Genomic DNA, 72,089 nt, shown 5'->3' with positions numbered 1-72,089 from the left:
ATGTTGTACTTGCCAACAATTTAAAAATAATGAAAGATGGATATATACTTTGATTTTCTTCACTTTTATACAAGACTACTTGTGTTAGACATAAAAATCTCAGTAAAAAACTTGGTATGAAAGATAGTTTTGTTTTAACCTTTTTCTTCTGTATGTTGTAGAGAATTGGTAATACTGTTTCACTTTTTTACCTGACAATCAATCCTTGCACTTAGAGTTAGGCACTTCAGCCCCAGGGAAGACCCCAAAGCTCAGTTGTGAGCCTGTCTTTATATGCCCAGTTAAGAGGTTTACATATTGATCTTTCTTGAGAAACACTAGTTTATTTCAGCCACTTGAAGGAAATTGGTTTTATTATTTTGTCAACTCACACCATGATGTTATTAGGAACAGCTAGTAAACATTACCCAATATTTCTTTTTTATATTCTATGAAATAAACATTTGACAGTTATATAACTTAACAAAAACCACAGAGATTAAATGGAATGAGCAAAGTAAAGCACAAATCTCAGAGCCTGGTCTTTAGGAAGCTCTCCATAATGCCTCATGACATTATAATTACTTTCAGTGGTCTATTTCCTTATCTCCAACTTTGCTTTGCTTCATTTTGCTCTAGAAACCATCTGAGGGTACAACTTCTATGGACATGGCTGAAATGCCTGTTGGAAGTAGAACCAGGAAATGAGAACTAAGTTTGAATTAGATTTTTTTGAAGCTGAACAAAAATCAGACCATATAAACTATAAAGCCTCAGAATTGAAATTTTGCAAATCAGTATCCTACAGTCTGGATACTCAAACTGTCATATTTGACCTCATGATGAAGAAACAAAGTTTCTGATGATTCTTTTCCTATCCTTTATCTTCATCAACCTGAAGGTCTGGAGGAACCAGCTAATTATTGACTGGTCCATTACCTTGGAGGTTCAGTGGTCAGAGGCACAGATTATGGGCATCATGTGAACCAAGGAAAATTTTATTTGTTTTTTAAGGGATATTTTTACTTTTGTTTTATTTTTATTTTTATTGATACATTTTTCTTTTTCTTTTTTTGGTAACGGGGATCGAACTCAGGACATTGCACTTGCAAGGCAGGCGGCAGAACCATGGAGCTAAATCCTCAACCCTATTTTTTTTATTGATACATTTTTGTAGTACACAATGATTACAGCCATCATTCAGAGTTGGTACATGTACATGACATTTTTAAATTATTTTTTTTACCTCTTCCTTTCTTTTCCCTGAGGTTCCCTGCATGTCTTGGACCCCTTCATATTTATACAATTTTCATATGCATTTGTAGTACATGATATTTACTTTACTTGTAGGGACTTGGTGCATATACACAGCTCTTCATAAACCCCACATTTTAAAATCTCATTTCCATCCCCTCCCTCTTGTCAGAAAAATAAGAAAGTAAGTTATTGCTTTCCCTATATTAGAAAAAAATGCCATTCTAATTAAAGAATATGAAGAATCATTCAAATATACCTTAATTTACTGTGAGATAGTAGGAAAATTTCCTTTAATGTACAATAGTGAAAACACTGTAAGAACTACAACTACGCTCTTTAAACGTTGAATTAAAGTTTACGGTTCATTATTAGATAATATTGTTATGTGCCAGTTATCTTCTAGTGTTTCATTACTCTGAATTTATCATTTTCTTTTTTTTCTTGCTTGAATTCTTTTATTGCTACATTTTAGTTATACAATATGTTTATGTTTATCATTGGTTGCTTGTACCTGTACATGATGTATCTTGGTTCTTATTTTTTCCCCTTTACCTGTGTGCCCTTCCCCCCTTCCCTATTTACATAGACTTTGTTCCCATTTTTTTCTTCTCTCATAATTTTTCCTTTCCCTTCTTGCCTTTCCCCTACCCTTTTGGATCTGGATTAAAATGAATAATTGATAATTTGAAATATTATTTCCTTCTTTGCAAATTTAAATCCTAATGTGTATTAGTTGAATGCAAACAATCAAGTAGACCACTAGTCGCAAATGTAGCATTAGTGCACATTACACTTATCAATTATTTAAAAATAGTATATTATGAAAAGCAGCTTTCAATTTTTAAATTTAGTGGTGGCTTGTTTGTATCCACCACTCAATCTCAGTAAATATATCATGTGAAAACTCCTCCTGTTTTTAATCTTTTCCTGTGCATTATGTCAGGCCTGGGAATACTGGTTCATTATTTTTCAGATCATACAACCTCTTAATTATTGTTGGGAAAGTTAGCACCAAAAAAAGCCCAAGAAATCCAAGTTTGAGTCACAAACTATAAATGGATTTCAATTCTCTTTCTTCAATTACCCAAATAATACAGAATTTCAATAGTTAACTCATATTCTGAGTTATTTATAAAAAATGTAATTGTGGCAATTGCAGTACATCATATAAACTTATGCAAGCTTTAATTCATCTGTATAATGAAGATGAGAATTTCTTGGTTTATATGCTTTTTATATAAAAGCACTTTAAGATATCTTTAAATTTTATTAATATATTTGTCTGTGAATATTTAATCCTATCCAGACACCACACCCTCAAATTGTGACCTATTTTATTGATATCACTTCATATGTAATTATTAGTAGTTCTTCCTTACAACAGAGTTTAGAAACATTGCTTTAGAATATTTCCTGACACTTATTAAGTCACTCATTAGTATTTTCGGTTATTGCTGTCAATAATACCCACTAGCTCTATTAAACCCAAATATATAATAATAGTGCTTCAGACCTGATATTTCATGGACATTTGAGTTATCAACTATGACATTAGAGCTACTGATATCTCTACATGATTCCATTCTCCCACACACTTTCCACAAAGGTAACTACTATAAAGAATGGCTGGTAAAATATTTTTTCCATGCCAGTATTAATTTATGTATCCATAAACAGTTTTCCAAAAATTTTATCTGAAACGTACCGAAAGCTCTTCTAAGCAGTATGCAACACACCACCTATTGGCATTGAAACATACAAATTTACATCAACTTGTGCATTTAAGTCTTTATGAATAACATAGAGTTACTTTAAATTTTTAACCAATTTCAAAATAATATTTTAAATTATTAACAGAAAAAACATAACATACTGTCATTTTATTATTATGAAAATTGTTTTCAAATTGTTGTGCCCACCTACGGATAATGCAAGTGAAAATTCTAGACAATATTTTGGTGAAAAATTCAAATAATTGATGAATGAATAGTTTTACAATTAATCACATTTTCCCCAATTAAAAAATCAGTACTTATTGATTACATCACCTTATATTAAGAAACACTTAAAAATATCCCTGAAGTATGTCTTGTAATAATACTTCCATGATTATTGACTAGTTTCCTGATGCAGATAGTCATGGAAGGAGACACAACTGGTGTCAAACTGAAGACAGGAAGGGTGAGAATTGTGATTTACTATCACATGCTCTTGGAGCCTCACTGCACAATGCTCACAATTACCCACATCATTCAATGTTACCATAATCTCTAAGGGCATACTAAAATTAAAGGAAGAGTAATAAGAGAAAGTGAAGGTCCACAAAGATTTGGAGCCCTTCCTATACATGGGAGAAAACTTATGTGTATTTGTTTTTAAGCAATCTGTCAGCTTTGTATGTCCTTTGTACATTAAGCAAAAAACATAGAAAACAAAAATATACCATTTAAATAATTTCAAATACAGTGTTTGGTGCTCAGGCACCTAATCTTAGACAAAAGAGCCAAACACATCCACTGGAAGAAAAATAGACTTTATAATAAATGGTTCTGGAAAAATAGGCTTTCTACATGACAAACACTAAAACTAACCTCATATCTCTCATCATACACTAAACTAAAATCAAAATGGAACAAGCATCTTAATATTAAAACAAAAACAGTAAATTTGATGGAAGAGAGAATAATTAGAACTTTTGAGCACATAGGTATAGGCCAAGACTTCATAAATAAAACTTCAATTTCATGGGAAGTAGTACAAAGAATTAACAACTGGGATCTTATCCTATTAAAAACCTTTTCCACAGTAAAAGGAAATCACCAACAGAGTGAAAACATAACACATAGAGGTGGAAAAATGAATCCAGTTTTTTCTAAGATGGAGGACTAATATGTGGAACATAGAATTGAAAAAAATAGTCAGACCCCTCAAATGTAAAGACAATCCAAAAATGGGCATCTGAAATGAATAGTCACTTCTCAGATGAAGAAATGCAAATAGTAAATAAATGTAAGAAAAAATGTTCAACATCACTGGTCATTTGAGAGATGCAAATTAAAACAATGCTAAGATTCCATCTCACTTCAGAGAGAATGACTATTATCAAGAGATCAACCAATAACAATTTCTGTTGGGGCTGAGGGGGAGAAAAGAACCCTTCTCCACTGTTGGTGTGAATCCACACTGGGGCAACCATCATAGAAATCAAGGTGTAGAGTCCTCAAAACACTAGGATTAGAGGTCTACTTGACCCATCTTCCCAAAAGAATTAAAATCATCATACTACAGTGATATATGCACACCCAAATTTTAGTGCCATAGTCTGTAATACCTGAATCTGGCAAACAACACAAATGTCCTTCAACTGATGAATGGATAAAAATGATGGGTTTTTTTATACAATGGAGTATTACTCAGCTATCAAGAAGGATAAACTTAAAACATTTCTAAGTAAATGGTTGCACCTTGAGATTAAACTCTTAAGTGAAATAAATCAAATAAATTGAATACACATGTGTAAAAATCAAATTGTCTCTCTGGTGTAAGAAACAAAGTGTAAATAAGGCCCAAAACATAAAATAGATATTGTAAAATGTGAAGAAATTTTTCAAAAAGAAAAGTGTACTAGGGAGGAGAAAAGGAAGGAATGAAGAAGAAAAAAGTAGAAAGGAAGAAATAAATAGAAAAAAAGTTTTTGCAAATAAGGAGAAGAAATGGGATTGGAGGGAGGGGGAAATGAGGAAAAACTCAAGATATATCATGTAAAAGGCCCTCTGGCACAACACAGTCACAGGCACAGGCACACAGGTCCCAATGAGAAGACTGCCCAGGTACCATAGGTAAGTGCACATAGGCCTCAGCCAGAGGTCTGCCTTGACAATAGCTGAACAGGTGCACAAGCCCCAGCCAGAGGCCTGCCTACACACCACTGATAGTGAACCCAGACCCTAACCACAAGCACCCTTGGACAGCAGCACAGCATATAGATCTAGAAGGTCATCATTCTGAGTCCAGGAACTTGAAGAGTGGTGAGCAGTAGAGAAAAGCCCTCTCAGAGACTAGAGAATTTAAGCCCACCAGGAGAGCAGTTTCACATCAATAAAGGCACAGCACCCTGCAGTGTTTGAAAAGAGAAGACACATAAACAGGACTAAAAACCAGGCTTCCGCATTACCAAAGGCAAATCAAACAGGCAAAGAGATGGAACAAATTTAAACTGAAACAGCTGGACTCCCTGAGGTGACAACAAAAGAGGATCTGGAAAAAATAAAATCAGAAATGATATCTCAAGGGCCAGGGGTTTAGCTCAGTGGCTCCTTGCCTGCCTCACAAGTACAAGGTCCTGAGCTTGATCCTCAGTACCACAAAAAGAAAAGAAAAAGAAATAATTTCTCAAATAACAACAAAGATGGTGTCCATAGTGAAAAACATGATTAATAAAGTCTAGAGCAGACACAGATTAAAAAAAAAAATGAGGAGCTCAAGACCATGATGGAATCCCAGCATAGGAAACAAATGGAATCCATAAAACAGATGCAAACAGATTTCCAGGATATTAAAAATCCCATTGAATGTTTACACATCAAAATGAGCCACTATAAGGATAGAATTTCAGGTATAGAAGAGAGGATTGCAATTATTGACTAGGAAAACAAAGATTTCTTAAAAATAGTAATGGACCAAGAAAAATCAATCCAGCGGATGCTGTATGATGCAGAGAAGAATAACATAAGACTGACTGGAGTCGATGAAAAAACAGGAGATATTAGAAATGACATAAAAATTTTTCACAGAAATAATGGCAGTAAACTTCCCAAGCAAGGGAAAAGAATATGACATATATATAATGGAGCCATATAGGACTCAAACAACCATGATAAAAAAAAAATTTACACCTTGACATATAACAATTAAGATTTCAGAAAGCAGACAGAAGAGCAAAATATTATAAACACTTAAAGAAATAAATCACATACAAAAGTAAACTCATCAAAATCACAGCTGAGTTCTTAACAAAAATGTGCAAATCAAGAAGACCCTGGAGTGAAGTATTTCAAATTCTAAAAAAAAATATATCAAATACAGATAGATGTACCCTGTGAAAATATCTTTCAAAAATGATGAAAAAATAATATACTTTCAAAACAAGGAACGCCTGAGGAACTTCATGAATGAAAAACCAGCACTCCAAAAATTTTTAAACAATATCCTAGGAAAATACAATGCAAATCACAACTCCACCAAGCCCATCAGAATGAATCCATTAGGAAAGACAAGAAATTAGGTGCAAAGGGTGAGAATCCAGCAACAGGAAAAGTCATAACAAGAATAAGTCAAAACATATCAGTTATAACGATCAATCTCAATGGTCTCAATTCAGCAATTAAAAGAAATTGACTAGCAGAATAGGTCAAGATGCAAGATGCAACAATATGCTGCATACAAGAAACACATTTAATTCAAAAATAAACTCAGAGACTGAAAGTTTTAAAGGGTGGAAAACAATACTGATTGTGACAGGAACCCCCCAAAAGGAGGATTAACAATCCTAGTTGCAGATAAAACAGATTGTAAATGAAAAGAGATTAAGAAAGACAAAGAAGGCCACTATATCCTTGTAAAGGTAACAATCCAAGAGGAAGAGATGGCAATCATAAACATATATGCACCAAATATGTGCACCCAACTATATAAAACAAATATTAACGGACACAAAAAATCAAATAATCCCTAATAAATAGTACCGGGGAGCCTCATTAACCCATTATCACAAATAGATCAACAAGACCAAAAAAATAAACAAATAGTAGAACTCAACCAAACTCTTGAACAAATGGACTTAACAGATGTTTATACAGTGTTCCACCCCACAAAATCAGGATGCACATTCTTTTCAGCTACACATGGGTCATTCTCCAAAATAGACCACATACTTGCTCATAGAAAATGTTTAAGTAAATGAAAAGTAATTGAAATTAACCACTGTATATTATCAGAACATAGTGCGATGAAATTGGACATCAATAACAAAAGAAATCAGAAGAAATTCATAAACACATGAAAATTGAACAAAACAATTCTGAACAAAAAATGGGTCACATAAAAAAATTAAAGAATAGATTTGATGTTTTCTTCAATTAAATGACAATTTATGGGACATATATCCTAGGATATATGAATCTATGATATACAAACATACAACTGTGTTTCTATCTTGAATTTCTCCTTGTCATTCATTGTTTTCCTATTTTGTGAATTCTCAGTACTTTTTATATTTGCTAAGCTTCATTGGAGTTATTATTATATATTTTTGTCAGGAACTTTATGCACTTTCAGTTGTTATGAATCACTCACAAGACTAATTTTCCTTTTTTTGGTGATCTCAATGTTTTCTAATTATCATTGACGATTATGACCATGCATTGATGTTAGTGCTCTTCCAGAAGTGGGAGATTACTGCACTTTTCATAGACTCAATTTTCCTGGGGTGCCTTTCAAAGTAAATTTGTCCAGAAATCCAGGGTGGATCATGGGCTGTGACCCCCACACCTGGGATCACTGTGGCCCCTGCAGGTCTCAGGGGTTCCCTGATGCTGAGGCTGCCGTTCCCAGCGAAGCGTCAAGCTTGGCTTCTGTGGCACGTTTGCTGGTACAGCTGGGGAAACCCCTATGTCTGCAGCTGCTGAGGCTGCATGTCGCTGATGACTGCCGGGAGCCCCAACCCATGGAGTCAGCGGGTGTTCATGCAGGCTGCAGAAAAAGTCTGCTTTTCAGAGGTTTTGGATTCCTCATTGGTATGGGACCAGGACAGGAGCTTAAGTCTGTGGATACCAGCACATAATCAAAAGATAAGGGGCTCTTTGCAGTGGTTTTAATGTGGCAGGCTTGGTTAGGAGTTCAAAGCAGGCCAGTGCTGCAACTGCCTGGCAAGTGCAAGGTCCTGATTTCAATTCCTGGTACTGAAAAATAAATAAACAAACAGGCAAACAAACAAATAAATAAATAATTCAAAGCAAAGTGCCATGCTTAACTCCTACTCCTTTCCCAAAGTGTGTGGTCCCTCCCTATATATCTTTGCTGCTGAAGTTTGGTTCTGTGTGACATGGCCAATGAAAACCAGTCTTTCCTCTTTGTTTCATGAACTTTTTCTTATTTTATGGCAGACAGTTGGTGTGATGGCTCTGCTAATTTCCTGAAAGAGTGTGAAGACATTTTTGTCTGTACAGACTCATTGAAATTATTCAATTTGCTCCAATATTACACACAAGCATTTATTTATCATGTATGTCCTAAGAAATTTTTAGCAAGTCTGTTTGAGCTCTTAGAGTCTGCTTTCCAGGGGAAAAAGCAAGCAAGATCATGTACAGCACGTATGACAGGGTCATACATGAGTTTCAGGAGAAGGGCAGACTTTCTTTAGCAAGGGTAAAGAAAACAGAATTGAGAGTTCATAAGTAGGAATGTCAGGCATAATCTAATCTCTCTCCTTATAATGCCATTTATATAGATGTGTCAGACTGACACATTTCACTGCCAAGTGGATATTATTTATTCTGTGCTTCACAGATATATTTTTGAACTTAAAAAACAAATTCAGTACAGAGTAACCAAGTATGGCTCCTAACATAGTAATATACAAAAATTAACTCAAACCAAAGTGGTAGTACATGTCTGTAATGCCAGCTACTCAGCAGACTGAGGCAGGAGGATTCCAAGTTCAAGGAAAGCCTAGGAGGAATACTCTGTCCCTAATTAAAAAATACATAGGACTACCTATGTAGCTCAGTGGTGTAGCACTTCCCTGGCATGTGCAAGCACCTGAGTTCATACATACAAATTGTAAAATTAACTCAAAATTGGGTTAGCATCTTATATATAATATCAAAAATAAGACAAGAAAGCAAAACATCATTTGTCAAAAGACAAACATTTTGGCTAAGCAAAAGGAATGAATAACAGTCAAGAGATCTGTTCATATTGAGAGTACATTTGATAATGGAAACAAAACACACAGATTGGGGAACTACTCACAAACACTTATGTGGTAAGAGCCAAGTATCTGGAATAATAGAAACTCCTTACAGTGCAAAAAAAAATTCAAAATATAGAACCACAAAAATAGGAAAATCTTGAAAAGACATTTCTTTACAAAAAATATATAGCCTTCCAACAAGCACCTTAACTTGTGCTCAGTGAGAAAGAAGTGTTAATCAAAAGCACAAAGAGATCTTATTTCAAAACCAATGGGATGGAGTATGTTTTATAAGTTGAAATCAAAGTATCATCATGGATCTGAAGCTATCAGAACCTTCATACATAAGAAAATAAAATCTTCCAGATTACTACTGAATGTAACTAGACAATTTCCTAAAAAGTTAAATATACAATTATCATATGACACATTATACCATGTTTTGAGATATTAATCAAATATTTAAAGACAATATGCCCATGTGCAACTTAGTCTTCTGAAGGTTTTCCAAGTATCTACCCTGATTATTTTGTGAACATTATGGGTATTTATCAAACCTAAGATGGCTAAAACATTGCCACAGTGTAATGTTATGGAAGCACCATCATATATACAGCCTGGCAATTAACAAAAACATCATTAGCCAGCACATGATTATACTCAAATAAATATACGTGCATAAATAGCAGCTGTAGCCACAGTAGTCAAACCTTTGCTATTATCCAAATGTCCATCAGTGCATAAAGGATAGAGAATGTGTGGTGCATACTTGCAGTGAAATACTAAGTCAGAGAAGGGAGCAGAGACATTGAAAATTATCCAATAACGGGCCTGGAATTTGCTCAGTGGTTCTACAACCTGCCTCGCAAGCACAAGGTCCTGAGTTTGATCCTCAGTACAAGAATAAAAATTAACCAATGAAGTAAGGCATGGTGGAAGATGCCTCTAACCCAAGCACTCTTGGAAGCTGAGGGATGAGGATTATCAAATAGAGGCCAACATGGGAAAATTAGTGACTTGGTGAGATCTAGCCTCAAAGCAAAAATTTTGAAAGTACTGGGAGAAAAAAGGAGAAAAAGTACAACAACAAAAAAGATTGAGGATGTAACTCCATGCAAAGAACCTGTGTTCATTTCCTGGTACTGCTAAATAAATGAATAAAAAAACAAACAAACAAATAAGTAAACAAATAAATATTAACCAATGAGATATTGAAAAAGAAAAAAGAGACAGAAATTAAGGAGGGAAAGAGGCAGAAAAAGAGAAGGAATGAAGAAATCAATAATCAAAAATAATGAAGCAACATATTGGGAGTTTTCTGAGAATCACACCCTGAATCATAGGAAAAAAGCACCTTTCCCAGCTTGATTCCAGGTTACATGCCGAAAATCTGATCATTGTTCCTATAAAAAGTAGGACAGAGAAGGCAGGAGTGAGGGTTAAATATCAGGGTTTTTGTTGATGTGAATGCTGATCTCAGTATCTTCCTATCAGAAATTGGGCAATGAGACAAATTAACTCAAAAATTGTGGTAAATTAAAAAAAATATACATATGTAGCAACAAGTGCAGCCCTGACATGATAAACTGTTCCATTTCTCTCTAACATGATTTCATTCCAGTTCTTCCACAATAATTTAACTTAAAGTGATTAATGTTACAATTCAATAGTATGGTTTTTGAGAAACCAATGTCAGTATATGAAATAAGTGCTTTAAATATCAAATTGGAAATCTCAGGAAAGTTTGTACAAATATGAGCAAAGTTAGAACAATAAGGATCATCCATAAGAAAGAAAAGTTAAGGAATTACAGAGAAAGTGGTTGTAGAAATCCAAATCAAAAGACATATAGAAGCAACATCATAGGTACTTTGGGAACCAAAATTATATATAAAAATAAGTTTCTAGGAGACTAAAGTAGACAAGATAGTGAAATTAACAATATTTTTCAGAGATAAAATATCTACTTGGTTCTGAGGTAAATGGTCCACTGAGAACAAGAGATTGTCCCACTGAAAGCCTTCCCCTTCTATCCTTGTAGATAGAAGCCTCACTCAGGCTATAGATAAAGGGGTTCAGCATGGGACTCACTACAGTGTACATCACAGAAGAGATCATTCTTCTCTGGGAAGAATTAGTCACAACAGCTATGAAGATCACCCCAAGTGATGTTCCATAAAACAATGAGACTACACACAGATGAAAACCACAAGTGGAAAAGGCTTCATACCTGCTTCTGATGGAGAACATTCTCAATAAGAGAAGACAATGTGAGAGTAAGATATGAGGATCCTAGTAACAGGAAGCACACCCAGGAGGACAGTGGTCAAACACACAGTGATGTTACCAACAAGGGCATCAGAACCGGCCATAATTAGAAGCTTAGCCAGTCTGCAGACTATATGGAGGGCTTCCGTGACTATGGAGAAGCTTAGACACTTAAGATGTAGACTGTGAATCAGGGACATCCAAGCATTAAGAAACCAAGACATGAGAACCAGGAACCCACACAGTCAAGGGTTCATGATGACTGTATTTCAGGAGATGAAAGTTTGCCATGAAGCAGTCATAGGCCATGAGAGACAGCAGGAAAGTATCCATTTTAGGAAAAATCATAGGAAAGTGCTCCTCAGTGAGGCACTCTCTGCAGCAGATGTTTTTGTTCCTTGTCTGAATGTTCACCAGCATCTCAGGGATAATGGTGGAGGTGAAACAGATGTCAATGAAGACAGGTCGGAGAGGAAGAAGCATAGAGGGGTGTGGAGGTGGGAGTCAGTGCTGGTAAACATGATGATGATCAGTTTCCTGAGCACTGTGACCAGGTACACAGACAGGAACACTCCAAAGATAATGGGCTGCAGTTCTGGATCTTCTGAGAGGCCGAGGAGTAGGAACTTGGACATAATTGTGTGGTTTTCTATTTCCACATTACTGGCTTTTCTGCTTAAGAAGGAAGCATAAGGTTAGTCCAAAACATGGATAATAGGCATTCTAGCAAATTACACTTCACAAAATCACTATAGAGTGAGCATCTGTCACCCTCCAAGAGAGACTCACAGTACAGTGATACTCTTTGTAATTATTCAAAATTTATTTAATGTAGCAGAAATATTACTTCACACCTTCTAAATTATTTTAATCCATTTTTAAATTTATAGACATAAATGTCTTACCTGTTAGGACACTTTCAGAATATTTGAAGGTGTTTTATTTGCTTTTCTGGGTTATGAACATATTTTTCAATCATTGTAGTGTGTTAAAACATGGATTTCCTCTCAAAAATTTTTTTGTGTCTTGACAGCTCTTTTTGATTTGAAAATGAGTTCATGGTGCTTTATTTTTCTGAAAGGTATAATTGTTACCATTATTTTAGTTGTGAGGATTCAGGTATCTATGTATGTCAACCTGGCAGGTCAGAGACTTGAAGAAATGAGCTTATGAAGAAAATATGAGTTACAACAGCAGGGCACAGTGAACCAGGGAGAACTGCATTTTCAAGGCCCTGAGCTTTATTCCAAGCCATTCTTTTATACAATCTGCTTGCTTTGCAGCTTCAGGAAATTACCTTGCAAAAACAAATGACAAAATACAAGCTGTTCTACCCACAAGAGCAGGAGTTCATTTTATCACTGTTAGGCCAAAGTTGGTTACTACAAAACAATTCTATCTATATCAGATAAGAAATGTGAAATGTCTACAAGGACCACAAGCCCTCTTCTGCTTTCTTGGTCCATAAAGCTATCTTTAGATTCTTCCTGTTGAGCCTTTGCAACAGGGCAGAGCACATGCATTTCAAGAATGCAGTCCAGGGAAGGGGCCAGAGGCAATCTCCACAATCCCCTCTTTTGTATTTTTTTAAACATCACCACCATGGTCATGGCCATTTGGTGAACTCAGGTTTTAACTATTTGTCATTTGAGGCACTCATATGCTAAAAGAAAAAGACATGCAGCAATAAGCGAGGTTACACTGGCTTTTTCCTGTGCCAATGCCTTCACGAATTTTAACTAACCTACCTTCTAAAAGGCTTAGTGTTTCTGTTTTAAAATTTAGATCTTTGATCCATTTCAATTTTAGTTTAGTGCATGATGAGAGATATGGGTTCAAGAAACACAATTCTTCTGGCATCCTTTATTAAAGAGTCCATCTTTCCTCCAGTGAAGGAGTTTGGCTCCTTTGTGGAAGATGAGTTGACTATGTCTGGAATTGTTTCTATATCTTCTGACCCTTTCCCCTGATCCTCTGGTCTGTTTTTTGCCAGTACTGTGCTGTTTTCATCACAGTAGCTTTGTAGTATAGTTTCAAATTGGGGATTGTGATACCCCCTGCCTTGTCTTTTTTTGTCTAGAATTGCTGTTGATATTCTAGGTCTCTTCTCATGCCAAATGAACTTTTGGATTGTGTTCTCTAGTTCTGTGAAATATGTTGGAATTTTAAATGGGATTGCATTGAATCTATATAGCAGATTTTGAAGTATGACCAATTTCACTGTATCTACTCTTCCTAGCCATGAACAAGGGATAGCTTTTGCGATGGACCAGCCGTCACCAGTCGAAAGGTTTCTGAATGGGGGAAAGGAGGACTGAGAAAATAAGACAAAGAGACAGAGTCGGGAGGGCTCCCAAGACCGAGCAAGCAAGTTTATTTACCCCTCTCTTTTATACACTCAGTGAGTTAGGGCATTAATCATGACCTTTATACAAAAAACACCTGTTTCCTTGTTTACCAGTTTTCGGAACATTCCCCGCCCTCAAGGGCTACTTTGTTTCTTGAGGTTACAGAACCGTCATCTTGTTTCTAAGGCAACCTCCGAAAGTAAGCATCGGAGTTGGCAAGGGCACGGTTCCCCATAACATAATCTCCTAACTATTTGCAACTGAGGGTACACTTAAAATGGAGCTTCTTTGGATGACAACGCTCCCCACAAGCTTTCTATTTTATGATATCCTTTTCAATCTCTATTTTTTTCAGAGTGCTGAAGTTTTCAAAGTAGAGGTCAGTTACTTCTTTCATTAGATTGATTCCTAGATATTTCATTTTTTTGGATGCTATTTTGAAAGGAATTTTTCCTCAATTTCTCTCTCAGTGAGTCCTTCTGTGTACAAGGAGGCTACTAATTTTTGAGTGTTGACCTTGTATCCAGCTACACTACTGAATCTGCTGTTTAAGTCTAGGAATACTTTTTGATTTTTTTTTGGAGTCTTCTATGTAGAATATCAGGTCATCTGCAAATAATGACAGCTTAAATTATTGATTTCTGACATTTATTCCTTTTATTTCTTTCTCTGGTTTAATTGCTGTAGCTAATGTTCCCGGAACTATATTGAACAAGAATGGTGATGGTGGGCATCCTTGTCTTGTTCCTGAATTTAGCACAAAAGATTTCAGTTTTTATCCGATTAATATTTTGGCTTTGGGTTATTTGGTTTTGTGGGATATTTTATGTGTTTGGGATAAAGATGATCTATTTGAATTTCCTGTAGGGATTTTACCATGCATGGGTGTTGAATTTTGTCAAACACTTTTTCTGCATCAATTGAGATGATTGTATATTTTTTTTTCCTTGATGCTGTTAATACAGTGTATTACATTTATTAATTTACATATGTTGAAATGTCACATTCCTGGGATCAATCCCACTTGGTCAGGCTGTATGTGACATTTTGATGATCTGCATTCTGTTCACAAGTATCTTATGGAGAATTTTTGCATCTATGTCATTAGGAAGATTGTCCTGTAGTTCTCTTTTTCCATTGGGTTTTACTCTGCTTTTGGAATGAAGATAATGTTTGCTTCCAGGAATGAATTCAGGAGTAGGGCTTTCCTTTCAATTTAATTTAAAAGTTTGATCATTAGTGACATTAGCTTTTCTAATTTTTTAATTATGTTTTCAATTTCATTCATCAATATTGGGTTGTTAAAATTTTTATATGTTCTTGATTCAACTTTAGTAATTTATATGTGTCTAGGAATTTGTCCAATTCTTTAATGTTTTCCATCTTATTGGAGTATAGGTTCTCAAAGTAGGTATTGATAATACTTGGGATTTCTGCTGTATGTGTTGTAATTTCATGCTTTTCACTGGTAATCGCATGGGTTTGAGCCTTTTCTTTCCTTTTTTAGATAAAGTTGGCTTAAGGTTTGTTCAATTTTCTTTATTCTTTTAACAAACCAACTCTTCATTTTGGTGATTGTTTGTATTGTTCTCTTTATCTCCATTGCACTAATTTCCCTCTGATCTTTAGAGTTTCCTCCCTTGTGTGAGCTTTGGGTTTGTCTTGCTCTTCTTTTTTTCTAGAAGCCTGAGATTCAACATTGTGTTGTTTATTTGAGTTCACTCTCTTTTCCTAATATGGCTATTTACTGCTATGAATTTCCCTCAAAGGTCTTCTTTCTTTGTGCTTCATATGTTCTGGTATGTTGTATTGGCATTGTCATTTAATTGTAGAAACTCTCTAATTTCTTCCTTAATTTCCTCTGTGACTCATTGGTTGTTCAGGAGGGCGTTATTCAATTTCCATGTGTTTATGAAGTTCTTATAGTTTCTTTGGCTATTGATCTCCAATTTCATTGCACTAGGATCTGATAGTATACAGGGCATATCTTCAATTCATTTGCATTTACTTAGACATGTTATATGAGCTAAATATGGTCTGTTTTTGAGAATGACCCATGCGCAGCTGCAAAGAATGTGTACTCTGATTTTCTGGAGTGGAACACTCTGTAGACATATATAAAGTTCATTTTCCAAGAGTTTGGTTCAGGTCTAGTGTTTCATTGTTGATTTTTTTTGTCTAATTGATCTATCTATTTGTGACAGTGGAGTATTGAGGTCCCCATCATTAATTAATTCAATCTTTTAATGAAATGTCAAGATATTTTGTTTCATGTTACCTATTTAGCATAAATTTTTTTTAAATCAATTGAGGGTTTAGTATATTATTTGTTATCAATATAAGACAAGATGGCATTGTTATGTCACCCTATAGAAACTCACCCTCATTTATGTCCAACACATGCCATAATACAGAAGTTATAAAATGACATAGTTGACTGCATAAATCAATTATATATAGATTCACATTTATTGCAAAATGAACTCAAACATAAAGGGAAATGGGTTAAAATCAAGGGTCTCAGTGGAGTAATGTCTACAGGGAAGAAGTGACTCTCCCCAGCTAATGATGGCTAAGTGTCCTAGAGGATATTAGGTTCTTGAAGCCAAATGCAAAAGTAGAGCCGCAATATCTGAGACATGTGGATGAACAGAAATTTGAATCACTACCTGGACTTATGAATATGGACTTAGAACAGCTGAAGCTTTCAGAAAATCCACCAAATATCAATTGAGAAACTATCTGAGGGCTCCTTGACTGAATTTTTATTAATAAAATCAAAAGCATAGGAGTCAGTACAACAAAATTAGGACTAGAGAAGAGACTAGTGACTGCAGATCTCAAATGGGAACCTGATTGATAAAAAAACATGAGTGCATGGATAGAAAAATGAAGAAAAATTCAAAGCATATCTGCAAATTAAAACAGGCAGAAAAACAATCCTGAAATTAAAAAAAAATTAGTACTTTTGGTGGTACTGTGAGAGAATACCAAACAGTAAGTATTTTAACAAGAACAAAAATTTACTGCCTGACATTTCTGGTGGTTGGAAAGACCAGTATCAAAGTGATGGCAAGTTAGGGGTCTCATCAACAGTTTGACCTTCACTTTACAAGATGGCACCTTGGGTGCTGCCTCATCCAGTGGGAAGGAGCACCATTCCCCATCCACTGGAAGATGATGAGTGGGCAAAGACACACCCAAAAATGCTTTTCATGGCATCATTAATCCATCAGTGAAGGCAGAGCCCTTACAGCCTGACCGGTTCTTGAATTCCCTACCTCCTTTTACAATTGCAATTAAATTTCAAGAAAAACTTTGTAAAGGGCAAATATTGTAATCAAGACCCAGAAAATTCATTGAACTGAATAATAGAGAACATAAGGAGCCAACAGCATTGTAGTGGAGTGAGCAGCAGAGATTGTATGAAATAGATCAAAGAAGTAGTGTGACATGAGTGTTATAAATTCTTACTGATAAAAAGGCAGATGTGGGATACTCCAGTTTTGGTAGCATTTGAATAAACCTAAACAGATGGTGGAATCTATTGTAATCCTAAAGGTGGAGGTGATGTGATTTAGCTGAATTCTGGAGATATATTGATAGTATAGAGAATAGGGCTTTCTGAATGACCGTGCACAGGTTTTTAGAGAAAGAGAGGAAGAGGGGAGGAGGATCAATGAGAGAATCTGCTCGGTACCTGAGATACTGGGGGTTGCATGTGACTCTGATGGGATGCTGTGTACATAGGACATTTGGGGTTTGACATGTTTAGCCAAACTGGAGTTTGAAATAAAACTTGGAGCTCCAAATTGGGAAGTTTAAGTGGGTAGTCAAGAATTCAAAGGAAAATTTTGGGGACTAGTTTGATATTTCCCCTCATGCACATAGTGTGCTTTGATCAAATCCAAATAGTTACATATTATCTGCCCCACCCTTCCCAACCTCTAGTAATCATTATTCTATGCTCAGGAAAACTTTGTCCAAAATGTCAACAATTGAGGAAGCTTAGGCATTATCTGCCTTTTTATAACTGGCTTATTTTGCAGAACATAATGTCTTTCAGGTCCATCCATTTTGCTGCATGTGACAGAAGTTCATTCTTCTTTATTAGTGAATATTTTTATACTTTCCATCTATGGATACTATGTGGATTCAATGTCTTAGCTCTTGACAATAATCCCCCCCCCAAAATGAGTGTGCAGTTATACTTTTTGAATACTCATTTATGCCAATTTAATAATTAATATGGGGCTGGGATTTTGGCATTTGTCTTGATCAAATACCAAGTCTTCTTTACACTTTGTGACAAAGATTAACACTGTCTCCTAAAATAAGACATGACACGAGCAATGGTTTCCATTGTTGGTATACCTCCAGTCATCCAAGGTTGTCAAACTATGAAGCAGACAGTTTAGCTGTTGGCCCTATTGAGCTATGGGGAAACATTGTGGACACAAACCACGCTGTCCATGTTTGGGTAAGACGGAGAGATCTGAGGGTCTGATGGCTGATTTGAATATCTTCAAGAAGCTTCGATAATGCCTCTGAGTAAGGCAGAATTAACATTTTTAAATGATCCAAAGGTTCTCATGATTTCCTTTTATGACTTTAAATGTTTCTTTCTTAGTATAGGTGCAATTTTCTCCTCGATTTTTAGGTATGCCCATTCCTACTCATTAAATTGATTATTAGAGGTGGAAGGCACATATCAGAGCAGGACATAGAGATTGAGAAGCTGCAAGGTGAGGCTTTCTGCAGGGTGAGACGTCCTTCCTCAGAAATTTCACAGCACCTTTCTCCCAGAGGCTAGGATAACTTTTCTTACATTTCTGGCTGAAGAAACTGAAAAGCAAATAAGAGACACTGACTTTTTTTGTTAAATTCTTTTATTGGTACATTGTAGGTATACAACACAATTACATTTCTCATTGGGAATTTTACCTTTACATAATGCATCTTGATTCTTATTTTTCCCCATTCCTAGCCCTCCCTTCACCCCATCCACCCTTCCCTATTTGCAAAGACTTTATTTCCATTTTTTCCATTTCTCATCATTTTTCCTTTCCCTTCTTTCCTTTCCCTTCTTTCCTTTTCCCTGCCCCTCCCACTACCCCTACCCCTTTGGACCTTTTCTTCCTATTTTGCATTATCAATTATTCATTCTAACCATTGGTACATTTCAGGTATACAACATAATGACATACATTGATTTTTATAGGCTGGATTCAACCATTTCAAAATTTATGAGCTGAAATGTAGCCCCCAAAATTTCACACTGTGATTGCCTTTTGAGAAGGTTATTTGATAAGGTAACTCTAAAAAGTATTCTTTAGATTGAGCCCTAATCCAGTATGGCAAGCATCCTTACAAGGAAATTATAGAAGAGACACACAGAGAGAAAGCTGTGGGAAGACACTGAGATAAGAGCAACCAAGGAGAGTGATCTCAGGAGGAACCAACTCTGGCAACACTTTGATACATCAATTTCTAGCCACCAAACTGTGACAAAGTGAATTTCTTTTATTAACACATTATGTATCCACTTTTATAACACCTCCAGTAAACCAAGACACTGAGGCAAATTCTCCTTATAATCACCAATAGAATTAAGTAAATGACAGAGTATTTAATGAGTCATCTTTTCTGAGTAGCCACAGACATAGATTTCTGTTCTCAGATAAAATCATCCCTCCTGCTTTGAAGAAAGAGCAGGTGTCCAGAAGAACATGAGCTGGATGAATAATGGTAAACATGTAAATGAAACCAAACACATGGGGACCTGTTTCTCATCATCTTATACATGTACAGTCCCCACAGCTCCCCCTGCTTGAAATTGTAGCAAAACATCTATGCTCATGGTCAAATCATTAAGTAAGTAACTTTGGGTTGCATGGATGCTTCATTGAGAATGATGTTTAGCATCTCACGTGGATGTGGAAGTTAGAAGATCTGTTCTCAGAAAGGGCAGAGGCATCTACTGAGGCAGTGGGTTCTATATCAAGAAGGATCACCTCTGGGAGGACCAGCATCCATTGTTTCTTGACTGGCCAGGGCCTTTGAGTGAGGTTTTCCCTGATTGGCTCCTCCAGTCTCTGTACCTCAGGGGGACCGATATCCAGTGATCATCCTTAGACCAGAAATATCACTTCTATTGTGATCCCATGAGTGCATGTCCTTAAAGTCCAACTCTACAGAGGAGAGGAGAGGAGCTCAGTGCTTTCCTGACCCCCTAGGCAGGTATAAACCATTAAATTTTCTTGAGTGGTTCTGTTCACCTTCTCTTCACATATCTTGAATGCATAACAGATCGAACTTCTGTAATAAATTCCTATACTCCATTTTAGCTATATCTATTACATCACATTGGGAAGCCTAATTGCATTGTACATATGAAAATATACCTTATATATATGTAATTATAATTATAAGTATACCTAAGGTGTTTTAAAGAGATACTCATCAAACTCCACTAATAAGGGTATTTATGGTTTGAACTTCGATTTTTGTTCTCTATATTCTGTACAGAATATTAAATCTATTTTCATTAACACTGCTGACTGCATTTTTTAAAGGTTATCATTGCCTAAATAGAATGACATTAACTCTTTCTGGAAGATACACAGAAGAAATTAAGCTGGGCCTAGTAGAATTACTATTAGTTTTCTAATGAATCTCCATTCTGATATCCGTAGTTGTTTTACAAGTTTGTATCTCCACGAGTAATGTACAAGAGAACCTTTTTCCACCCATAATTTCCCCAACATTCATTTGTTTTTGAGTACTTCATAGCAGCCTTTCTTACTGGAGTAATCTGTAAACTCATTCTGATGGCCAAACATGTTAAATATTCGGTCATGTCCGTATCAACAGTTTGTCCTTTTTATTCTGAAAATGGGTTATACGTTTCAGGTGTGTGTTTCTGGCTGAGTCTGTTACTCAGGAGGACTGTGAGGGTTTATACTTAGATGTCCCCTCAAAGGCTCTTGCAGTCATGGACATGCTTTGAGAGATTTTCGTGGTCTGCCTTTTTAATGTATTAGTCTTTTTTATCTGCTCTACTAACTTACCCACTAGTTTTACACTGCGTACGGATAGCAGTCATTTTTGCGGTCCAGAATTTGAACAGCTTTCTTTATATGGTCAGATTTTATTTGATATCTTTTCATGGTCACCACCTGGTTAATAAAATTATCAGTCATACTGTTTATCATGTTTTCCCTTCACCCAAGCTTTTGTTGCTTCTTCAATCTCAGGGATCATTTTATCAGGTAAGTTGTTTATCTGTGCAGTGACATCATCTTTGAGGTCACATAAACTTCCTGTGGGTCATTTCATTTGTTTCTTCTTACATCTTTGTCAAATATTTTAAACATTTTGTTTTATACTTCATCCACTTCAGTGCCTATGAGATCAGCTTTTTGGAAGTTAAAAATTTAGAAGTATCTTGTTTCCTTGTTCTCTTTAGCTTCTTTTGTTTTTCTGTACTCAAGTTTGAGGATCAACTTATAATAGAGAAATCTCTGTTCTAGTATGAATATTTCATTAGTATATGTTTTCCTGTTATGTTATCTATGTTTATACAATGCTTCAACTTTTTAGTGTAATAGAATCACTCCCTGTCCCTTAATTGTGAGGAAAGAGCCACTACTGATTACACCAGTTTCTACAGAGCCAGCTATATGTCAATTATATAATTTAAACTTGTTTGAATTATTTCATCATTTCTTTAATATCATAGAAAATCTGTTCTATATTGCTTGTGGTAGGCTGCAATGTAGATGATTACAAAAGGGAAAATCAGGGTGTTGATCAGAAAAAAGAAAAATAAAAATACATAAGAATAAATGAAAGAAAAAAATGATTCAACTTTGTTGAGGTTTTTATATCTAGAGTGGAGAGCTAGTGGAGAGGAAATTTGACATCATACTTACGGGATTGGTCAAAGGAGTGATGAAAGAGGAAAGTGAAACTGAAGTTTGAAAGAACTTATGGGACAACTGGAAATGGTTAACAGCCTGATAAAAAGGTAAACAACTGCAGGAAAAGAGATGCACAGGTGCAAAAGCAGCAGCCAGAGGCCTGCCCAGTACCATCAGTAAGTGCAAGGAGATCCCATTGAGAAGACAGTGCAGACCAGAGCAATCCACCTGTAGGGAAGTCCTGCCAGGGCCCTGCCCTGCTCCACATGCTTGGGCCCTTAGGGCCTAGCTAAAGACCTGCCAGGAAAAGAGCTGCACAGGGTCACAAGCAATAGACAGACCCCCCATACCATCAGTAAGTGTGCAAAAATCCCAGTGAAAAGCCAGTGTGCACCAGATCTGTGCAGCTGCAGGCATGTCTCCCCAGGACCCTGTTCTGACCCCACCAACTTGGGGCCAAAAGCCACAGCCACAGATCCCCTAGGAAAAGAGCTGCACAGGTGCACAAGCAACAGCCAGAGGTCAGCCCAGGTAGCATCGGTAACTGCATGTAGACCCTAGCCAGAAGCCCACTCAGATACCAGTAATTGGGTGCTCAGCCCCCAGCCAAAGGCCCTAACACACAACACCTGCATAAGAGTGCAGGCCCTAGCCAGAGGCATGCCTAGATACCATGCCAAGAGTGCACCGGCCTCACTAGAACCCTGCCTGGACAACAGGACAATGCAGGTATCCAGAAGGCCTCCCCTGTGAAACCAGGAATTGATGCAGTCGTGACCAGCAGAGAAAAGGCACTCCGTGGATCACTGACAAAGACCACAGGGTGCGCAAAAAGTTGCTTTAACCAAGGCACAGCAGGCTGAACCTTTTGAAATGAGAACATGTAAACAAGTCTCAAAATGAGAATTCCAGATAACATAAGGCAACCCCAAAGGGCAACGAGATGGAAAAATCTGATCTCAACCATCTGGACTCCCTGAACTGGCATTGAAAGAGGACCTGGAAAAAATAATATCAGAAAATAATTTCTCACATAACAAAAGATATTCACCCTATAGTGCCAGACATGATTAATAAATCTAAAACAGACACAGATAAAAAAATAGAGGAGCTGAGGAACATGACAAAATCACAAAATAGGAAACAAATAGAATTTATAAAACAGATGGAAACAGATATCCAGGAGATTAAAACCTCCACTGAATGTTTACACAGTGGAATCAACCACTGTGAGAAAAGAATATCATATATAGAAGACAGAATTAAAATTAAAAACCAGGAAAAGAAAAAAATATTAAAAATAATAGAGGACCATGAGAAATCAATATAGCAGCTGCTAAATGATGCAAAGAGGAGTATGATAAGACAGATCAGAGTAGATGAAGAAACAGGAAAGAGTGCAAATAACATAAAAGGACAGTTCAGAGAAGCAATGGAAGAAAACTTTCCAAGCAGGGAAAAGACATTAGCATACCGATAAGAGAGTCATATAGGACTCCAACTACCTGGGATAAAAAAAATCTACACCTATGCATAAAATGGTCAAGATTTGAGATCCCAACAGAAGACCAAATACTACAAGCAGTTAGAGAGAATAAATAAATCACATACAAAGGAAAACCCATCAGATTCACAGCACACTTCTCAACACAAACCCTCAAGTCAAGAAGAGCCTGGAAGTATTTCAACCACAAAAGAAGACAACACACACATTCATGATAAAAACCATACAGAAAATTGGAATAGATGGTCTCTATCTCAACCTGATAAAAGCCATCTATAAAAAGCCAACAGGCAATATCATACCAAATGATCAAAAACTGAAATCTTTCATGCTAAAATCAAGAACAAGACAAGGATGTCCTTCGTAACCACTCTTGTTCCCTAGAGTTTTAGAAACATTAGCCACAGCAATTAGACAAGAAGAAGAAATGAAAATAATAAAGATAGGAAATGAAGCTTTAAGTTACCATTATTTGCAGCTGATATTCTATAAAGAAAATCCCAAGAACTCTATCAAAATTCTACTAGACTTAATAACCAAATTCAGTAGTGTAGCTCTAATAAGGTCAACAGAAAAATCAACCTACAACCAGATTGATGTACCTACAAACCTATCATTCAAAATTGATGGAAAAATAAGACACTTTCATGACAAGTAGCACTTGAGCAACTTTATGAATATCAAACAAGCACTCCAATAAATTTTAAACAGCATCCTAGGAAAAGACAACAAGGATCAAAACCCCAGAATGTCCACAGAATGAATCCATCAGACAAGACAAGTAATGAAGTGCAAAGTGAGAATCCAACAATAGGAAAAGGGCATGACAATAAGAAGTCAATACATACCACATATAATCATCAATATTAATGGTCTCAATTCACCAATCAAAAAAAAATAGCCTGGTGGAATGGTGATATTTTGATGACACAGATTTGTAAAAAAGACATTTACAAGACAAGGGCTGTTATTTTATTGGAACAACATAGGTGTTTCATAGTAAATTGAATATACATCAATTTTGGAAGTTAAACCACTATTTCACACCCACATACTATACAGAAATTGTAACTTGTGTTATGTGAAGAAAGAATTTTGAGATTGTCATTATGATAAACTTACATATGAAAAGATATTCCTCCATCAGGCAATGTCTTGGGTCAGTTAAAGCATTTCAGTGCTTTATGTACTTCATAGAGAGTCAAATCTACGTGTCAATGTAAATTCATACATTTCATGTGCAACAAGGGGTGTGACGTACCCTACTTACATAAGCTTTAATTGCTTTTGGGCCAGTTATTGTTGTTGTTTGGTTTTATTTTTGTTTGTTTATTTGAGACAGGGTCTCACTATGCAGTTCAAGTCAGCCTTGAGTTCACTGTGTAAACTTGGCTGGCTTTGAACTCATGGAAATCCTTCTGTCTCTGGCTTCAGAAGGCTGGAATTACAGGGGTGTGCCATCATGCCCAGCTTTGGCTCAATACAGACATGTAAATATCTAGAGGAAAATCTGCCTACCAAATCCTGACAGTAAATACCTTGGGGGAAGTAGTTTCCAGGAGAATGGAATTGGACAGATAACAAGAACCTACATTCTATAGGTAATGATTCAAATAATGATAATTATTAGTGATGAGGCAAATGTTAAATGTTTAACTTTTCAAACTGCTAATTTTTGAAGGTAATAACATGCAATATCATTTCACCATTTCTAAATGCTAGGAACTAGTTAAGGCCATTGTTCTCAACTCTTGTAAGAAAAGACCGTGACAAACTTCAGATGAAGGTATTAGAATTATGGTGATTTTGGTTTTAGGTCACAGTGTATAGATATGCACAACAACGTGTATGTTCATAAATGAAATTGAGACCCACTACTCAATTTCAAAGATTCTTCAACCTTTTAAAAAATTACATACAATAGTCATTGTCTCCATATTGCAAATGACAAAACCAATTGGGTTTTTAAAAATATAAGTTGAAATACTTCCATCATTTGCAATGTTTTCTGATTAAACAAACATTAAAGCTGAGCTGAGAGAAAAGAATTGTGATTCATGTATCAGAGAGTGGATGACAAAATCTGTTAAATAGTGATAAGGTTGAGAAAAAAACTTAGGCTTTATAACTTAATGTGCTGCTAAAGTCTTTAACAGTAAAATAGAAAACTTGTAATTAGAAAAACAATGAAGTTGTTACAGCAGAACAACTAAAATACAGAACAAAGAAAAAAATTTAAAAAACATACTTCCTCACCAGATATTTTAGTGCAGTTGATTCAGGTTGATACAAACAAACCTGAGGGGGGGGGAATATATATATATATATATATAGAGAGAGAGAGAGAGAGAGAGTGTGTGTATTAGTATCTCATTATTTTTTGACCCTTGAAATGTGCAGTATGCACTGATGTGACATTGGTGGTCACTTGTATCATGGTAGGTGGTGTATTTAACTAATACTCCTGTATTAAAATTTTGGCCACATAGAAGAGTTATCAAATACATATATTTTAAAAGATAAAATTCATTTTGGGGAGCACTTACACTCCCAGAGGAGGGAAATAGAAAGTCCAGAAGTGTTTAGAAATTCTCGGGAGAAAACTGGCACATAACAAGATTTTGACTGAAGCACTGACTGTATTTATTGTCCACATAAAGTAGTCCTAGTGCTTACTGAATGTTCACAACTATTTTAAGGTAAATGAATTTGTGGCATATTGTTACAGTAAAATATTTCAGTGCTTTTAATGAATGTCTGGAAATGAGAAGCATTTTATTCTTAAAGACAGAAGGATAATAGTCATCATCTTTTGGGTTTTAAGAGTGAGCTGTAACTTACTATGGTCATGGACTTCTTTTCACTTATGCTTTTGGTCTTCTAAATTGTTCGTTAAGTGTCTCTGAGGTAGATCTGCATAGAAAGGGGTAAAGAACTCAGATACCAATATTGCAAGAGTTCTAGGATGATCAACCTTAACATAACATAGCTGAAATGTTGCTGAGTTGAATGGAGCTTACTTATGAATACTTGGATTCAAAATATATACAGATTGCTAGGTGCCTGTTTATTTGATTCCTTTTTCCAATCTTTTTCTTTATAAAAAATGAATATATTTACTATTGCATGTCAATATTACATAATCGTGGTGATTGTTTTGGAAAGTGGGACAACACTCTTTACTTTTTCAAAAGGTGTGCAAGTATTACAGAAGCATAAAATCTAACATGCCTTAGAATTCTATGTCAGTTGTCTTTCAGAGGATCCGGACTGTAGCTCTTCCTCTTTAAACTGCTCCTGTCCAGCAATCTGGTCCTGGTTCTGGGGACCTTGCTAATTTTCCTAGCTCTCAGCTGTGACTCCCACTTCCACATTACCACTTACTTTTTCTCTGACCCCTCTCAATCTGATATCTACTTAATCTCTACCACCATTGAAACATGAACATCTGAACTAACATGCCTAACAAAGATGTCTTTTTATTTTTTTGAATACATAGATCATGTGCATTTGATTGTGAAGGCTGTGATCAGTTTTGGCCCATTTGATGCTTTCTTGGTCATCACAAAGTCTCACCTTTGAGTGTTTGCAATTTTGGCATCATTTTGGCTTGGCCCTTTGGACTTGCTGTGGCTGAGTTTTGTTGTCTTTCAGTTTACAAACTTCAAGGATATAGAAATTTCTAATTTCTTCTGTGCCCCTCCCCACTTTTTAAATCACACCTATTTGATATCTTCACCAATAACAGTGAAGCATATTGCTGGCATCATATTTGTTTCCCTGTAACATTAGGAATTATTTTTCTCTTATCATAAAATTGTTTTTCTCCATCTTCAAATGTCATCCTCTGGTGGGTCATATAAAACCTATTCTATGTACAAATCTCACCTGGCAATTTTTCAATTACTTTATAGAACAGGTTTTGTTCTGTACTTTGGTTCAACTATAGCAAATTTCCCAGAAATAGTGCTATGGCGTTAATGATGTGCACCATGACTGTTCCCTTCATTTACAGCCTGACCATTCCAGTGGGCATCAAAACTGTGTCCCCTCCTCCTCTGGCCGTCTGCACCAATAGGCTTCTATCAGAGACTGTATCCATATCAATAGTGAGGGTCTGGCCTGAGCCTCTATTGGGCACCATGCAGTTTAGGGGCATTGGATCCACATACCATGGTGATTCCCAGTATGAATGCACCAGACTCAGTAAGTGCTAAGGTGGATGACAGATGGATGTAGGCTCATCAGACATACCTCCTCCTCATCTTGACAAGTACAGCAGTTTTAAGAACAATGGATGGAAGACAGTGTGCTAAATTTCAATGGTGGGTTCTGTGAAATGTATACTGGTGCTTTGATGAAGGATATATAAATCCCATCCCAACTTTTACTTTCCTTCCACACTGATTGCACTTCCCACATATTTATCATCCTGGACACCAGAAATGTGACCAATAGAGGAAAAAGTTTTACATGATGAGGTAAAGGATGAGTAAGACAAAAATAGTGGGACAAAGGGAAAATAAGAGCAGATGAAAGTTACTGGGGAATTCCTCAAAGGATAAAAGAAAGAAAAGTACCAGGTGAGAGAATCTGATGACAGAAGATTAAAAGGAGAGTTATTCTGTGAAAGTCGGGCAGGCAAAGGACCCAGAAGCGGCACTGAGGAAAAAAACTCCAACAGCTATTGCACTTCGAGGTCTAGTAGGAGGAGGGAATGTGGGAAGGAAAATGGCACTTGCCCTAGAAGGCTCCAAAAGCAGGATACTTGGAGATAGAGCAGGATTTTAGGTAGGGCAGGGAGATAGGAATAGTGTTCAGCTGGGGGCAGAGAAAGACACAGAGGGTTTGACTGAAGGCCTGGGATGTCAGAGAGTGGACACGCAATGGTGACATAACCCTGAGGCCTTTGTGATGCAAGGTATAGGCAGTATCCACCTAGAAATGCCTTTATAAAAACGTCAGTGATTTGAGAAGCTCATTTGGGGACCTGAGGTGTAATGGATAGATAAAACTCATTCCTTCCCTTTCAAACGACGGCATCTGTAATGTTATTTTTGGAAAAGTGACATGCCCTCCAGGAAAACAGCACCCCAAATTCACCCTAATAGTTGTGAACTAATATTTTCTAATTTGCATTGCAGAATAAAATCTTCTCTAACTCTTCCTTCTAAGTTTGAGGTCACGTGCCTTCCCATTTGTCTGATCAATCAACAGTTTGTATCCTTCAGCTCTTTCCGTGGAACATTCCTTTGATTTTCTCATTCCCTTTTCCCGTTTTCTTTGAGGTAATAGGAACATTAATGGGGCCAGGGTTTAGCTCAGTGGTTCTGGCGCCTGTCTCAGCAGCGCAAGGCCTCCAGGTCGATTCCCGACACACACACACACACACACACACACACACACACACACACCTAAAAGACAGAAACCCCAAAAACGAATAACTACGGTTCCCTTCTCTCTTTGTGCCTTTTTTCCCACGCAGGGGCTCAAACCCGGGCCCCTGCGCTTGCGAGGCCGGCGCCGGCCCCACTGAGCTAAAGCCCCACGCCGGCTCAGTTCGCCTCTTTGCCCCTCAAATGGCTTGCATTCGGGCTGTCACCTGGGGAGCAACTCAGTCTAGGCGAGTAGGAGCTGGGAGCCAGCTCCAAGGCCCTAGGCTTACAGTTTGCTCTTTTGGAATATGTTCAACCAGGAGAGTGGCTCTCTCCGTGCCATACCGATAGGTAGAGCATTCCTGGACTCCAAGAAAACAGGGTGGGACATGATTTTCCACATCAAGGATCCTAGACAAACTGAAGGCATTCGACACTTTGGGATCGGACGCGTCTCCTCGTCAGAACGTTACAACGGTCGAACTTTCGTGACACCTAAAAGTAAGTATACCAACACTTTTAGAGGATACCACAAGCTTCCTCTATGGTGTCCTGCTTTCCATGACAAAGTAGCTTTATATACATTCCTTGCTTTCATAGTTTTTCAAAGAAGATATCGTGATAAAAATACTGAGATTCGAAAAGACAGTCGTCAAGGTCCTATGGCAGTGTATGGGAAAAGAACATGAGCTGACTGAAATTCACAGAAAAACGCCTCATGTAGGATGGACACATGATACCTTGACAGTAACATTGGGATCTGAATGATCTCTAAAGTTATCAGGAACCAACATTCTGTCTATGAAAATATAGAAATATATAACTATATAGGCCCCATTAATAATCCTATTACCTCAAAGAAAATGGGAAAAGTGAATAAGAAAAGAAAATTAATCTTCCATGGAAATCGCTGAAGGATAGAAACTGTTGATTTATCGGACAAATGTGAATGCACATGGCCTCAACCTTAGAATGAAAAGGTAGAAAAGATTTTATTCTGCAATGCAAATTATAAAATATTAGTTCAGAAATATTAGAGTGAAGTTTTTGTGCTCTTTTCATTGAGGGCATGTGTCTTTTCCAAAATTAACATGAAATATACCATAGTTTGAAAGTGAAAGAGTGAGTTTTCTCTACAGATTACCACTCAGGTCCCAAAATGAGCTTCTCAAATCACTAACGTTTTTATAAAGGCATGTTTTGTTTGATACTATGTCTTGCATCACAAAGGCCTCAGGGTTATGTCACCATTGCATGTCAACGCTTTGACATTCAATGTCTTCAGGAAAACCCTCTGTGTCTTTCTCTGCCCCCATCTGAACAAGAGTCCTATCTTCTTGCCCTATCTAAAAATCTGCTCTATCTCCAAGGATACTGCTCTGGTAGCCTTCCAGGTCAAGCGCTGTTTTCCTTCCCACATTCCCTCCTCCTACTAGACCTAGAAGTGCAATGGCTGTTGAAGTTCTTTCCTCAGTGCCACTTCTGGGCCATTTTCCTGCCCGACTTTCATGAAATAACTCTTCTTTTAATCTTCTGTCATCAGATTATCTCACCTGGTACTTTTCTTTCTTTTATCATTAAATTAATTCTCTGGTAACTTTCATCTGCTATTATTTTCCCTTTGTCCCACTACCTTTTCATTCAACTGGACCCTTGTGTTAATTCCTGGTGACCTTACCATATGGGTGATCATTTTCACATCTAACATTTCAAATCTTTCATCTCTTTTCCAGTTTGACTCCCACTTTAGTAGTTAATTTAAATAGACACGCCTTCAAAACCTCAAAAGCAAACTGTTCACTATTTAACCCACTATTCACGTACCTTTCACACCACTACTCCCACATTTTTTCCACTCCTCTAACCCTCTAAGACCAATAGTTAATTCAACTACCTTTTCATTTTCATAGGAATCCCTTGTCCATGGCATTGCTTGAATTTTTTTTTATATTAGATTCTTAAAGATTCATGACGTATCAGCAAAATCATTCTCACATTATTTCTCATTTCCTGTTACACCAATGTTCTTAAGACAAAGTAGCATTTTTGCCTTCATGGAGATGACTGAAATCTCTGACTCAGGAAAGTCTGAAATGAACAGCTCATGACTAGATACAAAAAGGCTGGGTGCTGCACAAGTGCAAGGACACAAGTTCTATCCCCAGTACCAAAAATCAAAAAAGAAGAAGCCTGGGTGTCAGGCCTGGTTTTGGGGGCACCACTAGTCTTAATTCCTTAACTCTTAACAAGAGGGTTTGATTTGAGGAGGGCATAACACTTCTAATTGTTTCAGATTAGAAATACATTTAAGATTGATCCAAACACTCTATACTATGTACATATATCCTAACCTCATTCTGTACGCCATAAATATATATTTATTATAATTTGCCAATAAAATATAAGAAATGGATTTAAGCAATTTAACCAAGCCATACGACAACAACTAAATCAACAGAGATGTATCAGATAGCAATGTTTCCTTGGTATTGTGTGAAGTTAATATTAGTTGACACTGAGTAAAATGAAAAATGGAAAGAAAATATTTCTACTTTTAATTTTCTTTCTTTTCTTTTTCTTTTTTTGGTTCTCGAGACAGGGTCTCTAGTCTAGGATGAACTATATTCTGGAGCTAAGGGATTTCTTTTTTTGGAGGTAAAATCAGAATCAGAGAGGATATTTGGATTTCAGATCATTGTTGTTGCCTGATTTCAATGGAGGGGCTCTTCTGATGTAGGAGACAGCAGGGAATCTCATAGCACTGTAGTACTAGGAGCAATTCCAGGAGAAGCTGGAAGATTCCTGTAGACATACCCAGTGCTCAGGAAATTCTGTCCGTTTGTTGATTTGTGGTGAAAAAATATTCGTTAAGACATTGATGGCGTGCTTAAATGAGGACTATGCCAGAAAGTAGAATGACATGTCTTTAATGTGCTTTAAGCTCAAAATTTTGGTAGATGATGGCAGAAGCAGGAGCCTATCCTATCCCAGCACAGCATGGTTCTCATGCAGGCTCCTGGTTCTCATGACCTTGATTAAGCCCTACCCTTTGTGTTCAATGAGTCTCATGATTCTTCTCCACCATGAGAATACTGAAGTGATGCACAGTCATTTATAGAAATAGGATGAATAAACAACTACAGACAACAAAAGCACAAATGGATATTTAGAAAAAAGGAAAAAGTATGACTATTATACATACTCCTCATAATGAGTAGACAAAGAGCCCAGAAACATGTATGGACAATCATTTTCTCCTTTTCTTCTTTCCCAGTAAGTTAGGAAGTCTGTAGAGTTTGTGATAAACCACTCTAAACTGGTAATTATGAACTATGTGCACTGAGCCTTCAAAGTCCCATAAAAATTAATACTCAGCTAGCCATGGTTGTGCATGACTCTAATCCTAGCAATGTGGGAGGTTGAGGTAGGAGGATCCTCAGCTTGTTCCCAACCTGTGCAAGATGGTAAATACAAAATAAAAATGGAAAAAGGCTGGTTCAAGCCTCAGCATCAGAAAAGATGAAAGGCAATACTCAGCCTGTCACTCTAGCTCCTCTGTGTAATGGCTCCAGCCATGCATCTCCTCCTTCCATGATTATCTAAGTTAGGAAGCGTTCATCTAACACAATGTTCATACCAATCTGAAAACAGAGCTTGAGCCCTCGCTGGGAACCTGGCGAGCATTGCACTTGCAGGCCTTGATCATCACCCTGCAGAGACACATCCTAACCCACTCAGTTGTGAGAGTGTCCATGCATTAAGGAGGGATTGCTAGGAACATTGCTTAATTAGCAGTAGGACAAACATGACATTTTTATGTAGCAAAATGGCAGAATCCCAATGTACAAAATTTCCACTATTAGGACTGGGAAGTAATGTTCTTAGCTTTGGTGAAAATACCAAAAGTTATTTCCCATAGACATCTCACACATATCAGCAGAAAATGGGCCCCTCTAAACTGTTTTCTAAGCACATTAAATGATTATGAATGTGGTAATAAGTAGGAGGAAGAGGTAACAGTATTGACAACATCATCAAACAATGTGCGTATGAAGGTGCATACCTGTAATCCCAGCACTTGGGAGGCTGAGGTAGGAGGATCACCATGAGTTTGAGGCCAGCCTGGGATATATAGTAAGCTCAAGGACAGCCCAGACTATATAATGAGAACCTACCTAAAAAATACCAAACACAATATCATGAAGTCTTCTTAAGGGCTTCTTAATTTCCACTGCCTGAACTACAGGTTCTGTGTAGTCTGCTTCATTTCTCCTGTGCACACTTCTCAAAATTATAAGCACCTGCTCTGTTATTATTTTGAAGAAACAGTAGGAATACAATATTTTTATGTAACTTCTACTGGGTTGTTAGGTAGAAAGAGTGAAGTCTTGCCTGAATTGATCTGCCTGATTTCAGGGCACCTTAACAGGGCACATTATCAGGTTGTCATTTGTCTTGACAGCCTAAGCAGTAGCTCATTCCCTTGTCACTCCAGGAGGAAACCTTTGTCATTGTATTCTGTCCTACTGAGATTCCCAGTATACACAGAGGAGAAATGTGAACTGTAGTTGTATCAACTCTAGAAAGGAAAACTGTAGATCACAGAGAAAGTAGGCAGATGATAATTCAGCACAGATATCTCTCTTGCCCCCTGTCCAGGATACCTTCAAAGATGTCTACATCCTGAAATCCTTTTATTTAATCTTCACAGGAAACATGAAGTCAGAATTCAATTCAATCTTTTGAAAATACTGGAAGGAGTTTAATAATGTGACTTATATGTATCAACGTATGATCTCTGCTTAAATGTTTTTGATGGTCAAGAAACAATGAAAAAGGTTAGCACAGGCACAAAAATTAATTTTGAGTCCTGGTGCTTCCATTTATTATTACGCCTGTTATGTCCAGCAGGTAGCTAGTTCTCCATGACAAAGAATTATCATCTGAGTTGATTTCTACTGGCACAGGTGCATTGAACAAGAATTAAACCAATAATACATGCTCCATATATGATAGATAAGGGATGAATGGATAACATATGGACAAAGGAAAATTTTGGTTTCACAATTACTAATAATTATGAAGTCAGTATTCCTGTACTTCAACTAAGATATTTTGTGACCTGAAGTTTCAAATTTCCTGTTGCTGCAAAAGGTCATTTTACTTTTGTTATTATATAAGTATATACTTTGTATTTGGAGAATTGCTAACTCATTTCTGATTTTTGAAAACCTATATCTTGCTTCACACAATGGTGGCCCTAAAAATTAAAAAAAGCAAAGTAAAATAAAACCTCTGTTAAACTATGAAAAAATGGCTGGAATCAGTTTGGTTTCAACATGCTTGTTATGCACATTCCTCCTTTTTAGGGATATCCTAAATAACTGGCAATAATAGCTTTTGTTTGTGTCTATGTCATGTATATGTTAGCCTTATAATTCCATCTAATACCATGTACCACATTCAATTATTCAACAGACCAGCCAGATTTTGGGGGCCTAAAAAAGAAAAAAAGTAAAAAGTGAAAAGACCAGATAAATCTTACTGATTGTACTGAGACACATTTTAGAGTTTCACATTATTACAGGATTCAGTGCTTCTTTACACTGTATTCATCAATAAGATTCTCTTTACAAAATTACTGAGTATTTTGTTTAAGAAAAATCTACATATACTAAATATTAAGCACCAAACTTGTCTTATTGGAGAGGAGTGCTGTGGATATACATATTACTCTCATTATATTAATTAAGAAATATGAACACAGAGAGGCAGAGTGATTTACATATTTACACATTTACACATTTTCACATCCAGAGCCCAGATATTCGGGGTCAGTGAAACTTATTTCCAAGCTACAGCAGCCTGGAGATAGTTTTTTGAGAGATTAAGTTTATTAAGGCTAGTTACTAGGTATTAACATGGAAGCATAGGATTGATTGCCCCTTAGTAGTGAAAGAGGTTGACTGTGCTTTTTGACAGAATTCCATGGGAGGGATGTTCAGTTCAACAGCCCCAGCTGGCCAAATCCTTTGTGGCATCATACAAGGTTAACAGCACTTCCCTGCAAAAATCCCACAGGAGGAGCACGCAAATCAACAGTCCATACTGCCCCATATCCCATGGGAGACATGACCCAACAATGCCACCTAGCAGATTTAGCGGTGGCTAGTTAGACGAAGTAATTGACAGCAGCTCTGCACTAGGTTACCACAGGGAGAGGGATGGTTCATAGAAGAACCTACATTACAGTGACACCATTAGCACTCTTGGTCTCATTGTGTGGCCGGCACTCCCCAAAATGACTGGTGCAGCATAGTCAGAAAGATAGGCTGCCCAATCCTCACCTTCCTTCAGGTGACATTTATCAAAACAGTCCTGTACTTGTCCACTTACTATGTTTCCTGGATTTGACATGAGGCTTGGAATTAGAGAAAGGGTGCTACAGGGATGTGGTGCAAAATGTCCTGTTTTTATCCTCAGGGACAACACACACACATTCTGCACGTAGAAACGAAATGACCACATGGGACTACAATGCTGAACTCCTGACTCCCGTCACAGGGCACTCTCTCCTGTGTGGGAGCCACATGGAAATGTTATTCCCTACACAAGATGAAATCCCTTCACCAGTTGTAGAAGGATGGTTACTATACTACACTATACAGATGGAAGACATATATATATATATATAGTTACCATATAATTATAATATATAATGAAATATTATATAACATATACCGATAAAATTAATATATTTATTATGATAATATATGTTAATCGGTTTAATATACATATATTTATATAATATATTAATATATCATAATACAGAATATAAGTTAATATATGTACCAATAAAATTAATATATTATAATATATATCAATTTTTGGCACCTTTTAGGAATACAATATAATGACATTCATCCCTGGTAATTTGTGCCTTTACATAATATATCTTGGTTCTTGTTTTTCCCCATTTCCCTGCCCTGCCTTCAACCTCTCCACTCCTCCACCCCTCCCTATTTTGATGTGTATGTTAAGCATAGGACAATGCAGTTGAAAATGACTGATTATTAATTGGGATAACAAAGACAGGGAACTAGTAACACCATCGATCATACATCTACAAAGGAATAAAAAAACCTATCCTCCACCCATTAATAACTGAAAATTCTCACTTGGGTGACATGGAAACAGGCACCAGAATTTTAAAATGATTATCATAATAATAAAGTACAAAAGTAGGTGATTTCTTTTTTCAATATCATGCATCAGTTAAAGATTTTAATACTAATGTATTACTCCACAGAGAGATTTAAAACCATGTGTCAGTGTAAAGTAGTATGTTTCAGAGGTAATAGGTGTTGTTTTGTAGACATTAGGTAAATTTTCAGTAGTATTTCATTGTTATGGTTTAGACTTTAAATGCACCCTCCATCTCATGTGTTTGGAAGGTGATTGGATCACAGTGCTCTATACTCCCCAATGGATCTGCCTATTGAGGTGGTCAGTAGCTAAATGTGCTGTTAGGGCTGGGACCTGGTCGGAGGTGAGTCATTGAAGGTGTGACCTGGAAGAGGGTGCTCCTGTCTCTGGATTTTCTTCTCCCTCTCTGCTTCCTGGCTGACATGAGGTGAGCACCTTTCCTCTGCTGTGCCCCTCTGCTGTGGCATCTTTGCCTTGAAGCCAGCCCATCAAGAACAGAAGGCAAGAGCCAAGGGTAGCCTCTTCTGATTTAAGTTTTGGGAGTTGGGTGCTATGTCACAGTGACAAGAAATTTACTGGAGACCCCTTCATTTAGGTTCTAGTACCCTACCCAACATAAGATGCGGGCCTGAGAAATAAGTACATTAAGAGACAGAACTAGGAGAGAGATAGGGATGTGGCAGGATGGCCAACAACTGACAAAGGCACTGGCCAATCACAGGCAGTGACTTTTATTCACAATCATTTGGAGTAAAGGTAAGCTACATGCAGTTTCTATGGAAATTAATGTAAGCAAAGTTCCTAAAGGATAAGAGAGAGCATTCTCAAATTAGGAACAGAATAGACCAAATATATGGTTGCAATTATAATATTGTCTTCTAGGAAAAAGTATTTAATTGTGGGAACAGAATTTGTGTGCAAGTTATTGTGATCTTGGCAGGTAGGCTTCAGCCAGACTCACTTGTCAGAACAAGCCAATTGTGGGGTTAACTCTTTACAGCCTGATTTGGGAATAATCAGTATTAAGGTTCCTGCCAAATTAATTGATGTATTTCCTTTATTTAATATCATACATCTTTAAGGCTTTTAATATTGATATAATTATCCACTGAGAGACTTAAAATTACATGTCAAATTTAACATGTGCATTGCAGAGATAGTAGGTATTGTAGACTACTTAGGTAAATTTTAGGTTTCACTTAACATATATTGACTCTGCATATTAATGAGGTTCACCACATACTTACTTCTGACATGATGTCCAGGAGGAGGCTGCCTACTGTGGGACTTTGTACACCTTTGCTATGTGCACATAGCTCCTGTGAACCTTGGCTTACTCTAGAAACAAAGGCTAAGCCTTCGTTTGTAACTATAACAGAGACAGCTATTTTTAGAAAATCAGTTTGCCCCTGTAAATTTAGACAAGACAAAGACATCAGGCTGAGAAACTCACTTTGAGATTCTCCCTGCCATACAGCTTGCTTGATTTGTGTCCTGCCCTGTAGCCTTTACAATGTTATCAGTAAAACTTCTGCCTTACTTTGTTATGAGTTTCTCATTCTGCACCAGACAGACTTTTGGTTTTAAACCAGCCTCATTTCAACCCTTGCATTTCTGCTGGAGTGGGAAGACAAGCAAGGGAAACAGAGGGTCTTCGCTTGAAGGGACTCCATCTACTTCAGCCTCCACCTGATGCAACAAGTATGATATTTCCACACCACAACTACAACACATTAATCAAATCCAATCACTCTTTCCCCAAATCTATCCTAGGTTCTATTTTCAGGTCAATGTATTTTAGCCTCCACATATGAGAGAGAACAGCAGTATTAACTTTTCTGTGTTCAGCTTATTTCATTTAACAGCATGTCCTCCAGTTCTGTCCATTTTGCTTAAAAGACTGTTTCATTCTTCTTTATGGCTTAAAACCACTGCCTTGTGTACATACATCATACTGTCTGTATCCATTCATCTGTTGATGGGCATCAAGACTAATTTCATACCTTAGCCGTGGTGAACATGGCTCCAATAAACATGTATGCAGAATCATTTTTACAAGGCTGTAAAATTTCATTTTAATTTTGTTTGAGTATATACCAGAGGTGGGATAGATGGACCAAATAAATCATGTGGTCAATCTGTTTTTAACTGTCTATGGATACATAAATCAACACTGATGAGGAAATAGACAAAAAATACACCCATCACTTTCCTGCCAGTAGTTGTTTTGGGGTACAAATGCAGAGGAAAAGGAAATAATACTGATAGAAAGAACTCAAAGTTTACATATGATGGTACAATTCAATAGAAAATAGCCCTATAGCAAATATTATTAAATTTCATATTCTAGTATAGGTAGTATGCATTACTGGTATTAATAATAGGTAATATTTATGAAGCATTTTCTAAAGGTCAGGAAATATTACAAGGCAGCGTTTCTCAGCCCCATTATAAGAAAAGACCTCCAGAAATCTCATGTGTAGATATTCAGATTGAATTTTTTGGTATGAGGACAAGTTTTGTGAATATTTAAGAACTTCTACAAGTAAGTAGATTGATTAATGACATTGGGAACTATAGTCTACATAATTAGACAGGTTTATAAAAACTTTTTCTACAAGTAACTTATAATGTAATAAAATAAATGTAATAAAAATTTGTAAGATAATTATTGTCCCCATTTTACCAATAAGGACACTGCCTAGGAAAACTTACAAGATTTCTCAAATTATTGATTTTAAAACATTTCTCTTGGTTGAACATTAGATGAGGTAAGAGAATATGAACACAATTTGCTTCCAGATAGCTGAAGTATAAGAATTGTATTTTATGTATCAGAAAGGATAGAGGTGAAAACTAGTTATTTAAGCATAAAAATTTTGGGACTGAAACTTATATTCATGGCTTCCCTGTATCTAAATTTCTCAACAATTCATAAGAGGGTTCATAATCAGAAAATATCAAAGCAGTATTAGCAGAACATTTTGTAATGAAAAACAAAATTATAAACAAAGAGTAAAGATGTCCTCTCCCTTTTTCCTTTTGCCCTCACTGCTTCCCTCCACTCTTTCTTTCTTTCTTTTGATCTAACCTACAGACTTTGTACTAAACTATACCCTCCTTCTTTTTTATTGTTTTTATTTTTTGGAGCCATAAGTTGCTAAGTTTCCCAGGCTGGGTTTGAACTTGGTTTCCTCCAGCCTCTGTCCTTTAGAGTGTTGGGATTGCAGGTTTGCTCACCTACACCCAGCCAAAGAGGTGCTTTCTACATCTTATGAGATTGTATGGAGATGATACAAACAAATGTGTATGAAATATATAATTTATATTATTAATTTGCAGTTCATTATTTATTAAGCATTGGTGCAGTGTACATTGTTACTACATTTGTGATCCATGATCTCATAAAATAAAATAAAATCTCATTCTATAGTTTGTCTCTTCCTTCTGATGGAGAATAAAGGTGCAGGAGAATGGAGTTGAAGGGAGGGCAGGGGAATGGGGAAAAAGGATAACCAACATTGATTAGGTAATGGTACAAAATTCCAATGATATATGCCATTATATTGTGATCTTTTTTTTTTTTTTTTGGTACCGGGAATTGAACTTGGGACCTAGCATTTGTGAGGCAGGTGACAGAACCACTGAGCTAAATCCCCAGCCCAATGCCATTATATTGTATACCTAAAATGTACCAATAAACTTATTAAAAAAGAAATACCAATTTCTTGAATTATGTAGGTACTAGTTTCTATCTGATTAAAGAGGAAGTTATGTTGCAAAATAACATTAGATTATATATTTAAATTAATAGCCAATTTTATTGATTAGTAAAATAGTAAAAATAGGTGATACTAATGAACTATTTTCTAATTGTTAGAAATAACAGAAGAAGTGATACACCAATCTTGACAGATATGTTGATAAGCTTGGTTTAGTTTAATCAGAGTATTTGTATTTTTAACATTTCTCAAGTTTGATATATTGATATATGAAACTGAAAAGCACTAATCTATGCATATAATTATTTTTGTTTTTATTTCCTTTTATTTTTCCTTTGTGATGATGTGGATTGATCCTGTGGTCTTGTACATGGCAGGCAAGTGCTCTACCATCCTGCTATACTCTCAGCACTGGGAGTTTTCAAAACTTTCTTTAAAACAGCTGCATAAGTAAACAGTTATTGTTTCTGCATTATAATAGATGAAAGTGCAAAACGTGTTTGTTATTTCCTGTACTCCCAAGGCTTCCAAATTATATCATAGTGCAAACTGACAAAATAATGAACTTGTGTTTCCTTCAGGTAGCTGAAGTAAGAGCCTATAATCCATGTTTCAAGAAAGATTTACTTAAAAGTCATTAACCAAGGATAGGAGGAAGGTCAGGTCTCAAACCTGGCATTGAGCTGACCATGGTGCCCAACCCCTTCACTTACAGGTAAATGCTTTGTGATCAGAAAAACAATGAAATAGCATTTCCAGGTTACTTAACAATGTAGTTTCAAGGGAAAACAACCACGTATCTATCTTCATGGCACAAATCTTACCAATATACGGGCTGGAAAAAAATGAACGTGTGGAGAAAAAATAAACAGTTTAAAAAGTATTTCTTAACCTTTCATTACTTTGGGGGAAGTGCTGAGGATTGACTATAAAGTTATACACCCAGCCCTGTTTTCTTTTTAAATTTTGAGACAGGGTTTTGCTAAATCATTGTTTCCCAGATTGGGTTCAAAATTGCAATCCTCCTGTCTCAGGCTCCTAGACTGTTGGAATTACAGGTGTATGCCCCCATGCCTAGCTGTGTTTCATTACTTTTTCATCACTGACTTTTGCAATGTAAACTAATGCCACATTTATGGTTAGTGATATGATTATGTGCATTAAAGGAAACAAAGTTTCACAAAGACCAAGGATAAAAATTATGCATGAATTATTTCATAAAAGGAAAGCAATTTGAGTGGACACTGACTTGAATGAAAGAGGGAAAACAGAAATTCAAGAATGATGAAATATTTCTGGGTGATAACAGTCACATGCCTATATTTATCAGTGAACTATCACATTAGTTTAGTGTTCAGATGATATAGTCATTACTTTTGTGAACTTGTATTAAATATAATTATAGGATTATCGTACCTTGGTTTTAGATAAATGTAAGTTTGAATGCTTATTAGTAGCCATTAGAATATTTATCTGAAAGGGGACAGGATATTATTTACTCTTTACTTTTAATTAAATAGGAGGCTATATTTTGCTGTGATCATGGATTTCTTAGTTGCTAATATTTTGGGGTATAACGTTGTTGAGTGTCTGTAAAGTAGGTGGGTACAGAAGAATGTGAATAACACAAAGACCATCAATGAAAAAGTTCTCATCGCTTTTCAGCCTTTTGGCAAATGTCAAGTGCAAAAGTTCCCTAGAAAATTGTTTTTATCATCATTGAGAAATATTGATGAAGGTGTATGGACTCTGAGTGTGAATAATTTGTGTTTGAAAACATGAATCTAAAATACTTTTTAAAAATTGTGTACTTGTTTATGTGCATCTTTTCTTCCAATATTTTTTTTCCTCCCAAAGGTGTTCAAGCAATACAGAAACAGAAAATCTAACACAGGTCTCTGAATTCCTTCTCTTGGGCATCTCTGAGGATCCAGACCTGCAGCCCATCCTCTTTGGACTGTTCCTGTTCATGTATCTGGTCACAGTGCCTGGAAACCTGCTCATCATCCTGGCTGTCAGCTCTGACTCCCACCTCCACACACCCTTGTACTTCTTCTTCTCCAACCTGTCCTTGCTTAATATCAGATTCACCTTCACCATGGTCCCAAAGATGATCATGGATGTCCAGAGTGACAGCAGAGTCATCTATGTGGCCTGCCAACACAGATGTCTCTTTTTCACATGTTTGTATGTATGGACGATAGGCTTCTGACTGTGATGGCCTAGGACTGGTTTGTGACCATCTGCCACCCCCTGCAGTATGCAGTCATTATGAATCCTCACCATTGTTGCTTCTTAGTTGTGCTCTTTTTTGTTTCACCTCTTGGACTCTCAGCTCCACAATTTAATTGTCTTACAATTTACTTACTTCAAGGATGTGGTCATTTCCAATTTCTTCTGTGACCCTGCTCAACTCCTTAATCTTGACTGTTCTGACAACTTTTCCAGTAACAATTTTAAGTACAATGCTTTTGTGGTTTTTGGATTTTTTCCCATTTCAGGGATTATTTTTTATCTTACTATAAATTATTTCTTCCATTCTGAGAATTCCAACACCAAGAGGGAAATGTAAAGCCTTCTCCACTTGTGGGTCTCAAATGTCAGTTGTTGCTTATATTATGGAACAAGCATTGGTGTGTACTTTGGTTCTGCTGTATTAAAATCTCCCACAAATTGTTTGGTGGCCTCAGTCATTTACACTTTGGTCACTCCAATGCTAAATCCATTTATGTACAGGCTGAGGGACAAGGACATTTAAAGAAGCTTGAGCAGGCTCCACAGTAGAAAATTCAAATCTTAAGATCAGAGATATTCAATATGAATACAGAATTTAAAAGGCAGGAAAATTAAGGATTTATACCTGTTCATTCTGCTTCTGTGATCACATTGTTTTTGTATTAGATAATTTTAAATTCTCATCACAAATTTATCATGGTAAAATATTGTTAGGTAGTGTTTGAGCATGGGAAGTTTTGGGACTTTTAATGAATACCAAGTTTTACTTTGTGAAGATGAACAATTCCTGTAAGTGTATTTTGGAGTGGGGTGTATATATCATAGTGCAATATAATGGCACTGAGAGCTGCACTTGAAAATAGTGAATATTGTCTGGTTCTTAATTAAAAATTTTACCACAATAGAAATGGAAGCAAAAAACCCCAGAGAAATCTTGAAAAGAAACAAAAGAAATGAATATATAACTCACATGCCCTCTGATTATAAGAATGCCCCAAATTTAATGGAGATTAATTTTTTTTCTTCCATTAGTATTAGAAAGTCCTTAGATAGTGTGATGGACCAATTTGGTTAATTATGAGCTCTGTGCATTGAGTCTTCAAGGTCATGTAATAGTGATTATTCAATCCATGTCTCCAGAAGTTTTCCATGGCTTCAGTCCAGCAAGTACCCTACCTGTGTCTCTTCCTCTTACAGTTGCCTGTGTCCAAAAGCTCCTGTATGAGACTGCATTAAGACTATTCTGAGAACAGAGGGGTTTCATTGGTAATTAGGTAGAGAAGGTATATTGGATTTTCTGTGTTGTCATGAACATGCAGAAAAGTAGCACAAATCACCAAATGGTGAAAGACATGAAGGATGGAAGAAGGACTATCAGGCACATTGAGTGTTCATCATCAGGTCAACAATTCACACTGGCTAGACAAATAGGAGAACATCTACATGCAACATTGTACCCATGAGGGCTGTAGAATTTTTGTGTATGATTGTGGTTGGGGTTCAAAAATCACACCCAAGGTTTTGATTTCCTCCCATGTTGGTTCTTCTTTTCAAAGATATCCCATGCAGACAATAGAAAATGGGGTTCTCCAAGCTATTTCCTGAGTACTTCAAAAGGATTATGAAGGATATTTTGAAGATGAGGATAAGCATGACAATAATCATAAGCTCATGTATCATTATTGATACATTTCTGAGTGCCAAGTGTTCTATTTAGATTGTTTTAATTCGTCTACATAGTCTTTCCAATGCTACAAATGCCACATTCTTTTGTTTCATGGAAAAGAAATGAGTATGACATTTTTTATCAACATGTGCTGGTATATAGCTTGACACACAGAAGACATGTTGGAATTGAGTTGTCTTATTAGACAAACAGGGAACATGGGTAGGAGAATCCCGTAACTTTGGGCTCTTGAAAACTCAATCACCCACTTCACTTCCTTGTAACTCCAGGAGAAAACCTTTGCTCACTGTGTTTTCCTCTTTAGGGCTCCTGAAAGCTCACAGCATAAAGCTTTGCATGAAACCTAGTGTGTCAACCATAGGAAAAATGCTTAGGTCAGAAGCACGGAACATGGGAAAAGCCCATGATAACTTAGCACTGACCTCTATGTTTTCCTGCTTCACACTATTCTTTCAGCTGTTCATGCAATATTAAAACTATTCCACTTAATTGGAAAAGGACACTTAAACTCAGATCTTGATGTCGTTCCTCCTCAGGACACTGCAGCAAGTTGTAAACTGTACCTGAAGTAAAAAAATCTGTATCTGTATTTAAACCATTCTAATGGCTGGAAACCAATGAAAAAGGTTAGTGTATCTTACCTAGAGATTGTCAATTTATTGTTCACTGCTCTTGGCTGCATTTTCAAGTTATTTAACTCAGCTTTTTCATCATCTATGGGACTCAGCATTGTCACCTAAGTTGATTTCTTGTAGAGACAAAAGCAATGAATATCAGTTAAACATACAAGAGTTTCTCTCTATGTGGTTAATATGTGAGAAAAGGATAAAATTGGGGCAAATTTAAGCTAAATAGTTATTATTAACAAGATTAGTCTTTTTGTGTTCCACAAAAATATCTCATAAAGTTACTGTTTTCCTATTTTTGTAATGTTATATTTTAATTTTGCCCTTATGTAATATGTGCTATGTATTTGGAAAGCGATGGCATTCATTCTGATTCCCCAGAGCTAATTTTTTCTAGAAAATCCATCAAAAATAAAAATCTGGGGCCGAGGATTTAGCTCAGTGGTATTGCCACCTGCTGCACAAGCGCAAGGACCCGAGTTTGATCCCCGGTACCAAAAAAATAAAAATAAAAATAAAATTAAAAAAATAAAAATCTGTGTTAAATATTTCATGGAATCTTTCTTTATTCCCAAATATTGGCTATCATTGCAACTTCAAATCTTGGTGTTTCCCTATATAAAATTTTATCTTTTTCAGGAATGTCTCATAGATCAGAGAGAAATAAAAATAGCTTTTGTTCCTATGTCTTGGACATTTAAGACCCATAATTCCACCAAAATCATTACAGTTTTAAATAATTCAAAGACCATGGGGAGATTTTCATGAGCATAAAAGAAGCAAAAGCAGTAGAAAGAGAGGACAGCAGCAAAACTGATTGCTTGGGGTGAGAGAATCTTAGACCTTCATGTCATTACAAGATTACAGAGCAATTTGACAATTTTATTCATCAGGAAAATTATTTCCTGAGCAAATGAATTCTTTATTTAAAAACAATGTAGCAGTGCAATATGTATTAAATTCCCAAATTATTTATTCCTGCACGTTTTCTGGCGATGTATATTATACTTTCTGTTTCCATTAGCAGTATGAGCACAGAGAAGTCGAGAAACTCCCACACATTCTATGTATTGTAGGAGGTCAATATGCGGTACTGAAATGTCCATTTCCTGACTTCCATCCCAAGGCATTGTTTTTTATTTGAGTCAAAAGGAAATAGTAGTCCCAATGGAATATAAAATGTCTCAGTTATGTTGGAATATCTATTATTACATGGATATCAATTATATTTTGATTATACATGTTAAGAAAGAGGTAATATACATTAGAATACCTGGTTTTTATTTGGAAAGTAAATATAGGTGGTTTATTATAATATTACACATAAATCTGTTATAAGAAGTCAAACAACAAGCCTTCATCCATATGTTATGGAATGACTTAGACTTCTGCGTAAAGAGAAAAACTTTGAAAGGATTGTCATAACAATAAACTCTAAGTTAAATAATTTGCTATTAGGTAATAATGCATATCAGTTAAATGTTAGGAATAGATGTATATGCCTCACAGAAAGAAAAGCACATGGGCAATGTCAGGTGGTACATTTTAGGGGCAATAGGTATGTACACTTTTTAGGGGAGTTGATGTTAATTTAGGGATAAGTTATTTAGGAACACTTTATGATGCATATATCAATATCATCATGGAAAATGAGGGGAAATTCCACCCCCCAAAATTAAAGAGAGTCATTGTATTTGGAGGATATGTGTTCAGGAGAGAAGAACCATGCATAAAAATCAAGACTTCAAACTTCAAAGGCAATAATTCAAATCATGATTAATATTAGTTATGAAACAAATACTACTAAATATTTATATTATGAAATTTATAGTCATTTTTCTTAATAGTAAGAACATAGAACACTAACATAGCTTTTATATGAAGCAAAATCTATCAAAGGTAGTGGTTCTTAACTTTAGTTTTAAAATAATATACCAAGAATTCCTCATTGTTTTGGATCTGAGGCAAGGTTACCTGAAGAGTTTAAACTAGACAGGTAATTATATTGATTTGTGAGATTGAGAACCACTAGTTAAATTTAATAGTTTGGAAAATGAATTTTTCCCTCAAATCCTATGTTAGATAATTATTATACAAATTTCCATATGATAAGTTTATACATGTGTGTTTAAAATAGTTTCTCTACTTATTTTGTTTGTCTTTCCTTTATTCCCTATTAAATCATAGTGAGACCTGACAGAACAATGAATCACAGTTGTCTTTTGGTAGTTGAAATAAAATAATTGCAATCCATGTATCCAGAAGGTTGATGTGGAAATCTACAAAGATATCACATAAAGGTTGGCACTGAAGCCTGGGCTTTGGAAGTTCTGGTGATAAAGTGCTTATCTCTAAATACAAGGGTTTCCCTCAAGTCCAAGTTAGCAAGAGCTTTATTTAACCATATTTAACATTATATATTTATATATTTCAAACTATATTCAATAGTGTTCAAAAAAGGGAAAATGAATTTAATGCAAGCTCACTAAGCTTTTTACATTTTCTGCAAATTTGAGGCATTGTTAAATCATATTTAATGATCCTTTTTGCTACACTTCCTCCAGAAATTATACTCACATAATGTTTATTACAAATCAAACAGTAGATCAGGTAGTCCTATTCAAGGTATCTGTTTTGTATACTGTACTATATTTTTGTCAATATATGTTTGCAATACACTATGTACTATGTATGTTCATTTGGAGGAACAATATTCAGAAAAATAATGAAGGATGGACTGTTATCAGATCACTATAGGATAAGGTTGTTCCCTCTCCTTCCTAAAATAAGAAGAAAAATATTCCTCATCAGATATTTATAGGGTTGATACAAATAAAATCATAAAAAATGAAATAAAATTTTAAACTATTTATCATTTCATTGCTTTCTAGTCATTGACAGGTACAGTGTAGACTAATGTCATATTTCTGGTCTATGATATCATTAATGAAGTGTAATTAATTTAACTAAAGTTCTTTAAATTTAAAGTCCACCAAAGCCCAGGATAGTAGGAGTAATGTACTGAATAATTTTAAAAAGATAAAGAATCTTTGACTGAGCACTTACATCCTTGAATAAGGGAAACAGGAAAATATAAGAATTATAAAACCCTTGGATAGTAAGTGCTGTATAAGCATGTGTCCCAATTATAAATTTTTAACTTTAACTTAATCTCCAGATTTTGCAACCTGACTTTTAAAATACTTTCTGCTTTAGATTAATCTGAACCATTATCAGAATGCAAAAAGATGCTTTTCTTCTTAATTTCCTTTCATTAGAAAGATTTTTCCATAAAAGGGGAAGGATTGTTTTGTCCCCCTTTTCTTCTGCAAACAATAAGCTGTACTTAATGTGAATGAGGGGTTATTTCTAATGTTCTTTGTCATTAGACATTGTTGAGTGTAAATCAGATAGGTAAGGGAGGAAGAAAATAATACAGAAATCAATAATGAAAGAGTTCCCAGAAGAAACTGCTTTTCACAATTGAGAAGTATTGCTGAAGGTGTATAGACCTCAAGTATAAGTATGTGATTTGTGGATATTGTATGAAAAATATATACAGAAGGGTGTGTGTGGTGGACCACACTTGTAATTCCAGCTCTCTAGAGGTTGAGACAGGAGAATCACTTGTGCCAACTAATCCTGCAGGGCAGTCTGGGCAATATATCAAACTCCATTAAAAATAAGCCAAAAGGAAAATATGTGAGTCCAGAGTTACTGTCCAGCTGTTGAGTCCATCTCTCAACCCAGAAAGAATTAAAAAATAGAGAGTCGAAAGAGGACTGAGCAAAAATATGTTATTGTACACAAAAAGCAGCTTATTGTAAAGTGAAAGCAAAAAGCCCCCAGGCAAATAAACCTGGATGGGGATCTGAAGGGTTTGGGAGAGTGACTTCCAGTTTAGGGGTTTTATATGAAAAAAATGACTACATTGCTAAAATGATCAGTATAAACATAACAAAGACATTCTTTAGAAGAGTACTCATATCTCCTTCCTAGGCAAAAAAGAATCCTGTCAGCCAATCCAATGAGGCCTTTGTTTGTTGAGCATCCATGTATGCTGCCCTTGACCATGGACATGTCCCTCACTGAATCTTTCTGAGTCCTTCTTTGGCATAGCTTTTGGCATTACTCTGTGCCAGGCCTGTCCCCTTTATCCACTCATCTCATGGACCAGTGTTACTCTAAGAAGTCTTCTCAGCCTTCCACAGGCCCTGCCCTCAACAGAGCCTCTCCTTAGCTATGGAAATGCTATGCAAACCCTAAAAAATGGAATCTAAGCCTGCAGAGTATTTGTGGTTCATTCTCCCCAGATCTCTCTTTATCTCCCTGCTTATAAGAGTGCTGAAGACAACTATTTTTTTTTTCATTTTCCCATCTCATTTTCTCTTTCAAAAGCACCACAGAAGCACAACATCCTCTACAGTTATTGGAATTCCACAACCTGGGACCCAGGCCTACCCTGCAGCCAATACTCTCTGCACTCTTCCTGTCCATGTGTCTGGTCATGCTGCATGGGAATCTACTTGTCACCAGGGCTGTCATCTCTGCTTTCCACCTCCAAACCTCCATGTAATTTTTCCTTTCCAACCTGCCCATGCCTGACATCTGTTCTGTCACCACCATGTTCCTGAAGATAATTATGGGCATCCAAACTCACAGCAGAGAAATCTGTTTTGTGGGCTGCCTGACTCAGATGTCTTTTTAAATCCTTTTCAGATGTATGTATAGTATTCTTCTGACTCTGTGGCTAATGACCTGTTTGTGGCAATTTATTTTACTTTATTATTTTCCTTTACAGAAAAGAAAAGAACACAGCATTTTGATGGAATATGTCACAGGTGTTTTTGTTTTTGTTTTCTGAAAACTCTGAATGGAGCTATCTGATTAGAGCCACAAGGCATCTAGGCATGAGAATGTTGGATTGCATTTTGAGAGGAATACATACTTGAAATTTCTGATTCCTCTTAACCTACAATGTATTGACACAAGGAAGCATAAAAAGTAAAACTATCACTGGGCATGGTGAGAAACTAAGGCAATCCCAGCTACATGGGAGGCTGTGGCAGGAGGATCAACAGTTCAAAGTTGGCTGGGATAACCTAGTGAGATCCTGTCTCAAAAAAATTAATCTGACAATAATGTAACTCAATATATTCTGTATTTAATGGCAACCACTGTGAAAACAAACTATTCATGAAATAGCTTCTTCTTTGTTGAAAAATACTGGCCATAATCAATGAGGCTTGAAACACCTCATGCTTTTCTGTATTCACTTTCATCATATTTTTCAAATATCATAGTCAATATTTTCATGGGTTTTTCTCTGCTTTGGGGACCAAGGTGATGCTTGCTTCAAGGAAGAAATTCAGAAGTATGGCTTTCCTTTCAATTTCATTGAAAAGTTTGAACAGTAGTAGCAGTAGTTCCTCTCTAAATGTCATGTAGAATTCAGCAGTGAAGCCATCAGGACCTGGACTTTTCTTAATTGGTAAGTTATTAATTATGTTTTCAATTTCATTGATTTGGAATTGGGTCATTTAGTATTTTTAGGTCTTCTTTGTTCAACTTTGGTAATTCATATGTAACTAGGAATCTGTCCATTTCTTCTGTGTTTGCCATCTTATTGGTGTATAGGTTCTTGAAGTAGGTATTGATGATCCTCTTGATTTCTGGAAGTACCATTTGACACAGCTATTCCCCTGCTGGGTATCTTCCCCAAAGAATTAAAAGAATCATACCACAGTGATATATGTGCACCCATGTTCATAGCAGTACAATTTGTGAGAGCTAAAGCTTGGAAGCAGCCCAAATGCCCATTAACTGGAGACTGGATAAAGAAAATGTGGTTTTTTAATAAAATGGAGTACTACTCAGCCATAAAAAATGAGAAATTAGAGACATTTATAGCTAAATGGATGCACATTGAGGTGATACTCTTAAGTGAAATAAACAGGACACACATGTGTAAATACCAAATACTTTCTCTGGTGTGAGAACCTGAAAGTGTAAGCAAGGACTAAAAGTTATAATAGATAATGTGAAATAGGAAGAAAAGGAGCAAAGGAGAAGGGGAAGTGGGAGGGGTATGGGAAAGGAAAGAAGGAGATGGAATTAATATGAGAAAATGGAAAAAGGGAAACAAAGTCTTAGTAAATAAGGAAGGATGGAGGGGTTGAAGGGAGAGCAGGGGAAGGGGGGAAAATAAGAACCAAGAGAGAGGTTCAAATTTCCAATGATAAATGTAATTATATTGTATACCTAAAATATACCAAGAAAATAAACATTAAAATATATTTTCAAGGCACAAGAATGCAGAAGAGATACAAAGAGAATACAGAGGAAAATCATACTGTTCTGGCTAAGACCTGGTATAAATTTTCATATATTCCTGAGGCTCCAGTGCCATTTGGCAATTTTATTTCTCTGTAGAATTTCAAAAACAAAAATCATAATGACAAAATATGTACTAGGCTTCAAATTGTGCTTACTGCTATACATAATATATGCTGCCACAACCAGCCCAGTGAGACAGGACAGGCAGCTTCAAGCTCCTGAGGCCCTCCAGGCCAGGTGAGACAGGACAAGCAGTTTGAAGCTAATGAGGCTCTCCCAGGCCACGCCCAGGGTGTGGTGAGGTCCCAGAGGCCTCTTACAGCCCCACCCCACCCAATGCTCCCTAAGCTGTCCCAACTGGCCGGTGGGTGAGACAGAACAAGCAGCTTCAAGCTCCTGAGGCCCTCCCAGGCCACACCCAGGGCATGGTGAGGTGGCAGAGGCATCTTGCAGCCCCATCCCCACCCCAGGCTCCCTAAGGTGCCACAACCAGCCCAGTGAGACAGGGCAAGCAGCTTCAAGCTCCTGAGGCCATCCAGGCCAGGTCAGACAGGGCAAGCAGCTTCAAGCTCCTGAGGCCCTCCTGGGCTATGGCCAGGGCATGGTGAAGTAGCAGAGGCCTCTTGCAGCCCCACCCCACCTGATGCTCCCTAAGCTACAGCAACTGGCACGGTGAGAAAGGACAAGCAGCTTCAAGCTCCTGTGGCTGTCCAGGCCAGGTGAGACAGGACAAGTGGCTTCAAGCTCCTAATGCAGTCCGAGTCCACGCCCCGGGCAAGTGAGGTCAGCTTAGCTGCGTGGGCGCCTCCAATGCTCAGTGTCCCATGTCCCAGTCCCCGCCCCCCCCATGCACTCTCTGCCTTCTGGCTTTTCTGCTACCTGGTCCCACACTACAGAGGTACAGGAGATTATAAAGAAGCAAGTCCTGAGGGCCATAAGATAGAGCAGAAGTTAGTAACAGAAACAGTGTTTCTCAGGCTCCTCGAAGAAAACTGAAGCTCAGCAGAAAAGTGGAGAGAACCTGTACAATAAAGGCAGATCAGACCACTGCACTTGGTCTGCTGCTGGCTTGCTGAGACTCATTGACTTGTACATGCACAGGGATTCCTATGCTGCCTACTGTGACAGCAGAGACACACCCTGAAGGAGGCCCATAATTTCTAGTGCTATTTGCAAAAAAGAAAAAAAATTTTCTTATTTTTAATTTTTCCTTTTTTTCTACTCTTCAAAATTTTACTTTTCTTTCTTTATCTTTTCTTTCTCTCTCTCTCTCTCACTCATTCTCTCAATGTCCCACACTGCTCCTCATCTCCCCATTTGTTCCTTTCTGCACTGAATTCAGATTTCTCCCTTACTGTTCTTTTCTTCTCTTTTTTCTTCTCTTGATTATCATTAGGTTAAAGGAAAGTAAGTTTGGTATCTAGCCTCCCTGTTGCTGTTAGGTGATTCTATTCACATCTTTGTTCTTTCATTCTGCCATTTTCTCTTCCCTTTAACAACTTCTTAGAGTTTCTGTGATCTTTCTGTGTCTTCTGGCCTCACCACTAATCTTACCTGTTCTTTCTACCTGTCCCGCCCTCCCCAACTCCTTTTAGCTCCCCACCCCAAAGGAGAAAGATGCTATATTGAAGAGTTTATTCATTATAAACATATGTTAGGTTGGTCCTCGGTTTTAATTTAACTCACATAGTTAAAAGTGATAGATTAATAACTACCACAAATTGTCATTTTCTAAGCTGTGCTTGATGCTATGGTAATGCTGACTATGACATTTGGGCTAACATGTTGTGATTGATCTAATTAGTTTTCCTTCCTGGTATAAGAAAAACATAATAGCTTCAGAGTCATTAGTCTCAAAACCCAAACACAAGCTATATCTGGAAGTCACTTCTGAAAAGCAATCATTCCACAAGGGTTTTAAACACAAGCAACAAAGTTACCTACATTAAGCAATCTTGAAATATCAACCCAGGAATTAAATCAAAGGACAGTACCAGAAACAAAAATAAGAAGACACTTAAGCAATGCACAAATGAAGGCTTCCATGGCACAAAAAGGAAATTCTGGGGGAAATGATGTGGGAAAGTCTGATAAGCAACCACTTGGACACCCTGAACTGATAGCACAGGAAGTAACAAAGCAGATGCATGAGGCTCTAGAAAATTTCAAAACAGAAATAATCTCCCAGATAAATAAAGACAGGGTGAGCAGAGTGAAAGACATGATTAGAATTCTTTTTTTTTTAAAGAGAAATTATAGACATTTATTGCTAAGTGGATGCACATTGAGGTGATACTCTTAAGTGAAATAAACAGGACACACGTGTAAATACTGAATAGCTTCCCTAGTGGGAGAAAGTGTAAATAAGGACTAAAAGATATAATAGATAATGTGAAATAGGAAGAAAAGGTGCAAAGGGGAGGGGAAAGTGGGAGGGGTAGGGGAAAGGAAAGAAGGGAATGGAATTAATATGAGAAAATGAAATGGAAACAAAATCCTTGTAAATAGGGAGGGGTGGAGGGCTTGAAGGGAGGGCAGGGGAAGGGGGAAAAATAAGAACCAAGAGAGTATGTAAAGGTGCATATCTCCAATGATAAATGTCATTATATTGCACACCTAAAAAGTACCAATAAAAGGATATACAAAGAAAAATTGCATTTTAATAGCATCCTTACATCAGCAGTATATGATGTTCTGAAAAACTAAAGTGACAAAAGAAAATTAATTGTGGTTTATGGATGTCCATTCAATATAAACCCTTGTTTCTTTTTTGTTAACTAAATTATACCTACTAAAAGAAACTTGGGAAAATTAAAGCAGTGAATTAAAGAAAGCTGATCAAAACTGTCATGGTCCCTCCTGGTCTAAGCCATATACATCCTTCAAAAGGTCTAAGTAACGAATGAATTTCACAGGAATAGGTGATGGCGTCCCGAAACAAACATCTTCACCTCTCTCTTTAACATAATCCGGGGCTTCCAATTCCGACATTGGATTCATTCTCCAGTTCAGGGCCAGGAAAAACGATTTATAATTTATTTGTCCTTCACTGTCCTCAAACCTGGCCAGTAAGTTTTCCAGAAGATCATCAGTCAAAGGAAACCTGTGGGACTTGCAGAGCCTTTTGATGTCTCTATTGGGCAATATATATATTTTTCCAATCTTCATACACACAGCTAGAAATGAGTCTGTCAAAATGCTCAAACATATTTTTCTTGAGCTTTTCTTGGGCCTGTGCAATTAAGAGATTCCTATCTGAACCCATGTCCTCAGGGACACGGTAGTGATGTGCAATGGTTAAAATCTCCTGGTCGGTGAGCTTATTGACAGTTATATCCAACAACAGGTCTCTGAATGTATTAAAATCCACCATCTTCGTGTGGTTACAGTCAGCAGCTGAAAATACCTCCTTGATCTCTCTTGATTTTGATTCTTCTTCTTTCAGCTTTTGTAGTGTGAGTTCAATATTGCTAAATGGGAACCTGTCTACGCTCTTCTCCATGTAGTTTAAGGTGTACTCATCAGCACTGAGCAAAGCAAATAGGTTCCCGTTCACATTCGCTTTGGCTCCAACATACAGGTCCTTGACGTTGATATATTCTGGAAGCTCACTTTTAAAGACTTCTTGCCCAAACTTCTTCACACGACTTCTTTTCAGGAACAGCCCACCAGTGTAGCCTGAATTCCTCTCTATCAGTTCAAACACCGAAAGTGTGCCATCCTTGAGAAAGTATGAAATAATGAACTTCCTGTCTGCATCAGCACATGTGGGTGTGATTAGTCTTGCAAACAAACGGAGTACATTGCCTATGTTGCCACAGCTGCCTTCTCTTGAGAACTTCTTCTGGTAAGGCACAGGCTTGAGGGACAGACAGGAACGGAGAGAATCCTCCTCAGACCCAAAGCCAGTGTAAGGTGGAAATTTCCTTTCTACTTTTGGAGGAGGACGAGGCTTGTGTGAAAGGAGGGTAAAGTTCTTGATTCCATATTTAGTCTTATAATAAGACTTTGTAAATTCATCACAGTCACAGAGGATCACTTTCCTTCCCCCCACATTGATGGTGGCTCCTAAAAACAGGTCACTATCCTTGTAAAATGCTTGGTCTATTTTTCCCAGCTTGTACTTATCCAACATGTAACTATACTTCCGCTTGCTGGACAAGCCACCAAACACATTGAGAACTGAACGATCTGTTATCTGGCCTGGCTGATGGAGTCTGGGTGGGCCATACTTGGGTAGTAGGAAGACTGACTTAGCATCCCGGCCTGAGTTCTCTGGCAATATTTCTTTGATTTCAACAGTATCATCAGACAAGAGGTAATGCAGGACGAGTTCTCTACGTTCCCCAAACAATGAGTCTGAGTCATCCCACAGGCAGAAGAAACGCAAAACTTTCCTATTGTACTCCAAAAACTGTCTCTGGGTGTCAGCGGATTCATAGGGATGAAGAGGCTCCGCACGCTCCAATGTCTCTTTCCACATCTTCAAATACAGATCTTGTGGACGCTGTCCTGGGGTATTTAATTTTACTCCTAGTTTTCTCAAAAAAATGTTTGTGAATTTATCACAATCATAAATCTTGAATGTCCAGCCAAGGAAGATGATGTCAATGTTGATATTGAAATCATACACAGTATAAAACTGATCATCATTTGGAGGGGGGAGAGAAATCCGATGATGCCGAATAAAAGTCCCTTGAGGCAGTCCGCTATTTTTCTCTTGAGGTTCATGTACTTCGATTGTGTCATCTTCAGGGTAGAAGTAGATTTTATAGAATCTGATTCTATATATTTCTTGGCTTTTATCCCATACTCTGTCTTCCAAATAGGCATCAAAACATAGAATCTGTCTATCAAAAGCTAACCAAGACGGTCTATCAGTTCCTTCTCCTTTCGGATATATGCTATATTTAGTTTTCACTTTTTGCCCAATAAGTGGTTCTCCACCTAGTCCAGGCTTCTCTTCACTCACCAGCATCCTAACATTGTTGCAAAAGCCCCAATGTTGGGATTTATGAAACTTCTCCTTTCCCACATTGCGGTTGAAGCTATAGCCCAGCAGCAAGGGCAGGACCATGGCTCTCAGCTTCTGAGGGTCTAGGACTCCGCAGGAGACCAGTAGGCCAGCTGCGTGCTTCCAGGCCGCTTTGTTGAGCCCCCACTGCAGGGGTTGCCTAGAGACAGGGGCGGTGTCACAGAGGGAGAGGGCATGGCGGGGTGGGGGTGGGGCGCGGAACCCCTCCCTCCCCACCCTCCCATCCCCCCACCGGGCCCGGACAAAGGAGCCCAATTCTGTAATTCTAAAGGCCATGTGAGTCAGAAATGCTTCCCAAAAAGTGTCATTTATAGCACAAAAGGGAAATGTGAGAAGACAAAGATACAAACAACTACCGAAATGTAGTATAATATTGAAAACAGTATACTACTTCAAAAGAAAAAAAAAAAACCAATAAAGTATATTAAAAGGATTCAGAAACACAGTGATGTACAGGAAAATTTTTTTCAATAATTAGAAAAATAATATTGAGAAAGCCAAAGGGAAGACAAGTTAAAAGTAGATAGTATAATCAGAGTCAGAAAAAATAGGAAGAATACCAATTTTGCTAGGACAAAACAACATTTATCCAGAATAAATTTCAAATTGAAAAGATGTTGACTATAGGTTGGAATGACCAACACACTATAGGAAAGAAGTTAACATCAGTTATTACTGCTGTAAATCCCATATTTTAATAGCATAATTGACTGAAAAAAAATTTCTTCACAGTGGCAGTAGCATTTGTATTGAGGGCTGGAATATCTTCTTGTTAGGACAGGCAGACAGAAGTGGTAAAAGTGACAGATTCCCAAGTTGTATTCCATGAACCTAAAAACAGATTCACTGTTATTAAAACACAGAAAATATGGTGAAGAAAGTTAGAATGTAGTGTAGAAAAGGTACAGAAAGCCAATACGGAAGATTCTTGCATATAGCAGTTATCAGTTTGGTAGTACTTGAAGTTATGATACTAAATGGTGACATGTTCTAATTTGGTGTTTTGTGAGTGACATGTAGATTATTTTACATGATATTTGGTATGATTTCAATTTGTTGTGAAATTAGATACTGGCAGTATTGTATTATATGTAGTCAATGTATACATATATTTCTTGAAAAGATAAGATGATATGTTGTGTTTTATCTTCTGTGTACACGTAAGGAAAACAACCAAATTTTGGTTCAAATAAAACATTTCTCTTACTCTGTAGTTTGTAGTTTTTATTAAATCAATGACAAATGGCCTCAAATTTAAAATATTGCCTATTAAGTATTGTGGCTTAAAGCCAATACTATTTTTACAGACATAGAATTACATGTTTGGATAGAGGAAGTTTGAAGTTCTTAATTTCAATATTCATTATAAACTAGAATAAATGAAGAGCTAATTGAATACAGTGTATGAATAGGTGTATGCAGGAGTATCATAAGTTTGAGCATAGTCCAGGCAACTTAGTGATTTAAAAAGAGTCTGTCTGAAAAATAAATAATGCATGAAAACAAATTAAGACCTGAATAGGTTGCTCAATGAGAAGGTTCTGGGTTCAATCACTTGTACTGCAAAAAAGTAAAGTAAAAAATATTGGACAGGTAACTTAAGAAAATAAAATAATAAAAAATAGAGAAAATGCTAAAGTTCATTAGAGTAACAAAATTAAAATGGATAGTCCTTAATGGGATCAAGAAGAGAACAATTGCAAAATGATAAAATAACAATCTAGGAAAAGGCATCATTTGTGTAGATTACAGAAAATATTTCATATGATAATAGAATATAAATTATTTCACCATTGTCTATGTGAAAATTTAGATGATAGTTACAAGCTCACAGGGTAACAGTTGGCAGAAATGTCCCAAGACAAAATGAAAAAAAACTCCATAATACCGTATCTGTGACTTGTAGTGTAACATTTTCACATCAATTTGATGCTAATAAATACTAGCCCTGGGAGAATTGGTAAGCATTTAACAGCATAGTAGTATTGATTTATTCAAGCTTCTTCAGAGAAGAATGAAAATTGGGATTATCAATTCATTTTTGAGAGTAATTCGCATTTGTTACATATACCTGGCAGTGCTTTTACTAGACACAGACTTTACACAGCATTTTACTTCTTAAATTAAATTCACATGTCCTATTGTAAATTGAGGTATATTTTAAGGAGCTTCTATCATGTCCAAATTTGGCTTATACAATATAATTCAATATAATTCAGTGTGGTAATCTCTACAAAAGAGAATTAATTAAAATAAATGATGAATACATATAATCAACTTTCCATGATTTACAAACAAGTGTCAAGAAATTCTTACTAAATTAGGACTATCAGGGAGCTGTGGTAATCTCATAAAGGCCATTTAAAAAATTCTAAAGCAAACATCATAGTTTGTTATTCAATGTTGAGAGCAAGAACAAGATAAGCGTCACAAATGAACATTCCTAAGAGACATTATATGGGAGTGCCTGCCTAATACAATATTTTCAGGAAAAGAAGTAAAATATAAAATTCACTGGAAATGAATACAATGGCTAAAATCTTTCCAGTGGTGGTAATATATAAGCATGAAATCCAGGTAAAGTAATGAATAAGTACTTGAGAGTAATAGTGACTAAATACATTGAGATGAATGTACCAAAAGACTACATAATAATTATAAACTATTCATATATGAAACTTTTGAAAGACGACAGTTACTACATCCTTATGAGCAAGAAATGTCTGAAGATAAATCCTATGAAAGTTTTGCAACATTCTAAAAATAAGTTATAGAGAATCATTTAGAAAAAAACTGGTGATTGAATAATGTAAGTTCATGGATGGACAGACTCCATAAATGAGAGAGACTTGCTACTATCCAATGGGACCTTCTGACTGACTGCATTTGAAAAAAATAAATGGTTCTGTGGGGAAAACTGCAACTTGATATAGCTTGAAAAGATGTATTGTACCTGACATGAATTGCCATTAATCATGTCTTGATAAATCATGGAAATTGATAAATTTTGTACCTCAGGATGGCTTCTCATTAGCAATTAGTTTCCAGAATTTCAGTCAGTATGAAAAAAAAAATGACCCAATAAGACATCTAAACAAGGTAAGGGAGGATAGGCAAATCTCAACTGTCAGGCCAAACTTCACACACCTTTTTGTTTATGATCCCAAGAAAACCATGAAATTAGGTAATCGGTACCGAAAGCACTTTCAGAAATAAATCAAAAGTTTACATTATGTACTACTCTGTTGCTTAGCACTACTTTTGTACATAAAAACTACACATTTTTCTGTTTTCATTTTAAAAGTTGATGGAGATATTTAAAATTTCTTATTGATAATACTAGATAGAATTATGTTGATATTTAAAACATAAATTATGTATTTGCATTGTTTTCTCTACGCACAATGCTGCAGTTTTGTGTTTGGGGGTGGATGCATGTGGGTTACGTTGTGTGTGTGTCTGTGTCTGTATGTGTCTGTCTTTGTGTCTCTTTGGGTATGGTTCATTGTCTAGGGATTTATTGGCTTCTGTGTTTATGATGCAGCAGAAGGAACCTAGAGCCTCACAGATGCCAGGCAAGCATTCCCACTGAGCTACATCCAAAGCCCTGGCACCATGTTCCCCATTACAATTTTTATTGAGGGCTAGAGGTCAATTTCCTCAAAAATGAAACTAGCAATGAATCATGAACCTTGGAGGAAGGATTCTGAAATACTTGGCTGGAGCACCTGTGGAATCCCTTAAGGAAGGTAGCTTGTTGACAGTACATGTCAACCAATGGAGAGACAGTACCATTCAGGGGGAAAACACTACCCTGTCCCCATTTTCCATTAGTTACTCTTGTACATGTTGAAGTATATCATGGACACCATGGGCCAAGGCATACACAGCATTGTATATATTGCCAACCTCTTCAGTAATGGTCATTTCAAATTCATTCACAGGCAGCCAGGCCACAGAGGCATTAGGTGAACAGTTCGTCACTGCAGTCAGACTCAGAGAGTGAGCATCCAAACTTCTACCCCCAAAGGAGAGTGAGAAAACTGTCATCTTGGTATTTGGAAGGATGAGCTGTTTGGGTAAAACTTTTGAAACCAGAAATCTTTTCTTGATGGTATGAAAAAATGAAATCCCCATGGAATGAGTCAAATATGCAATCTTTCCCAGTGATGGCAGCATGATTTTCTGGGTTTGTGACCCAGACAGTCCATGGTGCTAAATATTGTATGCTGCAAAATCCCATCTCTAATACACTGTCACTCTCAAAGAACATGTTGACCACATTAGGTATTCTTGGTCCCATGTACCGTAATTTATCTGGGTGTTTATATTCCAAATACAACCAAAAATCACTTGTGATTATTTCCACAAATGCTAGACAGACTCTGTTCCTGTCCATGGTGGAGTGGAGAGTGACACCTTGTTAGCCAGCAGAACACCGCTAGATAGCCAGGGAGGACTTGGAAACAGACAGTCCCAGTCCATTTGAGGGAGAGGGAGAACACAGGGAAGTGAAAGGAAAGGGAACCAACCACACACTTCCTCCAGCTGCCACTGGGAAAAATTGGAAAGTCGGGTGCTTCTTACCTTTCTCAGTATCCCACCACTCAATTTCAAGTTATAATGCAACATGACAAAACAGCTCGATACTTTAAAACAGACATGTACATCAATGGATTGGAATAGAGGACAGAGAAATAAATACATGCAGCTAAAGCCCTCTGGTTCTTGACAAAGATTCCAAAAATAGATTTTGGAGAAAAGACAGCCTTTTAAACAAACAACTCTGGGAAAACTTGATATTCATATATAGAAGATTGAAACTAAATCTCTACCTCTCACCAGATATGAAAATCACCTCAAAAACATTAAAGACCTACCAAGTATAAGACTTGAAACTTTGAATCTAGTAGAGAAAACACTTCAGGTTATAAGCTGAGGTAATGACTTCCAGAAAGAACTTTAATAGCACAAAAAATAAGAGCAAGAACCAATAAATGAGAATAGATTAAATTAAAAAGCTTCTGCACATCAAAGGAAACAACAGAGTGAACAGACATCCTACATAACAGGAGAAAATCTTTACTGGTTACTTTTGTGAAAATAATCTCAAGGATATATAAAGAACTCAAAAAATTAACACTAAACATCATCATCATCATCATCATCATAATCCAATTAAAAATAGGTAAATTAACTGAACAGACACTTCTCAAGAGAAGTGCAAATGGCCAATAATTACATGGAAATTGTACAATATTTAGCTATCAAGAAAGAGAAAATGAAAATTATATGAGATCCATTTCACCCCAGTCAGAATAGCAATGATCAAGAGTAAGTACAAATATCAACAAATGCTAATGTAGATGTGGAAGATAAAATAACTTCATATTTGATTGGAAAAAATGTATGTTAATATAGCTACTATAGAAATCAGTATAGACTGGCAAAGAAACAGACCTGAGGAGCAGTGGAACAGATTAGAAGATGCAGAAACAATTCCAGACACACTCAGCCACCTCATCTTCAACAAAGGAGCCAAACACCCTCACTGGAGGAAAGATAGCCTCTTTAATAAAAGGCGCTGGAAAAATTGGGTTTCAACTTGCTAAAGATTAAAACTAGCCCTGTATCTTTCACCATGCACTAAACTAAAATCAAAATGGATTAAAAAATCTAAATATTAAAAGAGAAATGCTGAACCACCTGGAACAGGGGTTAGGTAGAACTCTTTTTTTTCCCCCATTAACTTTATTGGTACATTTTAGGTATAAAATACAGTTACATTCATCATTGGGATCTTGTACCATTACATGAGTCTCTTGGTTCTTATTTTTTTCCCTTCCCTTGGCCTCCCTTCACCCCCTCCACCCTTCCCTATTTGCAAAGACCTTGTTTCCATTTTTCTCCTCTTCTCATATTTTTTACTTTCCCTTTTTTCCCTTCCCCTACCCCTCCCAATTCCCCTGCTCTTTTAGACCTTTTCTTCCTGTTACACAATATCAGTTATACATTTTTAAAAATTACAATATTAAGATCTAGGAGACATTACCACAAATTTTACAGAATTAAAAAGGATATAGAAAGCATATCACAAAAATCTTTTTTGAAATAAATTTGACAACTTCTAAGAAGTACCTTGGAAGACAAATTAATGAAACTAACTCTGAGGAAATATAAAATTTGAATAGCAACTATTAAAGAAAGTATATTCCTAGCTTGAAAACCTACCTGCATGAAAACAGCAGGCTCATAAACATTTTAACTGATAAATTATATCAAACATTTAAAGCAGAAAAAAGAAGGAACACTTCTCCCCTCATTTTAGGAAATCAACATTGTGCTAATCCTAAAACTGGATAAAGATAATAGAAGAAAAAAGTATAAACATAGATAGAAATTTGTTTAACAAAACAAACTCTTAGAAGTCCGATCTGGCAGTATGTAAAAAGTGGTTTTATTATAGGGATGGCAGTGTAGGTTCAGCATTGGAAGATCCACCCCCAAAAGTCATCATTTTAACAGAGGAAAGGAGAAAGCCATCTGATTCTGTCACTAGTTGGAGAAAGAGTATTGGACTAAAGTCTACAGCTCTTCATGGTAAAAGCTATCAGGAGACTAGAAGTAGAACAGAAACTTCTCAACAGATCAAAGATCTGCACTCCATACTTCAAAAAAAACTCCTTCTATGAATGGAGATGATACAATGCTTTCTCCCTAAAGTGGGGTACAAGGGCATATATGCCTACTCTTTATCTGTCCATTAGACTTTGAAGCATAGGTCTAAACCAAATAGTCTGGCAATAAAATGACACAACTAGGATAGGATTGGCACGGCAGAAGCAAAATCTTTATATGTAGATGAAACGATCAGCTACAGAGAAAATACTAAGAAATCCCTAGGAGCCTCTAGAACTTGTATTTGAATTTAGCAGGATTAGAAAACACAAGGTATATATATAAATTCAGGTCTGTGTATACTTGCTATAAATGAAGAACTGGATATTGAAATTTAAAAGTTATGTACGAGTACAAAGGATCCAGAAAAGCCAAAAACAAAAACAAAAACAGTGTTGGAAGATGTATAGCACCCAATTTTAAGACTTCTTCTAAAGCTACAGTAATAAAGGCAATGTTGGTGTAAGGAAAGAGATATAGATCATTGGAATAAAACAGAGAATCTAGAAATAGAACCACACATATATGGTCCACTGAGTTTTGAAAGATTATTTAACATTAGCATTTCATAAAATATAAACTTGATTCAAGAGCCGAGGAAGAGACAGTGTCTTCAGCAAACGGCACTAGAATACCTGGTATCCATATATAAAAAACTAACCTCAACCCTTTTTTGCCATACATGAAAATAACTTGAAGGGATCTATGAACCTAAATAAGAAAGCCTAAAAGTACAAAACTTTAAGAAGAAATTATAAGGGAAAATGTTTATGAATTCAGGGTAAGCAAGAACTACCTAGGATACAAAAAACATGATGTATAAAAGAAAAAAAATGATATATGAGATTCCATCAAAACTTAGAACTTTAAATGACATCATTAAAATGAAAAGTAGTCCTTAAACAGACCATATTTACAATGCATATAACCTATGACCACAATATATAAAGAATTCTTAGAGCTCATTAATAGACAACTCAAATAAAATGTAGACATAAGAAGATGATAAATAGCCAGTATAGCACAAGGAATGGTGTGAAACTCTAGAATCAGAAAAGTACTAATCAGTACAATAATAAGATTGAATTATACACTCATTAGAGAGATGAAGTTAAAAGTTTTAAAAGCCTTGTCATGACTTTTTCTTTTTGTTGGATTCTCCCCCTTTGCGTTTAATTTGTCACGCCCAATGGATTCATTCTGCTAGGTTTCCTGGGGTTGTGATCCTCATTGTGTTTTCGTAGGGTATTGCCTAAAATTTTTTGGAGTGCTGGTTTGGTATTCATGAAGTTCCTGAGGTGCTCTTTATCATGAAAGTATCTTATTTCTCCATCAATTTTGAAAGATAGTTTTTCAGGGTACATCAATCTGGGTTGGAGGCTGTTTTCCTTTACGGCTTGAAATACATCACTCCAAGCTCTTCTTGCCTTGAGGGCTTGCATTGAGAGGTCTGCTGTGATTCTGATGGGCTTTCCTTTGTATGTGATTTGTTTCTTTTCTCTCACTGCTTGTAGAGTTTTATTCTTCTGTTGGATTTCTGGAATCCTAACTATTACATGCTTATGTGTAGATTTTTTTTGATTTAAGGCTAGCTGGAGTCCTATATGCCTCACTTGTCTGTATGTCAAGTTCTTTTCCCCTCCTTGGGAAGTTTTCTGCCATCACTTCTGTGAAGAGTTTTTTTATGTCATCTGCACTCTCTCCTCTTTCTTCACTGAGTCCAATCAGTCTTATGTTATTCTTCTTTGCATCATCTAGCAGCTGCTGGATTGATTTCTCATGTTCCCTTATAATTTTAAAGCAATTTTTCTTTTCCTCCTCACTAATTGCAATCTTATCTTCTATATGTGAAATTCTATCCTCACACTGGTACATTCTGCTGCACAGACTTTCCATGGAGTTTTTAATCTCTTGGAAATCTGTTTGTATCTGTTTTATGGATTCCATTTGTTTCCTATATTGGGATTCCATCATGTTCTCCAGATCCTCTATTTTTTTAATCTGTGTCCTCTCTAGATTTATTAATCATGTCTTGCACCATGAGCAAAATCTTTGCTGTTATCTGAGTAATTATTTCTGATTTCAGTTTTCCCAGGTTCTCTTTTGTTGCCAGTTCAGAGAGTCCAGGTTGTTGAGTATCAGAGTGTTCCATCTCGTTTCCCTTTGGGGTTGCTGTAGGTGATCTGGAAGTTTGTTTTTGAGGCTTGTTTATGTGTCTTCTCATTTCCACGGTGGGGGGTGCTTCTGGCGCCCACATGGCTCACCTTCTCTGCTCTAGGAGCTTGGGATGGCAGCAGGGGAGCTTCCTTCTGAGTGCTGGGACCTGCTCACCTTCTGTGCCCTAGGAGCCTGGGATGGAAGCAGGGATCTTCCTTCTGGGTGCTGGGACCTGCTGAGCTTCACTCCCCTAGGAGCCTGGGATGGAGGCGGGGGGGGGGCTTCCTTCTGGGTGCTGGGACCGGCTCACCTTCTTGGCCCTAGAAGCCTGGGATGGCTGTGGGGGAGCTTCCTTCCAGGTGCTGGGACCAGCTGAGCTTCACTGAGGTTAGGTAGAACTCTTGAAGACATTGGTGTAGGAAAAGATTTTATGAACCAAACCTCAGTTGCCCATGAAGTAGCACAAACCATCAACAACTGGGATCTCTTTTTATTAAAAAGCTTCTGTACATCAAGAGAAAGCAACAGCAGTGTGAAGAGACTACGCACAATATGGGAAAAAATTTTCACCTGCTGTTCCTCAGACAAAGGCCTACTATCTTAAAATTATAAAGAACTTAAAAAGATCAGACCACTCAAATTTAAAGACCCAATCCAAAAATGGGCATCTGAAATGAACAGACATTTCTCAGACAAAGAAGTAGAAGTAGCAAATAAACACATGAAAAAATGTTCAATATCACAGGTCATTTGAGACATTCAAATGAAAACAATGTTGAGATTCTACCTCACTCCAGAAAGAAAGGCTGCTATCATGAAATCAACCAATAACAAATGCTGGCAGGGCTGAAGGGAAAGAGGAACACTGCTCCACTGCTGGTGGGAGTATCGACTGATGCAACCACTATGGAAATCAGTATGGTGATACCTCAAAGAACCAGGACTGGAAGTCCTATTTGACCCAGCTATTCCCCTGCTGGGTATCTTCCCCAAAGAATTAAAAAATCATCCCACAGTGATATATGTGCACCCATGTTCACAGCAGTACAATTTGTATTAGCTAAAACTTGGAAGCAAACTAATTGTCCATCAACTGGAGACTGGATAAAGAAAATGTGTTTTTTAAATAAATGGAGTACTACTCAGCCATAAAAATGAGAAATTAAGAGACATGTATAGCTAAATGGATGTACATTGAGGTGATACACTGAAGTGCAATAAATAGGACACACACGTGTAAATACTGAATAATTTCTCTAGTGTGAGAAACTGAAAGTGTAAGTAAGGCCTAAGACATATAATAGATAATGTGAAATTGGAAGAAAAAGGGCAAAGGGGAAGGGGAAGTAGGAGGGGTAGCAGAAAAGAAAGAAGGAAATGGACTTCATGTGAGAAAATGAAAAAATGGAAACAAAGTCTTTGTAAATAGGGAGGTATGGTGTGGTTGAAGGGAGGGCAGTGGAAGGGAGAAAAATAAGAACCAAGAGCGATTATGTAAAGGTGCAAATTTCCAATGATGAATGTCATTATATTGAATACCTAAAATGTACCAATAAAATAAAATTTTTAAAAAAGAAATCAGTATAGAGGTTCCGGAAAAAGTAAAATACAGCTGCCGTGTGAACCAAGGGTAACAATCCTTGGTATATAATCAAAGGAATGAAAGTTATTATACTATAAAGATACCTGTATAACCATGTTTGTTGTGGTGCAACTCATAGTAGCCAAGCTATGGAATCAGGCCAGGTTACACACACACGCACACACACACACACACACTATATATATATATATATATATAGAGAGAGAGAGAGAGAGAGAGAGAGAGAGAGAGAGAGAGAGAGACAGACAGACAGACAGACAGACATAAAAAAATGAAATAATGTCATCTGCAGGAAAAAATGGGTGGAACTGGAGACAATCATGTTAAGCAAAATAAGCCAGACTCAAAAAGAAGAGTATTGCAAGTTTATCTCTTCTACATGGAACTTTAAAAAGAAAAAGATGATATGAAAGTAGAAAGAAAACTATTAAATAGGAAAGGAATCTGTGGGAAGAGAGAGGAACTAGGGTAAGTAGAGTAACAGGAACCAGAAATGAAGAACAAACCATGCTAATGCATGTACAAACACCCCAAAATGAAGTGCACCCTGCTGCACAACTGATATACAGTCATAAAATAATTTAAATTGAATTGTTTCCTAGTTTTACAAAGATTGAAATCACAGTAATGGAAATTTCAAGAAAAAACACAGAAAGAATGAGTTTGCATTCATAATCTGATCAAAGAATCAAAACTTCAGTTTTCAAGGTTTTGGTCCCTGTAATCACAGGCGCCACATCAGCCCTGAGGTGATGGGTTCTGTTATGTGATGGGTCTCATTCCAAAGAGTCTTATCAGTGCTCTCTTTACATCTTGATTCCTCAGACTGTAGATGAAGGGGTTCAGCATGGGTGTGACCACAGTGCACCTCACTGAAGCTATTGCACTTGAGTGTGAGCTATGGGTGGTGGCAGAACTGATGCAAACTCCTAGGCCTGTGCCATAAAATAAAGAGACAACTGAGAGATGAGATGCATAGGTGAAAAAGGCTGTTTCTCCCTTGAGCTGATGACATTCCATGTGTGGTGGAAACTATCTTAGAGTAAGAGTAAAGGATGCCAGTGAGGGAACCAGTAGTCAAGAGCACAGGTGCAAAATACATCACAAAGTCATTAAGAAAGTTTTCAGAATATGCAATGTGGACCACTTGATCGAGTTCACAGAAGAAGTGAGGGATTTCTAAGTCAGTGCAGAAAGACAGCTGCAAAGCCATGAAGCTTTGGAACAAGGCGTGCAGGACACTCATGATCCAGGACCCCAGAATCAGCAAGCCACAGAGCCAGGGGTTCATGATGACCATGTAGTGCAGGGGGTGACAGATGGCTACAAACCTGTCATGGGCCATCACAGCCAGGAGGAAACTGTTGAACTCTGCAAAGACCAGGAAAAAATATATCTGGGTAATGCAACCTGTGTAGGTAATGACTTTGCTCTGTGTCTGAACATTCACCAGCATCTTGGGCACGCTGGTGGAGGTGAAACAGATGTCTGCAAAGGACAGGCTGGAGAGGAAAAAGTACATGGGAGTGTGCAGGCAGGAGCTGGAGAATACGGCCAGGATGATGAGCATGTTCCCAAGCAGGGTGATCAGGTAAATGGAGAGGAAAAGTCCATATATGAGCGCCTGCAGTTCTGAGTCTTCAGAAAATCCCAGAAGAAATTCTGAAATTCTGGTGTTGTTCCCTAGTTCCATGTGGTGGATACAACTACCAGGAAAAAGAAAAATAATGTGAGTACCATTCATACAAATGGGTATTACTAATATTGTTGAAATGCTCAAATTTATATTTTCCAGTCTATAAATTCATTTGAATATTTTGTTTATGAATCTGGTCCCCTTAGGGAATCCCTAGTGGCATTCCTGATTTGAAATTTGTGTCCTAGTCTGAGCCTTCTCCATGGAAAATTATGTCTTTGACAGTTTTCCTAAGAAATTATTTCTTACAATTAAGGGATATATATTGAGTGATGACCCTGTTCTATGTACTGTCTTGGCAATGAGTATCAACAGCTGAAAAATAAAATTTCCTACCTCCTGGTTTGCTGATAAGGAATATATGCAAATGAGAACATCATATATCACTACCATTTTGTGGTAAGGGTGTCATATAGAGTTGCATATGCATACACTCACAGAATTCAACATATCAAATGTGTGTGACCCTTTAAATATCAATGATGCCTCAATAATTATATCTCTGTTTAAAAACAGAGATGATCATGTAGCATGCTCAAGATGCCATAAAGAAAATGAAAGATTTGAGGGACAGAATAGATAGGATAGTGTGCGTGTGTGTGTGTGTGTGTGTGTGTGTGTGTGTGTGTGTGTATTTTATGCTGGGCATGGAACCCAGGACATATTCATGCTAAATAGACTCTCTACCACTGACTCCACTTCCAGATCCTGGGGGTGCTATTTGTTCTGAGTGTCCAGGCAAGATCAGCAGAGACAGTGACATTTGAACAGAGACTTCAAGAAGATACAACACAATCCAGGAGGTTCTCTGCAGAAATTTCACTTGGCAGAGGGAATAGCCAGTGCAAAGGCCTGCTGTGGGTGTTTGTTTTAAGACTTTCAAGACCATCAAGAAGCCACTGTGGCAAAAACCAGGAACAAGACAAGCATATCCACTATCACCACTCCTGTTCAATATAGTCTTGAAAACATTAGCCACAGCAATTAGACAAGAGAAAGAAATAAAGATAGGAAATGAACAAGACATATTGTCATTATTTTCAGATGACATGATACTCTATATAGAAGACCCCAAGAACTCGACTAAAAGGCTTCTACACTTAATAACAAATTCAGTAAAGTAGGTGGATGCAAGGTCAACACACAAAAATCAATAGCTTTCCTCTACACGAAGAACACATAGAGAGAGAAATGGGGCAAACAATTCCTTTCACAACAGCATCCAAAAAATTGAAATACCTAGGAATCATCCTAACGAAAGAAATCAAAGGCCTCTTCTTGATACAGCACTCTGAAAAGAGAGATTGAAGAGCACATCAGAAAATGGAAAGACATGCCTTTCTCCTGGGTAGGAAGAAACAACATAGTGAAAACGGCTATACTTCCAAAACTGCTACATAGATCCAATCCAATCCCAATTGAAATCGCAGCAGCATACTTCACAGACCTTGAGAAAACAATCCAAAAGCTCATTTGGAACAAGAGGAGAACTAGAATAGCAAAAGCAATTCTAGGCAACAGAGACATGGCTGGGGGTATCACAGCCCCCAACCTGAAATTATACTACAAAGCCACCGTGATAAAGGCAACATTGTACTGGCAAAGAAACAGACCTGAGGACCTGTGGAATAGATTAGAAGATGCTGAAACAATGCCAGACACACTCAGCCATCTCATCTTTGACAAAGGAGCCAAACACCCTCACTGGAGGAAAGATAGCCTCTTTAATAAATGGTGCTGGAAAAATTGGGTTTCAACTTGCCAAAGATTAAAACTAACCCTATATCTCTCACCATGCACTAAACTAAAATCAAAATGGAATAAAGATCTAAATATTAAAACAGAAATGCTGAACTGTCTGGAACAGAGGTTAGGTAGAACTCTTGAAGATATTGGCGTAGGAAAAGATTTAATGAACAAAGCCTCAGTTGCACATGGACTAGCACAAACAATCAACAAGTGGGATCTCTTCTTATTAAAAGGCTTCTGCACAGCAAGAGAAACCATCAGCAGTGTGAAGAGACAACACACAATGTGGGAAAAAACTTTCCCCTGCTGTTCCTCAGACAAAGGTCTACTCTCTAGAATCTATAAAGAACTTAAAAAAAATCAGACCTCCCAAATTTAAAGACCCAATCCAGAAACAGGCATCTGAAATGAATAGGCAAAGAAGTAGAAATAGCAAATAAGCACGTGGAAAAGTGTTCAACATCACTGGTCATTCAAGAGATGCAAATAAAACAACACTGAGATTCCACCTCACCCCAGAAAGAATGGCTGCTATCTTGAAATCAACCAATAACATGCTGACAGGGCTGTGGGGAAAGAAGAACTCTGCTCCATTGCTGGTGCATGGGTAGACTGGTGCATCTACTGTGGAAATCAATATGGAGATACCGCAAAGAACTAGGATTGAAAGTCCATTTGATCCAGCTATTCCACTGCTGGGGATCTTCTGAAAATAATTAAACGAATCATACCACAGTGATATATGTGCACCCATGTTCATAACAGGCCAGTTTGTGATAGCTAAAACTTGGAAACAGACCAAGTGCCCATCAACTGGAGACTGGACAAAGAACTGTGTTTTTTTAAAAATAAAATGGAGTACCACTCAGCAGTAAAAAATGAGAAATTAGAGACATTTACAGCTGAATGGATGCACATTGAGGCCATACTCTTAAATGAAATGAATAGGACACATATGTATAAATACCGAATTGTTTCTCTGGTGCGAGAAACTCAAAGCATAAATAAGGACTAAAAGAATGGATAATGTGAAATAGTAAGAAAAGGGGCAAAGGGGAAGGGATAATGGGAGGGGTAGTGCAAAGGAAAGAAGGGAATGGAATTAATAAGAGAATATGAAAAAATGGAAACAAAGTCTTTGTATATGGGGAGGGGCAGGAGGGTTGAAGGGAGGGCAGGGAAACGGGCAAAAAATAAGAACCAAGATAGAGTACGTAAAGGTGCAAATTCCCAATGATGAATGTTCTTACGCTGTACACCTAAAATGTACCAATAAAATTAATAATATAAAAATATATTTAATGGGCTGGGGATTTAGCTCAGTGGTTCTGCCGCCTGCCAAAAGTGCAAGGACCCGAATTCGATCCCTGGTAATAACAACAACTATATATATATTTATATATATATTTAACATCAAAATAGCCTGGAAGGCGGGCTTACCTGGGGTTTTAAAGGAGCCCCTACCGGTATCGGGACGTCCGGTTTCTCCCGCAGTCCTCCGCCCCTGAGCTCGGAGTCCGCCTGGGACCCAGCAGCTTCTCCCGGTCACGCTGGAGCGCCCCGCAGCCCATGGAGCCCGCGCCGCCCAGCCCGGAGCCCGTGGCCATGGCCTAGGAGGAGGCCGCGCCGCGGGACGAAGAGAGCTCCCAAAGCTGCTCAGGGACTTGCGAAACTTGACTCTCAACGCTGCCGAGCAGCGCCCTTCCCCTCCACCCACGGGGTCTCAGGGCAGCAGCGAGGGAGACCGACTGCGCGGCCCGAGCCTGGGGCGGGCGGACCCCCGCGCACCAGACCGTGCTGTCCTTGTGCAGGGAGCGCATGGCGCGCATGCTCACGAACGCCCGGCGGTTCCCGCGGGCCTTCGGAGACGAGCGTTTGAAGGTAGCGAAGGATGAACCCAGAAGCATGCCCTTCAAGTGCGTCTGCAGCTTCTGCGTCTCTCACGCATGGGACCCTTTGGAGAACACTAGAATAGGGAGTGATTACAACACAGTCAGTGTAGGTGCAAGTCTTAGACGATCTGTGGGATGAATGACGACAATGCGCTTTGACTTTATTTGACCCAGCAAGGCTCCAGTAGGTCTCAAGTCTTCTCAATGTTTTAAAGCCTGAAGTCTGTGATGATCGCCAAGGGTGGACAGATTTTTCTAGTTCTTACAAATCTGAGTTGCAATAAAAGGAAATTGTGATGTAACATTTTATTTCCAGAGGAACTTATTAAAATTGACTTTTCTTTGTTAAAAAAAAAAGTGCAAGGACCCGAATTCGATCCCTGATAACAACAACAACAAACATATAAATGAAGATAGTGTGGGGGATCAATGAGAAAAAAGAATTTTGGTGAAAGATGCTGTCAGAGGATGAGGTGGTGTTGAAACTGAAAACAGAAGGAAACCTTCATCCATACTATGTATTTTGCACATTGTGTTGCAAAGGCATCCTAAGAATTGCAATGGAGACCCAACTTAATGCCATAGACAGCTGAGCCCGCTTCCCTCTTATAGGACCCACCTGGGAAAATGGAGTCTGGACAGCTCTGCTCTGAGGAATGCGCACACACTGCCATAGCCACCAAGGCCTTCTGACCAGCTCAACACACTGTTTACGCTTCTACTGTATACAGTGTACCTTGGCCAGACCAGATTATCTTTCCCCTAATGTAGGAATGATATTCAAATTTTCCATTTGTAAGCCTTCCATAAACAAATAACCATTAGGCTAAATTTTAGTACAC

At 37.2% G+C, this 72,089-nt stretch overlaps 1 long non-coding RNA gene and 2 pseudogenes across 1 annotated transcript; 1 reads left to right on the top strand and 2 right to left on the bottom strand.

Moving 5' to 3' along the window:
* The first annotated feature begins 33,336 nt into the window (after positions 1-33,336).
* LOC147820587 (uncharacterized) lies at positions 33,337-41,849 on the top strand. The gene is made up of 3 exons (XR_015448384.1): positions 33,337-33,463; positions 40,135-40,268; positions 41,411-41,849. It is a non-coding gene; the product is annotated as an uncharacterized LOC147820587 (long non-coding RNA).
* Positions 41,850-53,109: 11,260 nt separating this feature from the next.
* On the bottom strand, positions 53,110-55,514 carry LOC147820586 (EF-hand domain-containing family member C2 pseudogene; annotated as a pseudogene).
* An 11,158-nt stretch (positions 55,515-66,672) lies between these two features.
* LOC101718086 (olfactory receptor 7A10-like) lies at positions 66,673-67,603 on the bottom strand (annotated as a pseudogene).
* Positions 67,604-72,089: the final 4,486 nt, after the last annotated feature.

The sequence above is a fragment of the Heterocephalus glaber genome, unplaced genomic scaffold, assembly GCF_053883595.1.
Source record: "Heterocephalus glaber isolate CG9 unplaced genomic scaffold, H.glaber_assembly_v1.0 deba00001845, whole genome shotgun sequence".
Taxonomy (NCBI): Eukaryota; Metazoa; Chordata; class Mammalia; order Rodentia; family Bathyergidae; genus Heterocephalus; species Heterocephalus glaber.
Note: the sequence above shows the minus strand (reverse complement) of the source record. Positions and strands in the feature narration are given on the sequence as shown.